At 37.7% G+C, this 72,089-nt stretch overlaps 3 protein-coding genes across 4 annotated transcripts; 2 read left to right on the forward strand and 1 right to left on the reverse strand.

The window, feature by feature from the left end:
* Nucleotides 1–3,192: 3,192 nt before the first annotated feature.
* Nucleotides 3,193–6,113, reverse strand: kbtbd13b (kelch repeat and BTB domain containing 13b; the record flags this gene model as incomplete). Its single annotated transcript, XM_084094438.1, has 1 exon — nucleotides 3,193–6,113. One exon carries the CDS (start codon nucleotides 6,111–6,113, stop codon nucleotides 4,758–4,760), a length of 1,356 nt encoding a protein of 451 aa, XP_083950564.1. The 3' UTR covers nucleotides 3,193–4,757.
* Nucleotides 6,114–21,196: 15,083 nt separating this feature from the next.
* Nucleotides 21,197–25,172, forward strand: pim3 (Pim-3 proto-oncogene, serine/threonine kinase). The gene is made up of 6 exons (XM_084095904.1): nucleotides 21,197–21,594; nucleotides 21,857–21,966; nucleotides 22,059–22,109; nucleotides 22,193–22,556; nucleotides 23,677–23,853; nucleotides 23,939–25,172. Exons 1-6 carry the CDS (start codon nucleotides 21,507–21,509, stop codon nucleotides 24,106–24,108), a joined length of 960 nt encoding a protein of 319 aa, XP_083952030.1. The 5' UTR covers nucleotides 21,197–21,506; the 3' UTR covers nucleotides 24,109–25,172.
* Nucleotides 25,173–26,668: 1,496 nt separating this feature from the next.
* On the forward strand, nucleotides 26,669–41,070 carry brd1b (bromodomain containing 1b). Of its 2 annotated transcripts, XM_084094127.1 has the most exons (13): nucleotides 26,669–27,026; nucleotides 29,486–30,850; nucleotides 31,462–31,618; nucleotides 31,703–31,834; nucleotides 31,991–32,119; nucleotides 32,583–32,895; nucleotides 33,003–33,263; nucleotides 34,552–35,028; nucleotides 35,109–35,238; nucleotides 35,717–35,847; nucleotides 37,673–37,782; nucleotides 38,130–38,284; nucleotides 39,625–41,070. In XM_084094127.1, the coding sequence occupies exons 2-13, from the start codon at nucleotides 29,505–29,507 to the stop codon at nucleotides 39,791–39,793; spliced, it is 3,510 nt and encodes a 1,169-aa protein (XP_083950253.1). In that variant the 5' UTR covers nucleotides 26,669–27,026; nucleotides 29,486–29,504; the 3' UTR covers nucleotides 39,794–41,070. The 2 variants fall into 2 exon arrangements, with proteins under 2 accessions (XP_083950253.1, XP_083950254.1); XM_084094128.1 differs by lacking the exon at nucleotides 37,673–37,782.
* Nucleotides 41,071–72,089: the final 31,019 nt, after the last annotated feature.

A 72,089-nucleotide genomic window follows, 5' to 3' on the forward strand; every position in this document is an offset into this window, starting at 1 on the left:
GCATCACACACATGACCAGCGTCGGCCAATAGTGAGCCTACGTGTGACGTGCAACACAGACGCGCTGCGCAGTTATACTACGTGAAAAAACTCGAGGCCCAGAGAGAAGGAAATGAAAAGTGGAATAAAGTCGGTTTTTTTGTTGTTTTTTTGCGCACAAAAAGTATTCTCGTCGCTTTATAAACTTAAGATTGAGCCACTGTAGTCACTTGGACTATATTAACGATGTCTTTAATACATTTTTTGGGCCAGCAAGTTATAATGACTTAGAAGCCTATGGAGAGGTGATCGAGCTCTCAGATTTAATAAAAAATATCTTAATTTGTGTTCCGAAGATGAACGAAGGTCTTGCGGGGTTGGAACAACATGAGGGTGAGTAATTGCTGACAGAATTTTCATTTTTGGGTGAACTAACCCTTTAATGCCGTTTTTAAGAGGAGCAGCGCCACTTCTTCTCCTGTGTTCAAAACTCATTCGCTTCTTGGAAGGAGCCCGGTCTACAGGGTGTCACGTGATTTTCGTGCATCTAACCTGGACATTGCCATTGCCAACATCAGACCGAAAATATGGCAAAATCGTTTACTATGGTGATAAGCATATGGTGATTTTTCTTAAGTATTTAAGTATTTGAAATACTCTAAATACACTCCCTCAAAATATTTTGTTACAAACTACATTTTATTTTTTCCACACCTGCAAAATACAAATTACAAAATACACTAAAGTAATTAAATACGTATTTAAAATACATTTAATTGAAATACTGCCCATGTCTGCCTGTATGAAAGAAGATATTTTGAAAAATATGGGTAACAAAACAGTTGCTGGGCCCCATTGACTTCCATAGTATGGAAAAGAAAATATTATGGTCGTCAGTGGCTACCGTCAACTGTCTGGTTACCAACCTTCTTCAAAATATCTTCTTTTGTGTTTATCAGAAGAAATAAATTCATGTTTGGAACATCATAAGGTTGAGTAAATGACAGAATATTCATTTTTGGGTGAACTATCCCTTCAAGCAAGTTTGAGCTTCCGTTTTTTTTCCTCCACATGGAGTTCTCAATATGCGAAAATAAAATAAATAAAAGGCTTCTTTTAAGTACTATTTTTACTGTAGTAAAAGTTGCTGAACTTCAAATCACTAACATAGTTATTTATCAGTGCAAGTTTTTACTTTTGGCAGTTGTTGAATGCTTATTTTAGTTCCAGCCATCAAGATATTTATATTGTACATACAGTAATAGTAAGATGTCAGTATGGTATAAATCACCAACCTAATAACAAGTAAAGAGTAATAATAAGGTTCACGTTGTGAGAGATTGCCAGTTGTTTGTGTGGCATTACACCAGATGTACAGATACATTTCATTTCAACAGATTACATTTCATGGATTTCCGAGCATGGTTTGGAAGAGGCACTACATAGGCTAGCGAAAACGTTTCTGTCCTGAGGTGACCCACATGATGTTATTTTCAGTCTAAACGTATTTAGCACTTACCCATGGAGCTCATTCTACTTGGCAGTAAAATGTCTTGCTCATTGGCAGCATCTGCTATCTGTCCCAATAACTGAGGACCTTGTGTACATCTGTGTCACTGCAGTAGATAAAAAGACTGCAGAGTTTGCCCAAATTGTTATACCCATAGTTGATGGTTACCATCAAATTAGTACAAATTATTGCACTAGCCAATCATAGGAAAATACTTTTGCAAACTAAGCTAATGCTCATGATGCAATGCAGTCTAATTCTTGAGGAGTCTTGAATATATCCACAGTAAATCCCTTTGAAATAAACAAAAATGAATCTTTTTCATTAAAACACCACATTACATTAGGAAATGGTCTCTAAAGCAGATAATAAGATTTGTGTCTATGAGGTGTCAATCATTTCAAACAATGTTGGATACTTTAATCTGTCTTAAGTAAAGAACATCGCTCTTAAAGAGTTCAAAGTTTCACATGACTATTGAATGAAAACTTGAGTAGTTTAGAGACCATGACACAAGCAAAATGTTGCATAAATCTGAATTCTGCCCTTTCTGAATTCTGCCATTTCTTTTGTTGTTTAATTAACGTTAATAACACAGACGATAGCAGGTTTATGAGGCTGCTGTCACTTTAAGACCAAGGGCCCTATTTTAATGGTCTGAAACGCAAGTATCAAGCTGTTAATAATAGCGCTGTTGCTATTATACTGGCGGGATAAATGACTCTTGCGCCCGACGCAAATCTAAAATGGGTTGGTCTGAAGTAGCTTCATTATTCATAGGTGTGGTTTGGGCGTAACGTGAAATAAACCAATCAGAGCGTCATCTCACATTCCCTTTAAGAGCAGGCGCGCTTGTTCTAAAGCGGATTCCTATTATAACGGCGGATTTGCCAGGTGCACGCGAGGAGCGGTTCACAGCCGAGGAGACCGACGTTCTCGTCAGGGATGTAAAACACAGAGAAGTGACATTGGGGATGGAGAAACACACCCAAATTAGCTTCGGTTAAACAGGCGTATGATAATTTGGGTAAATGTATAAGCTAGATGTATGCTTTTATAATAAACTGTCTATCTATCTATCTATCTATCTATCTATGAAAATTGCTGCTTCTGTGTAGATGAGAGAATCAAAGTGTATGCGTGTCGGCACACGCTACATTGATTATGGCCAAGCATGCGCCCTTAAAATAGCATATGAATAACATGCGCAATGCGCCACTGACTTTAAACTAGTTTTTTTCGGTTAGTGGCGGAATTGTTTTCTAAACCTGCAAAATAGCATGAGGGAACGTTTGCGCCGGAACACGCCTCCTCTTTTCGCTGAACCGCCCCCGGGAGCGCAAGTGTATTTCGTAGTTAACCGACGTGCGTCTGTGGAGGGAAAAGTCCGCTGTGCGCGGGTGCAAAATAGGAATGATACATGTGTCGGTGTACAAAGTCAATTGCGCTGGGTGCAAGATAGGGCCCCAAATGTTGTTTCGGAAAATTTTGTATTTCTAAATGAAAGTGAAATGCATTCACATGATAAAAACTAAATACAACTCATCTGACAATAAAGATTTTGAGGGATAGTACACCAAAAATATTCTTATTTATTTTCCCTCATGTTGTTTCAAACCCTTATGACTAGGGTTGGGTATCCTTTGAATTTTATCGATTCCTAGTTTTGATTCCAATAAGGTTAAAAAATATATATATATATCGATATCATTCACATTTATTCAGTTTTTTTTTGCAATACATTTTGTTACAGCTGAATACCATGAACAAAAATCAGGCTAAAGAAGACTTACACAAGGAACGTTTGCCTATGGTTTTAACAAAAACAAAAACACAGCAAAAACTAGTCTAACTAATATAAATATCAAGCATTATTAAAGACAAGTAAATACTCACTAATTAAATAAGAACAAATAAATCCATTAGCAATTGCACACAACTGAACAAAGATACAAATGAAATAAACAGTGTTTCAAGATTTTCAAGTAGGTCTACTATTCAGCTACAGAAATCAAATGAAAAGTAACACTGCACTTTATAGATAAAATATAGCTTACAAATAGTTACAAACGTTATTCAGTCAAGATCAGTAGAATTTTCTCTGTCTTTTGTTGTTTGCTTAACATTAATTACACAGACGGCAGTAGGTTTATTAGGCTGCTGTCACTTTAAGACTGAATGCACTGATCCAATACACTGTTACACAGGCATTTTCTTTCTGAAGGCGCGAGCCTCACAGGCGTTTTCAGACTGTGTTTATGAGGATATTTTGTGTGTATTTGTCCGTTCAATTGCAAGAAGAAGCGAAAAAGAACACAATTCAGTATTCATGCATGCATTTTTTGTGCATGCACGTTGGATGTGTGCGCAGCACAGAAAACAGCATGCGAGTCTTCTTGCGCTTGAATGGTTTAAAATCACATTCAAATGCACACAAAAGAATCGATAAGAAGAATCAAACATTTTACTTTATAACAGGTTTCCGATTCCTGACATTCAGAATTGATTTTCGATTCCCAACCCTACTTATGACGGTCTTTCTTCTGTAAAAAATGACATGAAATAATTTACTGAATATCATATTGGGTGAATTCAATAGAATGGAAGTACATTATGACTCATTTTAACACTTTACAATGCTGCCAAGAGTGTCAGCAGAAGTTTCCACACGGATAGCAGCTTAATTTTCAAGAGTAATTTACCATGAGTCACGATTTTCCAAGAGAACCTTACCATAAGCCATTGTATTATATTCATTTAACCAGATATTTATTCAGTTACCTTGTGTTGTGTTCTGCCGAAGAAGAAAACTCAAACAAGTTGACATGAAGGTAAGTAAATGCGAACTATCACTTTAATTTGCTTCAATGACAGTACAAATTTACCTGCCTCAATGCATAAAAAACAGCTAAATGTAATGGACAAGTTGACACTTTCCTGGAATGGAACATGGAAAGTATATTGAAATTTAAATCTATTTACAATTGCATTTTCTGGATAAAAAAACCCAAAAGCTTATAGCTAAAAGCCAAACGCTTGTCACATTTTCCGTTGTGTGAACATTGAAATAAAAAACATTGTTCCAAAGCAATGTGACTTTTTGCACTCATTGTGAAGGCCATAGAGATAAATTGTTTTGTTTTAAAAAATATTGTATCTATATCTTGAAATTCAAATATGAATTTGAAAATTCATGTTTGATGTGAATAGGCTCAAAACTATATATATATATATTTTATTAGCTACCAATTTCTAAGGTTCAGTCCATTTAAGACACTGTCAATTCTTTCCTCTCCTTTGGAATCCCAAGTAAAAAAGTCCACACAGATCCATTCCTAGGAAAACCCTTCATCTCTTTACAAGGTTTCCACATGTTCCCTGCAACAGTGTACTCCAGAGTCATGGTGCGGTTCAGTGTGAACACAGAGTCTCCTCTCACTACAGCTGTAAACAGCGACCCTTTGCTGTTGCCATAGTGCCCAGGCATCGATGTCCACTGGCCTGTGGTGATGTTGTAGCAGTCTATCAAACAGCGCAGGAAGTCGTCTTGGGGGCCGTTGCGTATGACGTACAGGTTGTCCCTGTGGGCCACCATGCAGTGTCCATAGCTCTGGTGCTTCAGAAGTGTACTCACCAGAACCCACACATTCTGGTTTGGGATGTATTCAAAGATTTCATTAGTTTCCATCGGCTTCCACAGACATACAAAAATTCGGCTCATGGCTTTGGTGCATGCGACACCTGCCACCGGTCGAGGTAAAGCTGCTGCGAATGTCCAATCCTTTGTGGTGATGTTATATATCTCAACGGAGGACATGATGGTTCTCCGAGACTCTCCTCCGATGGCATAGAGGCAGCCATCTATCCCAATTAAGGTGAAGTTGTACCGTGGCTGTCTGGGACCTGGCAGCCAACTCCAGGTGTTGGTGACAACATCATAGCAAAAGCTTGTATCAACGGCCCTCTTGTCAACGCCATGCACACCTCCAACAATGTAGAGTCGGTTGTCCAAAACAGTCAAACCAGCCAGAGAGGTGCTGGCCTCCATGGGCAAGGCAGTGAGGACCTTCCAGTCCTCATCATCCTCATTGAGGTAACATACTGTCCTTGTGGCAGCAAGAGGAAGCTCATCCGCAGTGCAAGTTGAATGTGAACCTACAGCCACGAACACACTAGGAACCAGAGACTCTACATATTCAGTCAGCTCCTGAGGAAGGCTCTTCAAATTCTCTTGCAGGTCACGGTACATATTACGGATGAACTGTGCCGACATCTCATGAAGTCCCCATAAGCCATAGGTGGCCGAAGCTTGATACATGAGTAGGCAGTTGTCGGAGTTGAGCAGATCTTGAAGATGCCTGGAAAGAGGTTCAGCTTGAAAGAAAGCAGCACATTCAATGGCTTCCAAAATCTCGTCACCATTTAGAATGGGTCTCTCACCACTGGCCACGGCCAACATGATTACGAACCCTTTAGCTTTGAGATTCCTCACGTGAATCTCTTCTTGATGGCACTCTACCATCCCCGATCTGTAAAGTGCCCTGAAGTATTCGCATTCTCTTAACAGTAGAGACTTGTTTGTTTCAAAGACACAATCCCCAACTCTTACCTTGACAATATCCATGTCTAGCAGGCTACTTGATTAAACTGGTCTTGTGCTATTAGGCTACAAATACTCACTGTTGTTTAAACTCAATTGTAAGACATTTAGCCTTTGCTTGCACTTTGAGCAATTCTATCTTCCAAAACTCTACCTTAGCCTTGTGTGTCAGTTAACAAAACTGCCCCCCCTCCAGCTGGCACATGGTGTGTTGGGATTTAGTTTTGTTACAAAGATAGCACTTCCTATAGATAGCAGCAGTGCCTCATGACATGACATTAAACAGAAATGGGCAATCACTTGAGAGAGGAACAACATACTCATAACACTTTTTAAGGTCAATGATACTGCATCTGTGATTTATTGTGATGATTGGTTGTTTGTTCATGCTGTCATGCTGTTTGTTAAGTGTCATTGTATCCAACAATTCAATTAATTGACTTGCTAAACTTTTATATTAAGGGATATTTAGTGCTTGCTAAGGCACAGTTAGTGCTAGAGACGTCTCAAATTGTGTGGCTTGCAAATGGATTTCTACACTGTAAAACAAACATATATTTCAACTTAAAAACTTTAGTTCAGTTGCTACCTTGAATTAGGAACAATCAAATTGGCTGAACAAGTCACTTCAACTTAAATTGTATTAAACTGACTTAAAAATCAAGTTAAAAGTAAAAGTTTTCATAAAAGTTGAAAGTAATTTAAAAACATGTTGCATTGACTTATCTATCCTTTTTATAGTGTCAAGACATCAGACAGACGATAAAACAGAAGTAAATCCCAATGTAAATCCCATCGATTTACGTTGAAGAAGGGACCTGTGCCATATCAAGTGAATATCATAACCCATATGTCCATTCATTTTAATCCAGATTTTGGGATAGTGCATAAAAATTCAAGATGCACATAAAACTCCAAAATGCATGCACAATTTTTTTTTTTTCATTAAAAAGAGAAACATAAAAATAAAAGATTTTATTTAGTAAAAAGACAAAATACGATGTAAACTAAACATGTTTAAACTAGTGCTGGTCAAATTGACTAATTGCGATTAATTACATCAAGTATGTATGTACAGTCAAGCCCGAAATTATTCATACCCCTGGCAAATTCTGACTTAGTTACTTTTATTCAACCAGCAAGTTTTTTCTTGATTAGAAATGACACAGGCGTCTCCCAGAAGATAATAAGACGATGTACAAGAGGCATCATTGTGGAAAAAATTATTACTCATCTTATATTTACATTTGAACAAAAAGTGGCATGTCCAAAATTATTCATACCCGTCTCAATAATCAATAGAAAAGCCTTCATTGGCTATTACAGCAATCAAACGCTTGCTATAATTGCTGACCAGCTTTTTGCATGTCTCCACTGGTATTTTTGCCCATTCATCTTTAGCGATGAGCTCCAACTCTTTCAGGTTGGAGGGTCTCCTTGCCATCACCCTGATCTTTAGCTCCCTAAAGAATCCTTTAGCTTCCTATATATATATTAATCTTAAATTAAGTTACCTTTTGAGTTCATTGAAATTAAAAATTTGAGTTAATACAACAAAGGAGATTGGTTTAATAACAAGAAACTCAAAATATTATGTTATCTGAACCACATTAATTATCTAAGTTGATTTGACAAAAAAAGTTGCAATAACAAATCATGAAAATATTTTACAGTGTATATATAAATATATATATATATAAATATATATATATATAGATATGTATGTGTTTATGTATTTACAAACTTTTATGTTAGATGCGAATAATCGTTTTGACAGCACTAGTTTAATTTATTTGATGCACATTAAATGAGTCATGTGACTTTGCCCCAACAAGTCATGTGACTAAAGGATTTGCTCAGATGATTGGCTACTACTGAACACCCTAGCAACTGTTGTGGTTTCTCTCTTTCGTGAAATTACTTCTCAGAGATCTTTGATGTCAGAAATATTAGACTTTATTTTACAACAAAGCCGAGCATCCAGAAGATAACTCAAGATTTTTGCTGAGCTCACACATATATACCATAATCCTTTTCCAAAAATGGTAACACACCCTATAGATATTTTTGGGTAAGAGGTCTTTGTACCATGTGACATACTAGATTTTTTTTCTGCTGCAAGCAACATTCCAGGCCTTTCTTCGGGCTTCAGAAAGTCAAACAAAAGTCACAGACAGCGGAATTAATAGTGTACAAATATATAGCTACATTACTTATTTTCTAAATAATAAAATCTTCTACATTCCCTTCTCTGTGGCTTATTTAAGCCCCACTTTCACTATCCTTTTCCAGAGTGTAGTTTCAAAATACAGCCCCCTCAGTTATGCTACCTAGTGACTAAATTAAGTCACCCAGTCTCCTTTCCAATGACTAGATTATGCCACCACACTCCGGACGAGCTTTCGAGCCAAACATCTCTCTCCATACATTTGATTTCTATCAGTTGTATTTTCTTTTTCTTTCTTTAAAGAGAGTGAAAGACTCGAATCCTCCCTAATAAAACAAAAAAGAATAAAACATTGTTATAAGTGTGAGGATAAAATTGGTTCAGCATTGCCTGTTATTGTCCTAGTTATGTAGAGTATGTCAAACATAAAAATCCATCATATTATTTAAAAAAAAAAATCTTGCGGTGTAGAGATATACTTCGACCAAGACACTTTGCGCATCGTAGAGGGTCACCCTTGGGAGCGGTTAGGCTAGCACATACACCCAGGGTTTGGCTCATCAACCATCTTCTTCGTCCTTATTAGAGCTACTTGAATCAACATCCAATGTTAGTAAATATCAATTTGGTTTATAAGCCCAATCTTAATAATATATGATTTGGTTGCCCTCTAAAATTTGTTTTCATTATCTTGATATTTCAGCATTTCCATTTATTTAACCATGATTTTACAACTAGTGGTCTTAAAATGGGAAGTACACAACAGAATAGTAACCCCTTTCAATATTGCAAAAAACATTCCTTATTTAGCAAACCATGCTCATAATACTTCAAACTTTAAATCAAGTTTTCCTTAACTTCTGCTCTTAAGCTTTTTTTTACTTAATTATTTATTCGCTAAATTTTCCTCCCTACGCAGTATTATTTGGTAAAAGTGCAACACTGATCTCCAAAACATAAGTCATTCTACTTATTTCATGTAATTGTTGCCCTCCTAATGCAGATAAGGCATCACAAGAAATCTCTGCTGATTAAATATAATTGATCCATTCTGAATTTTTGTTTTGCATGATCCATATGAATATTGATTCAAAATAGGGCTGGGTAAAAATAACAATTTCTCATTTTTAATCACTTCTTATTTTTATGAAGGAATATCAATTCTTAAATCTTAATCTTTTAGTCAGTCATTTTTAGTTGATGAACGAACAGAACATTGTATTGAACCTTCTATCCAATAGATCGCAATATACTTTGTGCTTTGTCATAAAGTTTTATATTTAAAATTCTGTCTATTATATTACCAAATTTAAATAATACCATTTTTACATAACCGATAATTTTAGCCCCTCAGTTCAAGCGGTTCTTAACTAAATGCCATTTCTTCCTTTTTACTAATTTCTAAATAAACTATCCTGAATAAACTAATCATGTCTCATGTAATCACTCAAACTAAGAAAGCTTGCCAGCAATGTTACATTTACTCTCATAAAAGTCATTCAATAAACTCATTAGACAGTTAGACAAAATAACTCTAGAAAATAACTTTTTGCACTAGGCCTATATTACATATTCATTATATGTACATTTCTTTTTCTTTATATCTAACAATCTAAGCGTTTTTATATCAACCATTTCAAACATAAAGTTAGCATTATAACTTAATTATTATTAAAACTTCCTTGTGTGTAATTTAAAGGGATACTTCAGGATTTAGCATTAAGCTTTGTATTAGTAGAAAACCTGTAGTATTTTCGAATTACCGTGCTTTCCACCCTCATATCCCCCTGAGACGAGAGATTTATGTATTTTTTGTCTGGAAAAAATCCTCCGATGACGCAAAAATCGTCATTTTGCGTCATCGGAGGATTATTTGGCCAGAGGCTAAAGACTACAGCCAGTAATAGGGTCCACATTATCCATTACCAAGTGTTTTAATAGTCCTTCTGGTACTGATATATGGCCAATTTGTGTCGCTGTTCCTGTACTAACTTTGTTTTTGGCACAAATTTCACATGTGGACAGACAAAAATTTGCACAAAAATCCTTTTTAATTTTGCCTCTTAACAGCGCCCTAGCAACTAAACAGAACACCAGGCATACCAATGCCTCGGTAACTACCAAGAAAACCCAAACAACCACATAGAAACACCCTAGCAACAATCAAAAACACCCTAGCAACCTCACAGCAGCTACCTCAAACACCCTAGTAACAACCATCCAGAACACATTGGCAAGAACCTACCAATGAACCACAACAGCTAGAACCAGAACACCCTAGAAACTACATAGCAACCTCTGAGCAACCATCTAGTGACCATCTAAGAACCATCCAAAACACCTTGGCATCACCTACCAATGCCCTAGCAACCATACACTTTTTAAAAATTCAAGTTTAGTTTACTTTGCTAGCGTGACTCCATCTTGAACTCTTCAGAACAGTTCAACATTAATGCTTTGTGGAGGTTTACCTCTCTATTAGAGTAGATCAGACACAGCAGAATACATCCCAACATGGGTCCACTCTCTGCTCTAATAAAAGGTAATTAACCCTCCTGCAGTGCAAGTTATGAGGTAATTGCAGGTCAGTGGACATGCTGAGGGCTTTCATATCTCTGTAAGAGATCAACCTGGGTTACCCAGAGTGCTCAGATTCATTATCTCCACACACCTAGAGACAGCGGGCGGCCTCACGGCGTTACTATGGAAACCGTACCGGTGGAGTCTGCCTTGTCTGTCTTGAGTGTCATGAATCCAACCCCAGTCTGCCTAAACGCTTATAGCACTAATAGAGTCAGCATGACTGTTGAACTTTGACAAACATGTGACACCGAGTATAACCGCAATCACGTGTCTTAGCCCTTCACAGCTGCTTATAATGTGAATTTGTGCTTTAAATGGCCACACGTGATGAGGACAGTGGAGACTCTTGACCTACGTGACCTTGGTTACTGATTCAACTATTGGTGATAGAAGTGATTTATGTAATGGACCAGCTTGGCTGCAAGTATCAGAGTCTAAAATGAACCACACATGCATGAACTAATGTGCCTCTGTGAGCTAAAAGCATGATACCAAATTTGTAAACAAAGGGAACAGCTTGATTTCGAACCATAACAAGTGAAAAGGTCAGCATGTGTTTATGTTCCCGTGCTGAGTCATGGTGAGCCATGTGCTGGACCATGTGATCTCTTTGTTTTGATCATGTGATGGCAAATCCTGCGGGAGTGGGGCTAGGTAACAGGTTTCGGGCAGGATTGTGTTCAGTGGTGTAACTCATTGTGTAAGTTGGCTATTGGATCCAGAAAATTCCAATTCTGCTGTTTATTCCCCTTTTCTCCTCAGTGGAATCATACAAGAATTTCTTTTTTTTTAAGTTAAATTGAACACTTAAAGGGATATTTTACCCAAAAATGAAAATGTTGTCATCATTTACTCACCCTCATGTTGTTCAATTAAAACCTGCATGAGTTTCTTTCCTCTGTTGAATGCCGTTAACCAGACAATTGACGATAGCCATTGACTTCCATAGTATTTTTTTTTCCTACTATGAAGTCAGTGGGGTCCATCAACTGTCTGGTTACCAACATTCTTCAAAATATATTATTTTGTGTTCAACAGAAGAAAGAAACTCATAAGGGTTTGGAACAACATGAGGGTGAGTAATTAATGATTTTAAAGTTTGGATGAACTATCCCTTTAAGATATTTTGAAGAATGTGCTGGCTGCACTTATCAATGCATTTACAAAGAACAAGGAACTTTCAAGCTTTAAAAAGAACACAAAAGCTTCATAAAAGTTTTTGGAAGCCATATAATATAATCTTGCACTTTACAGAAGGAAAAGTTTCATAGAGACCGGAACTAAACAGAGCGTTACTGACAGACCGGGAAGAGAGGTGCCGCAACAATGTAAAATATGTAAAGAATTATGTTTTTTCAACATTCAAGCATGAAAACTGAACCCAAAAACAAAATCAAGACTTTGTAAAAGGTCATAATATGGCCTCTTTAAGTGTGCAGCAGGGAACTATATTTAGAGTAGTGTTACTATGAAATCTCTCACTCACACTGTGTTTTATCTAATGAATAAGAAAGCGAGGAAGGCAAACTAAAGAAAGGGAGCTTGAAATATCTTTTTTTGTGTGGGTTACAATAGCTGAGTCAGGCATCTCATCAAATCCTATAATTTTATCTGAGAGCGGAGGAAGTGAATGGAAGAGTAGGAGTGAATTGAGAGAAGTGCGTCTGACTTCTTCAGAGAAAGAGAAAGGGTGAAAAGGTCCAATTGAGTGTGTTATGCAACCGGCTTGATATTATCAAAGCACATTGACTGAACTACAAAAAAAATAAGATCAAAGAGCGACCAAAAACTCCCCTCAATCAAAAACAAATCGATCACAATTAGAAACCACATCTACTATGGCGTAAAAGAAAGAAACATACACATCCAAAGAAAGCACAAGCTTAGAGCACTTTAAAGGAAGTGTGTGGGAGGATATAAAGATAGAAGGTGAAACCGTCTATCAATAGGAGAGATCGTGTGTTGTTGTTCCCTACCAAAACACATGCTGGGACCTCTGCAGGACCAAACCACATCAAGCCCTTTGCTTCCCAGCTGCATAAAGGAGTTCGTGACTTCCACAGCCCACTACAAAGAGGGTAGAATGAATGCTCTGCCAACGGTGAAGGAGATGTTTACATTCAGCAAGACCTACAAAGCACACTTGGCAGGGCGATCGACACATGACGGCATGTGTTTCTGGCTTTCCGTATGAGTAACTTTGCCACCTGCTTCTCTCTGAGTTCAGCAGGTGACCTCTGAATGAGTTTTAAGCTGCCCAAATACTCAGATCTAGTGTTTCTGAGCTCCTAGTCAATACAGCATTTGCCACCCTCTTTACATAAGGTTTCTATGGATAAATATTGTTTATGCAAGGTTCTTCAGAGGGTTGACTATCTGTTCCATACTCTAATTTTGCTCATTTGTGAAATTACAGCTCTTATTTGCTCAAGAGTTAATCATTCAAGCCTTTTAATTAATGAACAAAGCCACAATCATGGATCCTTGATGACTGTGCTAATTTGTCCATTGATTAGCTGAGGAACTAAACAGTGGGGTTGCTTTTTAATTGCCATCTGCTTAACTAGCGGTTTGGGGTGACAAGCAGATGACAGTGGGAGACGCCATCGGGGTCTTCACAACAGTGGCCAAAAATCCATGCCCACCTCCCTCCCACCACCAAAGAACAGTTTCTATAAATACATCACAAACAAAATGAGGAAAATTATTTTAAAAAATCATCTTTAAATCCCCATTAAATTGCCAGAACTTAACATGCTTAAATTATATATATTTTTTCTTTATTAAATGTTAAATAAATAAATACAATTTTAATTATATTGCCAGAACTTCCATGCTTAAAATATAAAATTAGATTTTTTTTCAATTTGAATGAATAAAAAAAAGCATGTTGCCAGAACGTACATGCTTAAAATATAAAATTAATTTTCTTTATTAAATGTTAAATAAATAAATAAAATTAATTATATTGCCAGAACTTCCATGCTTAAAATATAAAATAAGTTTTCTTTTCAAATGTAATAATAATAATAATAATAATAATATTTTGCAAATAAAATTTTAATAATATTGCCAGAACAAATAGTAACTATTTGTGGGTAAAAATGAGAAATTATATATTTAAAACAAACAAATAAATCAATCAATAAATTTTCATTCATTCAGTCATTAATGCATGATTTCAATTATATTGCCAGAACATCTAAGTGTCCAGCATATGAAACCTCTTTCATTAATTTTTTTAAGACATCCCAAGATGCACCTGGATGCTTATAATTCCTATTTCCATTTATGTTAAGACTTATTTTATTGATTACTATTATTCAAAAATGTGTAAAAGAGTAATGATTAATGTGGAGGTTTGTTGAAACCTGACTAGTAGTGTAAATATCTTGGGAAAGTAATAAAACGTTGTAATAAACGTTGTTTATACATTCACACTATTAGTGTCGATAGAATTGATTTCCTCCAAGTCAGGCTGACAACAACTGTTAATTGTACCACTCTGGGGGATGCAAACACACAATCCATGCATCTTTAAAGAGATTCAACCCCAATGGCATGCATTAAAAACAACAACAATGCATCCCAAAACACACATTCTCATATATCGTTTACTACCCCTTTTGTTCACTCTCTGTGGCCATATGCTATGTGCATTATAAATATTGAGCTGTCTCCCTGGCTTTGTGTTTGAGGGGTGGGGGGTAGAAACACTCTAGATGCGACTGTCAAATTGATTGACAGTTAAATTAAGGGCTAAAACAAAAGAATCTGTGACTCTTGGAGCATTTCATTTGAGATGTCAGATGCTTCAGACCGTTGCGCATCAGTGTGCGAACAAGCATTTTCATTGGCTGGTGTAAAGTCAAGTCAATTGAGGAGGGGTTCAATTTTTCTTTTTCTTTTACTTGATTAAATTATTTTAAAAAAGCTTCTGTATGATCATGTCAGGCAAAAAGAAAAGTACTTTCAGAGGTAGAACAAGTTATTTTATTAAGAGATTAAGAGAAAAACACACTGAAAATAAGACACGTACACAAGTTCGGTAAGGGGTCGGTAAGACTTTTAAAATGTTTTTGAAAAAAGTCTCTTATGCTCACCAAGTTGCATAAGAGGGTTGGTCGATCTCATGTGATTGACAGGTTGCCCCGCCCTCACGCCAGTAAACGCGTCATCAGAGAAGAGATGCAAGAGTAATCAAGATTACGAGGACATGAATTTGAAATGAATAATGTGCGTGGATAGATAATTTATCATAAATACTGCAATATTCTGTAAAAAAATCCCCTCCCAGAAATGGCATGCCATGCATTTTTCCCCTTTTCTGTGCTCATTTCATGTGATGTACAAGCTGATACATCCATCCTTCTGATGAAGGAGATAAAAGAAAGTGGGCTCAGAGTGGGACAGTGTTATAAGAGCGGACTGAGCTTTCTTTTGGGAGAGCTCGGTGTGACCTACATTCCACAGCCCCCAGTCATAACACTGCAGGGTCATGTGACTACCGCCCTCAGTCAAAACAATAACATGAGGAGCAGCGGCTGAGGCTGGGGGCAGGGCTCCGGGATGCTTGCGTGCAGGAGGAGGCTTTGATGTCCTAACTCTTTGCAGGTGCCGAGAGAAGATGGCTGGGTGATAAACTCTCTCTTTACATGGCAACCACAAAAACAAAACTGCTGCTTATTTCAGGGCAAAAACCTGCAGACACTGGACAGGAAACAGTCTTCGGGTGTCATGACTCGACAGATTTCCCCATTACAGTGGGTTGATGTAACCTACACGACATTGTTAAAACAGCAGGGACCTTACAAAGAAGATCTTAAAGGAACGGTTCACCCAAAAATGAAAATGCTTTCATCATTTCTCACCATCATGTCCATGTTGTGTGGGACACAAAAGAAGACTTTTTGGACAATGTTCACGCTGCTCTTTTCCATACAGCAAAGGCATATGAATCATCACGACCCTTTTTAATTAGGTGACACCAGGCTCCAATGTCACACAAACCCAACACTCTGCGTCCCAAATCGCATACTCTCTTACTTATTTTGAATAAGTTATTTTGAAAAAGTATGTTCTATATAGTATGAATGTGTTTAGTATGAATGTAATCTGGACTAACTACATTCGCCATGTTGTCATTATCATGTGACCTACCAGCGCCAGTTACATCGATTCACTGTCATTCACAAATAATCTCCCGTGGCCTCATGGGAGAGTAAAGTGTCCATCGTATGCACACTTCAGAATCTCACTGGAAGTAGTAGGTCATCCGGATACTTTATTCTACTCTTTTATGAGTACTGTGAATTCGGACATACTTCTTTTGTCACATACTGTTTTTCACTTACTATATAGTAGGGAAGTATGCGATTTCAGATGCAGCCTCACTCTCACCCCGAATACTGATCATCACCTGCACCTGTTCCCCATCAGCACTACATAAAAGCACACTCATAAAAGCATGCTCAGTCAGTGTCTGTTCGCATATGGACAACAGACTACTTACCCGCTCAACTTACCCTATGATTCTCCTTGTGAATCCTCTACGCTCCTTGTGATCTCCCCACGTGTTCCTGTAAGTTTGCCAGTCATCCACTACCTGAATACTCATGCTCTGCCAGCAACGTGTGCTCAGTTCTTCCTCTGATCCATCTTCAAGATCTCCTCTTCACTCTGGTAGCACAACAAGGACTCTGTTAAAATACTATCAACCATCTAGAACCTGCAAATATTGCCATCCTCACCTGATTGTCTTTTCTGCACCTCTGCTGTGATTGGAAACTAACACCTGTCTCTGAGTCTGATGTTCCCTGACAGTTACTGGCATAACAAATATTGGTTTAATATGGTACAAGCTAAGCTGACGTCTTGATAATTCGCCATCTCAAACATTTCTAAAACAGATATTTGGAAGTGAAAAGTCACAGCTCAACATGTTTCGAGGTCCAAGTGACACCATTTGCATTTTGCTTGTCCTGTGTTTGCCAACTGGCAGTGATCTTTTATGGATGATGCACTCTCACTAAAAATGCCCGAATTTGATAGAAACCAGACTGTATTCACAGAAAGCTATCTGAACTTGTGCTGACCTCTGATGTGAGGAAGTATAGGCACAGGCCGACCCTCTAGGGTTTAATTAATTTATGCTTTAGGTGTAATACGCCGTAATGCTGCACTCTAGCATATTGTCTATTTGTTATCCTATGCTTCCCACCCATATGTCATCTGATTAGACCGTTTTTACTAGAACTCTCTAATCCACAGAGATTAAAAACCCTAATTTAATGCTACCAGCTCACCCGAGCCTGATTTCTCCTTTTCAAATTTTGAAAAAAAGAAATAAAATCAGTTCTTTGAGTTGTTTGTTATTTTAATTAATATCGATAATTAAAGTTAATTGACATCATTAATTTAATTACATTTTAAACAACTGACAGCTCTAGTTTCTGTAAATAACATTTATAGAATAATGTATGTATTTATTATATATAATACATATTTCAAAATAAATTCAACATTTTAGAGAGGATACATGTCATTCATTTTAATTTCAATTATTAGGTTAATTGATACATAAATTAATTGCTTGTTTTAATTGATTGAAAGCCCTAAGGGCTTTTTACACTGCATTTAACCCCGGGTTATCGTCGTTCTAAACACCGCTTTTAACCCTGGGTAAAGGAAAGAAAAACGATGTGGTGTTAGAATGCTATGTTACAACCAATAGCGTGCCTCATATTCATGTGCTTTGGACAGTCACAGAAACTCTGCGTGTTGTATAAACACGCATATATATTTGCTGAACCACAGAACCACACGTCACAGCAGACTGAGGACAGCAACTATGACTTTTTTTCTTGCAATTGCGAGTCTATATCTCGCAATTCTGACTATAACGCAATTGCGAAACAATACTGGCTTTTTCTCAGAATTGCGAATTTATATCCCCCTCACTATCTTCTTTTCTCTCCAACATGGTAGATGATGATAATCATGTTTTTTTGTTTTTTTATTAACATTAATGACACAGACAACAGCAGGAATATTAGGCTGCTGTCACTTTAAGACCGCATGCATATACTGACACATCCTGTTTCTTTCTCAACTGTTCACTTATGACATAACTGAGAGAATACTTGCTGAGACGGGTATTTTGACATAATTTTGTGTTTATGTGTCCGTTCAGGTGCAAGTAAATGCGAAAGAGGAATCAATTCGGTGTTCGAGCGTTGTCTGAAACGCGCTTCTCTCTCTCTCTCTTTCTCTTCTCCATCTCTCGCCTCTTCTTACACATTTAAAATCATTTTAATGTGTAAACTGGCAAGACAAAACATGTCCAAATGATAAACTTTCACTCTATGATGGTTAAACTGCAGTAAATCCGCGAATCACATGCGTGCCGAACCGTGGAGCCTGGCCCGTACGGATCACGGATCAACTGCGATCCGTTGCACCCCTAATAATTAATAAACACACTTATCATTATGATTGCTATCTTAACAGAGATGGAGAAAAATCCTACTCCAGTAAGTAAACGTGTCCCTGTCCCCAAAAAAGGCAAAAATGGTGGTACTCAAAAGCGCTTCCTGCTACGCATCGTTTAATTTTTACCATGCATGCACACCAGTTATGTGCACCCCTGTTTATAATAACACGCCATTGCGAAAAAAGACTGACTTTATTTCATAATTGCTTTATGAACTTATATGAACTTTATAACTCACAATATAAACTCTATAAATATTTCCTCAGAACTGTGTGACATAAACTCGCAATTGTGAGAAAAAAAGTCAGAATTGTGAGATAAAAGTTGCAATTACCTTACTTATTTTTATAATTTTATTTATTATTTATTTTGTGGTGGAAACAAGCTTCCATAAACGTCATTCATTTAGTTTAATTTCAATAATTAATCAATTAATTGCATGTTTGAAAATACATATATTCTATAATAAATTATAATAAAAATGTACCTGAAAATACAATAAAAAGACTATAAATAAATTTCATACAATATAAATTAAAAATTTGTAAATAGTGTATTTTCAGGTTTTGAACAGGTCAAGGATAGCATGTGGTTTGTGGAATGAGTATATTTCATCTAATACATGTGATAAGTGATTATATTTTTCTTATCTTTGAAAATACTTTGGATTGGACCATATGTTTCAGCCCAGTGAAAAGGTAAGTGATTGTCTAACCCTGACCTCCACTTCACCTCTGAAGAGGATTCGGAACTGTGGACTAAAGCCCCTCTTGTCAACGTTAACAGTGAGGGTCTTTGTGATCAGTCCGATTAGACGTGTAAAGCTGCATAAAGCCACTTTTGCTACGGGTTATCACATTTTCTTCGGGAATACGTCAGACAGAGGTCATTATAGCGGCTAACAATAGTCCAGTGTGGTTGGGAGATTTGCCATGTCTACTTTACATAGAATTTACTATAAAAGGAATAATCAAGTGTGAATGTGTACTCACCAACTAAATCACACATTGGGGGTCTGTAGACGCTTTTTGTTCACTTGGACACATGTGCTTTGGCCTTACATAAGGTAACTGTTGAAAACCTTGAGGGATTTCCCTCCTGATTGCTCCAGTGTGTCTTATAAAAGCTTCCCAAAGCCTTGATGTCCTTCTGAGGTATGACCTAATAAATCTGGCATGAGATGAAAGAGAATATGCTCTTTTTTTTCTGGGAAGGTATAGGAAAAGAATGGCATGTAATAAGAGAATGAATGTCGCAAATTCACTGTCAGATGTAAGATGTTCAATTATGGCTCATTATGTTTTATTCTCAGAAACCATTTCTAGCACTTTACATAAAGTGCAGTCAGAAGTTATGTGTAATTGCACATTTTATTCATCTTGGTCTGAGATATAGTTATTATTTATCAGACGTTTAAGTAAAGGCTAAGCATCGATTTGACTGCGGTTTTTGACTGCAGTCTAATGGGTCTGGGGGGTGCAGCAGCTTTTTTGCAGAGCATGTCTTATCATATGAATTTTCATAATGACGTTCATCCTCAATCACAGCAGGGGATCACTGTTTACCTTGTCTCCCTGTCTTTGAGACATCCTGTCTGCGTAGTTCCATCAGCCTCTTTCTAAATTACCTCCTTAGATGAGCGGGATGATGAGGATTGATCTGGACAAAGAGATAATCCCAGAAAATAAATCTGAAAAGCTTCAGTCATATGCTTGATATAAGGATCTAACTGATTATTTTATATAGACCCTCATATATCTTACCCTCTGTATCCATTGAATGCTACTTTATGATCTTACACGATGCAGTTAGCCTACATGATCACTTATTATGAATAAAAGAACTAAAAATATTTGATAAATATGACAAGTTTGTGGTTTTCAATGACCCCAGATGCTTATAGCTATAATGTACAGCTGAATATGACTTTGCATTGAGACAACAACAGTATACACATATAGTAAAATAAATAAATAAAGATAAAACAGACACATGTACAAGTGTGCTATATACAAATAGAATTAACAGGGATATACAGTATATGTGAATTCAGATTGATTGGGACACTTTTTGCCATTGAGATGCATTAAAAGTGTCCCAATCATCACTATTAACATACACTCAGGGCTTCACAAGACAAGGATTGATGGATGGATGGATGGATGGATAGATAGATAGATAGATCACTGTAAAAAAGTTGCTGCCTTCAATTTAAGTACAATCAACTTGGATATTTTAGTCATTTCAACAACTCACATTAAACTGACTTAAAAATTAGTTGAATCTTGTATAACTTGTAAAAAAAAGTTGAAAATTGTTTATTTTGATTAACTTGAATAAGTTATTTTGATGAGTTAAAGCAATGTAAAAACGTCATAACGTATTGATTAAAAAAAAAATTACAGTGAAGATTCATTATTGTTCTAATTATTATTTATAAAAGGTTGTTTGTTGCTAACACACATCATTATCAGACTATTAAACATTATTATTATTATTTCATAAGCACAACCCAGCAATATTACTCCAATTAGTCACTGTGCAATTATATAAACTGTGCAACGTGGTTGGTCTTTTTATATAGCCCAAGCGCAAAGCTCTCAGACGAGGTATCCATGCGCGTTGCGCACTATTTACCAGCACACTATTCATTTACTGCTGATGAATTGTCATACATAAATAGTATCTTTTTCGATTTTGCCACTTAGTATTCTTTTCCCTTTTGGAAACCCTAAAGAATTTTGATGAATGTGTTTGTTTTTAATTTGAGCGTATTGAGTCTATCCGTGGCGGAAGGATCTGTGCAGCACGTCCAGCGCCCAAACACGAGAATGAAGAGTTAATACGGTCTCCCCGCTCGCTCTCACACACAGACACACATCAACTGAGCGCGCGCCGACCAGACTCAAAAGCGCAAACGTGTGCAGTTCTCTCTCACTATGGGTGCGCGGGGACATTTGTGAATAATTACCGGAGTTTGACACCTTTGCAGAAAAGGAGTCGGAATCGTTTTGCGAGCATTTGTGGGATTTTTCGAGCGGAGTCCCACTACTAAATACATTTTTTTGTAGGGAATTCGGTGTTTACTGTGAAGGACGGAGAGCCGGTGTTTCCCGGTCCCAAGCACGGTTACGCATCCTAAGGACTAAGAATCGTTTTAAGAAGACAACGAAAAATGTTACTTTCCAAGTTTGGATCTTTTTCCCATATTTGCAACACAACCAACATCGACCACTTACCGGTGAAAATTCAACTTCAAGCAGGTAGGTGACGGTCTCATGTCATAACAATAGGCTATATATATATATATATAATTTTTTTTTTTTTTTCATTTTGACTTAAATTGCTGGTCATTAATCAGTTATTTGCTCCTAATTTTCCACGCGCGCCGTTTCTAGCTGCTTAATCGGCACGCGCCTGTCCGTGACCCGAGTATGGAGCCATTTTGTTGCCAACCGTGCGTTATACACACGCAGTTGAAATCACATTGTTACATTAACGCTATTTTCTCACTCTCATTTACAGCCAAGACCGAAAGAGAGCCGTTTGAGAAGGTGTATCATGTGGGTTCGGTGCTGGGAAGCGGCGGGTTTGGGACGGTGTACGCCGGTACTCGGATCTCAGACTCATTGCCGGTACGCGTTGGCTTTGTTTTGGTGGCAGCACATGGCCGCGTTTGGCGCCACAGTCACGCATTCATATGTGCGTTTTCTATTTTTGTCTCTAGGTTGCGATAAAACACGTTTCTAAGGAGAGAGTGACCGAATGGGCTACGATTGTAAGTAAACTAGCATTTGATTTATTTTGGTTTTTACTATTATTAACTAGGTTGTTTCTAATCCACGCGTATTTATATTCCAGAATGGGTCGCTGGTTCCACTCGAGATCGTTTTGTTGAAGAAAGTGGGAAGTACGTTTCAGGGGGTTATTAAACTCATAGATTGGTATGAGAGACCCGACGGCTGGTTGATTATAATGGAGAGGCCGGAGATGGTGAAGGATTTATTCGACTACATCACGGAGAAGGGCGCGCTGGATGAGGACACCGCCCGGGGCTTCTTCAGGCAGGTTTTGGAGGCGGTTCGGCACTGCTACAGCTGCGGGGTGGTTCACCGCGATATCAAAGACGAGAACCTCCTGGTGGATTTACGCACGGGAGATCTGAAGCTCATTGACTTCGGCTCCGGGGCCATCCTCAAGGACACCGTCTACACAGACTTTGATGGTGCGTCCTTGACTCTCACCCATCCTTCTTTGCACCTGTCACGCTTAACAAAATGCAGTGTCAAATCCTTATTAATAATAATAATAATGATGATGATGATGATGATGATGATGATGATTTCACTTAATAGTCAGCATTAGATTTAAAGATAAGTACTTTGAGTGTTTCGCCCCCTGTTGGGAAAAAAAAGATTTGTTTTTATCTGATCTCCCAGCCTTATGTTTTAGGCACCTAAAAATTGTCTTTGCTAGGCTGAAAGAACATCTTAAACCTGTTCAGATTATCTTAGACCTACTAAGACCAGCAAACTATCTTTTTTTATTTATTTTTGCCCCTAAAATTTTTTTATTGAAAAGTGAAAGACTTAAAACAGAATGATGACCTTCCACTTTTAATCTTATTACAACTCTGAGAACGTTTATGTAGAAAAATAACATGTATAGATGTTTGTGTATCAAGAGAGGGATGAATGGATAGATATGTCTATGTTTTGTTGATTTATAACCTTAATATCTGTACATTTGTTTTAATGTTGCTTGAAGGAATAATTTATTTAAACTATTTTGTTTGCACTTTAAAGTAATTTAATATAGGTTAAAATTATGAATCTGAGATAAGTTAGTGGGATCAGCTGTTACTGCATAGCATCTGTTTGTTGTGAAACCTGAGTTGCGGGACCACGTGATCCCTTCACGGATCCCTGTTTTTGTTTGGTATCCAGGAGACTCCTGGTCTTTGGGGGCCTGTCACACCAACCCCTAGTGAAGGTGCTTTTGTTGGGGGAAGTGACTCATGCTGAAAGCACGGGGAGTTGCCATAGCTTGTGATTGTTTGTACCTGAAAGCGTCCTTTTTAGATCCCCCTCCTGTTTCAGCTTGCTTGTATTTTTGGAACGAGCTGTTCTCCGGGCTCACAGCGAGACTGGAGGAGGGAGGAGCATTTGTGCAAACGCCAGACCGCTGGCGCCCCCTTTGCTAGAGTCAGCTGACTAGAGCGGCTCATTATATAGTGCTGCAGTGTAATCAAAATCGGTGCTTTTTATGCCAAAAAGGGTGATTATGAAATGAGCCAGAAATCTCCCTCCACACAGGATTGAAAACCAAATGTTTTGTTTTCGTAGGCACGCGAGTGTACAGCCCCCCCGAGTGGATTCGTTACCACAGGTACCACGGACGCTCGGCAACCGTGTGGTCCCTTGGCGTCCTACTGTACGACATGGTGTGCGGCGACATCCCGTTTGAGCACGACGAGGAGATCCTGAGAGGACGGCTCTTTTTCAGGAGAAGAATCTCTCCGGGTACGTTCTGAACAGTCTGATCTTTCAGTTTTAAACCCTTTTGTAGATGAGATTATTGACCTTGCTGCTTTTTTCTGTCCATCAGTGTGCCAGCAGCTCATCAAATGGTGCCTCTGCTTGAGACCATCAGATCGGCCCACTTTGGAGCAGATCTTTGAGCATCAGTGGATGCGGACGGAGGAAAGCCCGAAAGCAGAAAGCGTCGACATCACACTTCACTCTATCAGCACAGAATCGGGCAAAGAAAGCCTTTGACGGATGCGGGGACACCGAGTGCACGGACTCTGAGACCTTTTTGCCCTTGTTCCCAGTCTGTTGGTTGCCAGGACTTTGATTTATGTTACATAAATGTCTTTTTTTCCTTTTTTTTTTTTCTTGCTAAGGGTGAGTTGTTACCCGTAGTAGGGATTGCGAGAGCAGCGATGCTTGTGATCCTTTGATCTTACTGGTTGCTCTTATAGAGCTTGGACATTATTTTCCTTTTAGACTATCTTTTTAGTTTTCGGTGCCTTTTTTGGAAAGCTGCTTTTATGGGATTCAAGTCACGACAGACGCCAGGTGGATTTTCATGGATTTTAGGGGAACTCCCCTGGATTCATGGGAACCTTCAAAGACTGTATCTAGTTATGTGGTGGGTCTCCCTTGCCCTCTAGTGGTCGAATACTTGAAGTACACACTTACTACTCTCTTAACACTATCTCTCTGCTGCTCTGCCATTCATATACACTATTTAGATGGTTTTCCCTTCTGTTGTTGTTTTCTGAATGTCTTCCACTACATCTTTTGACGTCACTTTTTAGACTTTGCTTGGCAGAGACTTTGAGTGATGTGCACAATCAATGCAATATTCATGGACTCGCTTATCTTTTCCTTATTTCAATTTTTTGAACTTTTTTTATTTTTAAATACAAGAATTTGTATTGTATTTATGTACATTAACTTCCATGTATCTTATTTATTCATGCAATACAAACATTCCACATTCAGTGGCTATTTATTTATTTATTCATTTTATACCATCTGCAAAAAGTAAAATTTAAAATGTAAGGGTTCCCTGGGCTTATCTTTAGTTTAACCTAAAGGATCATAGACACGCTAAAGCTATCTAATACTGATACAAATATAAGATTGAGATGTTTAGTGATGCCATTTTCTGATGTAGTGTAAAATTTAGAATCAGTTTTTTCTCCATGTGAAGTGGAAGTAAAATTGTGTTTTAGTCCTGCCACTGTGACAGTGTGGATTTTTTTTTTTTTTTTTTTTAACTGGTGAAACATTTATTTTTTATATTGGACACAATAAATTCCTTTCATATGTAACATGTTTGGTGTGTCTGCTTTTAAAATAGATAATAACGCCTCTGAACTTTTTCTGATTTCTCAGTCAGTCAATAAATGGGAAAACAAAGTAACTTGCATTACAGATATTTTGTTGTAAATTGAAAAGTATTGAGTTACCTGTTTGTCGAAAAAAGTAACCTGATTTATAATTATATATGTATATATTCTGGCTGGCGTAAGTGTTCTATTTCCCACCACAGAAGATTGAGTTAAACCGTATGTGAAAATTCTGCCCCCTAGAGGTTTAAGATGTTAAATTTAACCTTGGAGTGAAATGAATAAAAAAAAATGTAACAGCTTACAACACCATTCAGTAAAATAATAATAATATATAGTAAAATAATATATAGTCAAATCGTTTTACAATTCAGTTCAGTCCATTCCCATATTTCGAACTTGACTCACCCCTCTGACTCACCCCTCCCAGAAATCCTGATGAATAGTTAATATTACCCACGTTAGTCAACAGAGCATGCAAATACAATGATGACACATTGGCGTTAAAGCATTACTGTCAAAAAGCTAAATAAGATTTTAATGATTAATTGTTATGTAATGATTCAGATGTAGAATCACCTCAAGTTTAGTTAGCTACCTACTTAAGGTATCAAATATAGACTACTAGTTACTAAATGAATTTGACACGTAATGCCCATTACAGTATATAGGCCATATAAACCTTAAATCGTCATATAATCTGGAACGATATAAGACCTGCCTTTTGTTATGGTGCCTGTATTGTGACTGGAGTAGTTTACTCAAGATAACTAATCAACTTTAGCCTAAGATTTACATTAACATATAAGGCCATAATCATAATGATAAACCTGATAATAAGTTGACACCTGATAGATAGGCCTATTTCAATAAATCAAGCAATTTACACTAGTAGCGAAACAAATTTCAGGTCAGAATTTTCCCACACTTTTTGTGGGAAAGTGACTTTCCCATGATTTGTGATTAGCGTAGATCCATTTTATTTCCCATATAAATCCTTAGAACCCGGACAAAACCACTAATAAATAATTTATTCAGATATTATTCAATCACCGATTCATTAATTGAAAAGAGTTCGACTAGAATGTCCACATACTTTTGGCCATATAGTAACCTATATTTTAGAGCTGAGCATACCGCAAGAAAAGAAAAAAGTACACACACACACACACACACACATGCATTTATTCATAAGCAACAATAATGGCTGCGCTATTTTGGTACAGACACATAAAAGGCAGCTATAGGCGAGTATATTCTGTAAACGGGCATTTAATTTTGGTATTTCTTTTGCAATGTACAGTCTAAAGTGAATTAAACTGAATAAACGAACAATTTGAATAACACAGAAGAACACACTATTTATTGTGCATTTAATCTAAAAGAAGACAAGCGGCGGGGCGCTGCCTAGTGTCCACTTCCTTGTTTTGACAATGAACGTAATGACGCTATGCGTACGGAGCCGTGCGCGATGACGCAGTGCGTAAGGCGATGGAGAGCTGCAGCCGCATTGTTGTGGGGGGAAGAGAGGCGAGCTAGCCTGCTAGCATAGTGTCCATACGGCCAGCCCAATAACGACCGAAAACAGGCGCGTTAGCATGGTCGAGCTGCTGTTATCTTAAGCATGTAACTCCGGCTTTTAAATGCTAATATTTGGATCCGGCAGACCGTTACGGATACCTCATATTACCATCGGAATACAACGGAGAAGCGGCTGGTGGACGGTAGCGCGGCTCGTGCACGGATTACACCTACTGCTGCTCAGTAGGCCACACCGCTGCTGCTTTTAGCTCGGCCGTACTGCCTTTAAAGCTTCCTTTAACGTCGACGGCGAAGGTAAGAACAAACCGCAAGGTCCCTTTGGGTTTATTTATACATTTGCTGCCTGAAACATGCGTGTGTATTCATATTTTACAGCGCCTGTTTTGTTTTGTTTGACGCCATGTTTGCAGTAATGTCGGTGGTTCTCTCCAAACAGCATTAGCTCACTAGCACAACCGCCAGCAGGCCGCCGGATACCGTGTGTGTCCTTGCTGCTCAGTTCGAGACGAGTGTGTTTCCTTTCCAGTCCAGTGTGTTTGGCCTTGTTCTGCCCTGCCCCCTTCAAACTAACAAAAGCCTGGATGCAAATCGAGGCTGTTATCTGTTGTTACACGCCAATGTCTTAATTAAACAGGTTAATGTATCAGATTGCAGAGCTTAAAAGTCAGGTGTGGATTTGAATAAAATAGTAAATTAAGTCTCAAATTGGCAGTTACGTTAAATGCTGCTGTATCATTAATATCGTTTTTACATGTATTATTTATAATGTCAGATGGCGAAATGCACATATTGACAACACAAACGCAAGCGTTTTCTGTTTCTATGCCAACGGTTTCAAACTTGGGTTTAAGTTGCCATGGATACCGGATAGGATATATACCTACAGTAATGCTGCCTTCACTTGCTATCGGAAATTTCCTACTTCCCACTTCTGAAGTCCTGATTTTGGGCTCGTCGCTCAATGCTGCGTTCATAAGTCTCGAGATGACAACACGTGACCTTCTATTCGGAAATGTTCACGTCCTCGCTCGGACTGTTTCTACGGCAATACTATCAACACATAAATAATTTGTAACGTTCAGGTTGTACATAAGTCACGTGGTACAGGTAACATTTGGGCGCTCTCAGAAAATTCCATCTTACAAACTGTAATTACGAGGACGTGGACGCCTTTTAAAAGTTGAATTCTTTGACAACAATATAAACATTCGCTGCGCTATCTAGATAGTCAGCTTGCTGACTATTCTGGACTTTCCGGCGAATACATGCAATTTTTGCTGTGCATAAAAGACAATATGCTTCAAATGGTAATTATGTAAATATGCACTAGGCTACTTCAACTTGTAACATTAGCTGTTGCAGCAATCATTCTCCCCTCTGCCATGTTGAAAGTTTATGGCAGCCCAACTCGGGAACTCGGTTTCCCAGTAGTAATATGACTTGAGAGGGTTTTCATGTCCAATTTCCCACTAGGAAACTCGTATTTATGATAATACCGATAGCACGTGAAGGCAGCATTAAGGCCTGTTCACGCCAAGCATGTGACTAACTATAAAGTTTTAATATTCATTATGAGAATAGAGAAATCGACAACACGTCTATAACATAGACTGTACAAAAAGATGAACAACGCACCTTTACTCTCTTCCGTTGTAGAAAAGCGAAGCCACCAGTGTCCCAATGGCGCTGACATCTTGTACTGATTCGTTACCCGAGTCTGCTCAGTAGTGAGCGTGAAGTGGAGCCGCAGTATCAAGGCCCACCCACACTCGGTTAGAATCGGTTAGTACAGTTTGCTGCAGAACAACTCATTATGTCATTGTGAAAGTTATGGAAATGTAGAAATTAAAGTTATAGTTCCAATCTCCTCCCGAAAATCCCCAAAAAAGTCTGTTGGTGCCTCAGTGACTACTTCGCTCAGAGAAGCTGTCAATCATGGACGTCACACTCCCGTTATCATAGCATCAAATAACTAAAAATAAACTTATTTTAAAAAAGTAACATTTGAACTTGCATCAGCTGGATAAAAACGATCTAAAATGATAGAAACCATCTTTGGAAAAAATTTATTTGAAGTGTAATTTGATTTAGTTTCTCTCTAACCACCTGGGGGCGATCGAAACGTTTTGACTTCACTTTTCAGGACTTGTGTAACACACTTGTGCTTCGTCTCAATTCACCTTCTATACTATGCCATAAAAGTATGTACTCTTTTTGTAAAAAACCTACGCAAGATAATGTTTTATTATACGCGGTCTTCTGGTTTTAATTGCTCAAGCTCCTTAAAGTCGGTGGATTCTGATTGGCTGTAAATACTGTTATTATTCATTATCAGCTGAAAAAAATTGTTCTGAAAGTGATGCCAATGATACCATCCCTCTGTTATTATCATTATAGTTGTAGTGTGGACTTAGTTAATTTAGCGCCCTTAGTGTGAACAGGCCTTAACAATAACAACTCAGAGGAGCGATATTGTCACAATTACTTTCAGAACAATATTTTTCCAGCTGATTGTCAATTTTTCTGGATGCTAAAATGCTTATTATCTTTGTAGTTATTGTTCTTGGTGTGAACAGGTCTTTACTGTGTAGTTGCAGTGTTGGATTGGTTTTATAGCATGCATGTTTGTAATTCAATCTAGAATTGGACATTGATGGGCAACTTTTTTTATTCAAAATGAAATGAAACTGTGGAGGGTACAAATTGTGGCTTGAAACAGTTAAAAGTTGATGTGTGCTTTTCTTGTACTTCAGTTCCTCTGAGGCATTCAAAATGAGGAAGAAGGTTCGACATAATCGTGTTGCCACCCCGCAGAGGCCTCCCTCGCCCATCAAACCCTCACGCAACCGCGAGACCTTGACATACGCAGAGGCTCAGCGCATGGTCGAGCTCGAGATCGACGGCCGCGTTCACCGGCTCAGCATTTATGACAAACTGGATGTCATCGACAGCGATGACCCTTTAGCTCAGGAGATCAGCGAATGCACCAGCAACAAGGAGAACACAGAGAAGCCACAACAGGTCCTTGTGCGCTCTGTGCGGCTCAAAAACAACCAGCAGAAGAAGGGCGTCGCTTTGACGACTGTGCAGGGTCCGCCAGCTCAGGGCAGGCTCCCGGAGCCAAAGATCCGAATGGTTGAGTACAACCTCCCAGCGGTGCCGCGAAGGCCGTCTGCATACTTCACCTACGTGGAAAAGACGCTAGACGAGCTCGATGAAGAGGTGGAATACGACATGGACGAGGAAGACTACGCCTGGCTTGAGCTGATCAACGAGAAGAGGAAGAGCGACGGCTACAGCCAGGTCTCTCAGAACCTCTTTGAGTTCCTCATGGACCGTTTCGAGAAGGAGTCTTTCTTCGAGAGCCAGGGCCAAGGAGATCCGCAGCCACTTATCGACGAGGACGCCGTTTGCTGCATTTGCATGGACGGTGAGTGCCAGAACAGTAACGCAATTCTATTCTGCGACATGTGCAATCTCGCCGTGCATCAGGAGTGTTACGGTGTCCCCCATATCCCAGAGGGCCGCTGGCTTTGCCGCCACTGCTTAAATTCTCCTTCCCAGCTCGCAGAGTGCATATTCTGTCCGAATAAAGGTGGCGCGCTTAAGAGAACAGACGACGATCGATGGGGGCACGTGGTCTGTGCCATCTGGGTCCCGGAAGTCGGTTTCACCAATACGGTTTTCATCGAACCAATTGATGGCGTGGCAAACATTCCTCCAGCTCGCTGGAAACTCACCTGTTACCTGTGTAAGAAGAAAGGAGTGGGTGCCTGCATTCAGTGCAGCAAAGCCAACTGTTACACTGCTTTCCACGTGAGCTGCGCTCAGAAAGCCGGTCTCTACATGAAGATGGAGCCCATCAAAGAGGTCACTGAATCAGGAGCCACTACGTTCTCTGTGAAGAAAACGGTGTACTGCTGCTCTCATACCCCAAACGGTTGCGTGAGGAGACCTCTTACTATATACGAGGACTCCAAACCCAAGAACGGTTTATGTCAGAAGGCCGCTCACAGGGAGAGAGCGAAAGGATGCCAGAAGAAGAAGAACAAAAAGCCGGAATCTGAGGCAGTTGCAGTGGTTCCGACGGTTTCTGGGCCTAGCATTACGCCTAAAAGGTAGGTGTGCATTTGACGAAATGTTTTTATGGAAAGATTCGCTGAATCTTTGTTTTGAATGGTTATGAATGGGGCTCTGCACGATATTGTAAAAACTAATATTGTGATGTGACTTTTTCTGCAAAATATATTACTATATGAAGAAATACAGTAACGTTCACCAGATGGATTCTAGAATGAGAGGGGTGATTTTTGTCAGGGAGTGCAAAAATAAAAATCATTTAAAAAGCTAGAATTTTTTTTTTTTTTACTCCTCAAGACAATTTGGTATAAAATAAAAATGTGTGATTTTTATTGTGATTATTAAATAACATCTTAAACAAATAAGAAATATGTTAACTGTAAAATAAAAAGTATATTAATGATTGAAACTCGGCACTTTGCATTTGTGTGGATGAGCAGTGCCACTCTGGAGCCGGTAGCATATATATATATATATATATATATATATTTAAATATATATATATATTTAATTTAATCGCAGTCTGCATGATTTCTCAGTTGCACTAAGCCATATTGTGAAATTGATTTTATGTCAATATATCATGCAGCCATAGTTTTGATTCTGTGTGATTTCCTTGCGTTTGACTTGTGGATCTCCTTCCTTATAGTTTCAACACAATCCTCAATCAAGTTTCTGTCCAGAAGAAGAAAGTGTTTGTGGAACGGGTTCTCAGTTACTGGATGCTCAAGAGGCAGTCGAGGAATGGCGTCCCGCTAATAAGGCGCCTGCAGACTGCCATACAGCCGCAAAAAGAACCAGAACAGGTGAGACTCTCTCGGACAGGAGTGATTGACAGCCCAGATCATATGCATATGAATTATGAAAGAGGATTTGTTTTTGAATGACAGGCATCAAAAGACGAGGACCGTCAAGCTCTGACGGAGCAGTTAAAGGACTGGCACCGTTTACGGCATGACCTGGAGCGCGCTCGCTTACTGCTGGAGCTCATCCGCAAGAGAGAGAAGCTAAAGAGAGAGGAGGTACAATTATCGTTCTCAGTTCTTGTGATGCCAGGTGGAAGAGAAAGAAATATTTCTTTATAATTTATAATATCAAAGTACTGGTACTTTTGAGATTCCTGATGTTCTTGACAAAGTTAATGTAATTTTCGCCATGTTTTGGTCTGTTTTCTACAGATGAAGTTGCAGCAATCGGTTTTGGAGATGCAACTCACTCCGTTTCCTGTCCTGCTGCGAGCAGTGCTGGATCAGCTGCAGGAGAGAGACCAGGCTAAAATATTTTCCCAGCCTGTCAATGTCAAAGAGGTAAGGCTGTCTCATTCCTGTGGGCTAAGAGTCATGTTGACCTTCTCAAACTCTAAATTGAGGATATGAAGATTCCTGGTGTGAGACAATTGCATAAAACAGACAAGTTTAATTTTGCTTTATAGTTTTTGGAAATTAAATATATAGTGCATATTGTTTTATGAAAAACAAAATGTTATGTAGGGTTTGACTTTTCTTCCTTGCACCATAAAAACACAGAACAATATTTCAGGCTTTAAAATATTTGTTGTCATAATATTTTGGGCTCTTTTGCATCAAAGTATTAAAAACCCTTATGATAGTTTTGATTGAATTTTTCTTAATTTGTGCTATATTAGTTTTGATGGTTTTACTGTCATTCTAAAATTTGGGAACATTTTGAATGAGCAGGTGTCTCCAGATTCTTTGAGTGTACATAAAGCTAGTAGGTTTGTTCTATGTTTGATTTCCCTCTTGTGTTCAGGTTCCTGATTATCTAGACCACATCAAACACCCCATGGACTTCTCTACAATGAGACAACGCATTGAGGACCATGGATATAAGAGCCTGGATGAGTTTGAGGATGACTTCAACCTCATTATCAACAACTGCATGAAGTACAACGCCAAGGACACCTTTTTCTACCGTGCTGCTGTGCGTTTGCGAGATCACGGTGGAGCGATCCTCAGGAAGACACGGCGGGACACAGATCGGATAGGTTTTGACTTCGCCAGTGGAATGCACCTCGCTGAGCCTCCTAAGATAGAGGCACCTCCATCATTTACCTGGGATGATGGTAATTCCCTACCTGTTACATTTCTATATTAGACTACTTAAAATTGCAAGTTGCAGAGTTTGTGTTATTGGTGAACTATTATAGATTTTATTCTGTTTTTGTACCAGTTGACCGACTGTTAAATCCAGGCAATCGTGCGCACATGTCTAAGGAGGAACAGTTGAAAAAGCTGTTGGAAATGCTGGATTTAACCAGTGCCATGAAGTCATGTCCTTCCAGGAGCAAACGGCTCAAGTTGCTCAAAAAGACCATCAGTGATGTGCGAATGGAAATGGGTCCCAAAAAGGAGCCCCCTTCATTGGAGCAGAATAATCCCAAAGAAGAGGAAAAAGCGCCTCTTTTTGTACCACAAGCTACTGAGGAAGAAGGTGCACTCCTATTGAATCACGTCATTTTTTTTTTTTTTTAAATGTAGTAAAACCACTTCACATAATTTGACCAATATATACTGTGCGGTCCAAATGTTTTTTTTTATAACACATTATCGTTATTTTTTTTAACACTATATATATGAATGTGTGTGTGTATGTGTGGTATGTATGTATGTATGTTTAATTTATGCATTTAAAATCCAGCCTAGTCAGCATTCAATAATATATGAAAGAAAACCAAGTTACATCCTTCCATTTGGTCTACGCATTAAAATCCATCTGGAGAATCTGAAAGTGGATTTAAATATTTTGGAACAGGCACATTTTTGTAGCATTCTGCCATGGGATCTCAAAAAGTCCCAAATGGATTTAGCAAGAAATCAAAAACTCATCCGACTGATTATCACCAGCAATTTTTGGACATAAGAGCAATGTTCACACAACATACCCCAATATACACAGATGGATCTAGATCTGGAAATCAAGTGGCAGCAGCTTTTGCAACAAATGAACCGCTTCAGGGTATACGCATCCCTGACCAAAGTTCAGTTTTCACTGCAGAGGAAAATGCTCTATTAGTGGGATTGAAGGTCATTGAGATTTCTTCACAACAGGATTTTTTTAAATAACTGATTCAAAATCATGTCAGTTCCTAAACAAGAAGTTACATGAAATAAATCTTGTTGTTGGGACAAAACATATATTCTCTTTTAATAAACGATGGGATCAAGTAATTTACACATGATGTCAGATAGGACCATCGAGACTTGCACAAATTTTTACTATTAGAAGATAATTTACCAAAGTGTAATCTTGTCAGATTCCACTGTCCATTAAACATATTTTGCTGGACTGTAATACTACTTCTACCCCTTTGAGAAATGTTTATTCTGATGATACTTTTGAAAAGGTTTTAACCAAGTAAACCCAAGTTTAGTCTTAAGATTTTTAGAAAAAAATGAATCTTAAACACCTTTAGTTTTATTTTTGAATAACTAAACCTGGCTCTCGCCTTGAATATAGTCGTAGAAGCTGGCATGGTGTTAAAAAAGGAAAGAAAAATTGTATGCTTTTAATTTACACGTTATATAATAATAGCATAATAATTTGAACTTTTTTAATTACAATGTTTTGGTAATTTCTCTGTTTAAATTAAAACGTTACTTTGAAGGCATATGATTTTAATTACCTTCCTTTATAGCTGGTTAAAAGCCATTTTAGCCTCCTTTAAAAACTGTTACTCTTCAAAATGGGTTTGTACTAAATATTTGATCTATCATTACAGGTGACAAGTCATTACCTCCAAAACTTGAGCCTTCAGACTCTGTGCCACTCCTGAAAAACTCAGACAGTCCCTGTGAACCTCCGACACTGAAACCCATGGAGCCAAGCCCTGAAAAGTGCCCGAAAAAGGTCAAATTTGACAGGGAGACGTTCTCTACCTCACTTCTTAACGGTCTCTCCCCTGACATTCTGCCCTCTGAAAATAACGTTATGGTCGCTACCTCCACTCTAACTGAACCAGCGAATGTGGTCAACCGGCGAACGGCTGTGCTGTTCCGAAAGTCGAAGAGTCCACAGAAGCCGTCGAACACAAGTGAATCCTCAATTGACTGCCCTCAGCTGGGCACTAAGACGTTCCTTTCAGTGGTAATCCCTCGGCTCGAAACCCTTCTCCAGCGCAGAAAACGGACGCGCAGTGCGAGTGGAGACAGTCAGGATGACAACGAGGAAGAGTGTCCGATCAAACGCTTGGATACTGGTAAACAGCTTACACTTTTAATCTCGAGAAACACTGTACCATTGCCTGGGTGTGTTTTAAACAATGTTTTGTATCTGCAGGCTTGTCTAATGGCTTTTCGGAGCCAAAGAAAGGGCTTCCTGTGAATCGAACGCCAGAGCCTCGCCGCCGCTGTGCTTCAGAGTCCAGCATCTCTTCCAGCGGAAGCGGGAGCATACAGGAAAACACAAGGTGGGAACGAGTACATGAAATACAATTTCTAAATGCTTGCTCTACAATGTCGTAATAAATAAGAAAGGCCATATTATGCCCTTTTACAAAGTCTTGATTTAGTTTTTGTTTTCGGTTTTCATTCTTTTTCACATTTTACATTACTGCAGCACCTCTCTTCTCAGTCTTTCAGTAACGTTCTGGTCTCTATGAAGCCCCCTTTTTTCGAAAAGTGCAATGGGTTCCTATTGGTCGGCAGGAGCAGTGTGTTGTGATTGGTAAACCTCTAAGCGTGTTTGGGAAATGTCACAACGCTTACCATAACCACGAGTTTCTATGCAGTACTAATGCAACTCAACCAGGCCTCAGCCCTTTTTTTTTCATAATCCTTGGGTGGGAATTATTTAAATAAGAATTTTTGTGACGTGTTCATTCCCAGAAGAAAATTATAGCATAATAGATCCTCTTTGAACGCCTTTTTTTCCCCCATCTCTGTTAGCGATGTCAGTCACACAAAGAGCGGGAAAGGGAAGCTGGCGATGACGAGACGAAATACGACGGATGATAAAAAAGAGCTGGTCAATTGCGTGGAACCAGGGAACATTTCCAAAGCCAACAAGCTGGCAGCAGGTGAGCATCCAGCTTTTTGCAGGCATGAATGGGTATGTGGGATTGTACACCAGCCCCATCCTTCAGTTCTGAGAAATGGGTCAGACCCAGTTCTGGCAGCTGCATTGGTGTCCCGTCAGCTCTGGGGAAGCTCGCTGTTCTTCCTCTTGCTTGCTTTTGCCACTGACCTGCTCTTCATGGCTTTGTCTAACACAATAAAGACCTCTGCCTACTGCCGTAGTGTCTGCATGTTGAAACCCTCATGTTTTAATAATCATCACGGCTTATCCTGTCCCTCTGGGTAGTTGCTGCTTACTTTTGCTCTTTAACATGGCGCTTGATGGGACGGCTCATCTGAAAACGAAAATCCTGTCATCATTTACTCACCCTCATGTCTTTCCAAATCATTCTTTTCTCTCTAAAACACGTGAAATGTTGATTATTTGCTTCTTTCTTTTCCATACAGTGAAACTGTATAGTGATCACAAGCTCACGATATTATGATGATTATATTAGCATTCACACCAACACACAATAACTTTTTCACACAATTTGAATTAATTTTAAGCGCACTCTGCAGTTTTGTCGTTTGCCGCTTTAAATTTTCAAGCTCTTTAAAGTCGGGTGGTTTCTAAATTCACTATTTTCTTAGAATTAAAATTAGGGCTGTCATGAATTCAGATTTTCTCTACACGATTACAGTGGTGAAGAAACATGAATTGATAATATTAGTATCACAATATATGTATTCTATATATTTCTAATTTTGAAAAGTAAGGTCAGATTCATCTTTAACTTGTTTATTTTGTGTTACCAGAGAGTTACTCGCACTGTTTTATTTACGAGATCATCGTATGTGTAGCATTAACACGATATCAGTATTTAATTTAATATATATCACAGTTAAAGTAAATACCGGTATATTGTGACATCCCTGATTAAAATGTTTATTCAAATCTACTAGTAGTTATCATACTTGGTGTGAACCAGCCTTAACATTTATCAAAAATATATTCATGTAGCTATTCATTTAAAATAGTAGCTCTGAAACACTGTTTGCATTTCTGCATATTCAGATTTGACCAAGTACCTTGTTTTGTGTCACATAATTATATATATATATATATATATATACAAAGCAAATGAGGCTTGACTGCTATGGCATAGGGGAAGAAGTAAATGGAGACTTAAAGTCAGCATGTTCTTTATGCAAATCTATTATGTGATTTAAGAGGTCATGTGGACGGCTTTTATCCCGTTTTTGTAGCTTGAAAGTCCCTGTTCTTGCATAGAAAAAAGCAGAAAGAAAAAAAAACTTGTCTTTTTGTGTTCAAGCAAAGTATGTGGGAACTTTTTGAACTACTTAGGGTGTGTAAAGGATGACGGAATTTGTATTTTTTGATGAACCAACCCTTTAAAGATTATTTCACCCCAAACAGTATTTCTTGACTGCTTACCATCGATATGCTGAGTGAAATCTTTTGGCCTGCCCCGTGCTTTCTCAGAAATAGAAGGCTTACTTCTGCATTCTGACCCGCAAGCATGTCAGAGTCTGAGTGGGCTCATTAGTCACGTGACATGTTTGACCTTTCCAGACCACACCAAAACCATTTTCAGCACATTTTTTTCAAATTTTGTTTTGAATTAAAAATATACAAATCAATTTGTTTTTGGAAGTGGCATTAGAAGCATAATGGTGTCTGGTTATTGGCTCGGCATGCTTCCGTTAAAGAAATGATCCACTGCTGCTGATTGGCTAAATACTGCCGTGGCTCTTGAGGTGTTCTGCGCCATTTTTTTTTTAAGGTGAACCCCTCATAACTTTCCATTATTCCTACTTTCATAGAGATTGACAGCAGCAATATTTGGATGCCTGCTAACACTACACCACTAAATCTGGAGCCCCTTAAACTAGTTTGGGCCAAACTTAGTGGATATCCTTCCTATCCTGCCTTGGTGAGTGTGCATGTATGCATGCCGTCAGAGACTGGTTCTCCTTCTCTTCCTCTTCATTATTTCATGCATCTGCCTCCTCAGTGGCCAACAGTCAACCATAACATTATTGCCAGGTGATACAACCAGGATATGCATGTGCGTACTTTTTTTTTTTTTTTTTTTTTTTGGTGTATGTGAGTGAGCGTGTACATGTGTGTGTGCGTTCCTGTGTTTGGTGGCAACCATTTCCATTTCCAACAGTTTATACATTAGCGGTCACAGGCACACTCCAGTTACCAGGTTACCAGGACTTTCGAGATGCACGTTCAAAGATTACTGTTTTTGATGGCCTCTCTGCCCACCTGTAGATCATAGATCCTCAGATGCCTCGGGCGGGTTGCCATCTCAACGACGAGTACATTCCCATCCCTCCACGGGACGTGCTCAGGGTCGGAGAGCTGATGCAGTACAGGTCCAAGGAGAAACTCTTCCTCGTCCGCTTCTTCGACAGCAGACGCAACTGGTGAGAAGTCTTTCTTTGAGAGAAGCGTTCAAATAAAGCGAAATGTGTTAACAATGTCTAACACCAGAGGTTTTTAAGCTGTCCTGGCAGGATGGGATGTATTTTTAGGGCAGTCAAACTTAACATAGTATCTACATTTTTATATATATCGGTAAATTCAAAAATGTGCTGTTCACACAAGCAACAGCGTTCTAGCTTTTTACCGGTAACAGACCATTCAAAATACTGGAAATCTTCATTCCACTTTCACACAGCGCATATACCGGTAATTAACAAATTAGTTTTTATATTACCTTTACGTTTGATCACACTATTTTATGCCATCGTAATTGGCTGCAAGGAACGTGAAATGTAATGCTATATTAGCCTGTTACTAATATGTGACTATTTGTCAAATGATTTGGTTGGTTAATGCTGCGCAGTTTTACACGTTTAAAACAATCGTACTAAAAGTACATTTGAACGAACCCACAGTATTTGCAAGTAATGGCTAAATATTTTTGTGCAACACATAGCCTTCTGTAATTTTACTGCCATTTCACCAGACTTGATAAGCATTACTGAAGTTCAAACAAAGTGCAATATAACTGTATGTGTACAATAAATAATACTGGCTTACTTGTCTACTAAAACACATGCGAGAGCAAAGTCTCTGTCGACAGATCAAGTCCCATGTTTGTCGCAAAGCTCTCTCCATCTCGAAAACGCCCAGCCGATATCGATCCATGTTTTATTTTTCTGTTTGTCCCAAAGCCTGCTTGCCTCAGTTGATCTACGTTTACGTTTTTGGGGATTTTCTGTACTCGCCGATCAATATTCGTGAACCATGATGACTGAACGACACAACAGCGGCGTGCGAGATATTGTATCATAGATGTATATACATTATGTCTACTAACGGAAACCTAGGACAGCGCGGATATTACGTCATTAATATGTGACAATGACAAGGGACGAGCCATTATTTAAAACTGGAATTTCTCTGGATTTACAAATCCTTGGGAACTTTTGGGATAATGTAATGTAAGTGTTTTTTGATTATTTTATTACAGAAATCTTACATATTGTACCTTTTAAAAGGGTCTTAATACATGAAAATATACAATTACCTTTGTGTTAATATGGGGGTTTTATCACAAGGAATCATCATGTTTAGGAGTATGCGTCATTGAAACGTTTTAAAACACCTTTCTCATCCAACCGTCTGTTTCTGTAGTATTGTGTTGGGTGTCAGTTTCAGTGTGGACAGAGAATGGACTGGTTGGGACACAGTGTTACGTTTAAAAGTTCTGCTTCTGCTGTCTTTTTAAAATAACTCTGTACTCTTTAATCTCCATCAGGCAATGGCTTCCTAAATCCAAGATGGTACCATTCGGAATCGACGAGACCTTAGACAAAAGCAAAATGTTGGAGGGCAGAACGTCAGGCATCCGTAAAGCTGTGCAAAGCGCCTTCAACCGTGCCATGAACCACTTGAGCCTTGTCCAGGACTTAGGCGCTGGAGATTAACCCCAGTTCAGGGGGGGGGGCGGGGGGATATTGGAGGGTCTCATCAAGCCCCACGTTTACCCGACGCTACGCTCCCGTATCCGACTGGCCGTGTTTACCGAGCCCCTCCCTCCCAATTCTGTTAGGAGCCGGCGAGTTTCTCAACCTATGAATGTGAGAGCGCCTTCACTCTCCTGTAATGTGCTGCAAGACTGCTGTGAACTCTCACACTGCCATCAACTTTCCTTTACACTTCCATCACCATCCACGATACACCTTGTGTTTAACTCTGGCTGTAAATAACGTCATCCTAAATTATCCAACACTAATTTATTGTTGTTTTTTTTTGGTTTGTACCGCACACGACCTCCTGGAAGATTTCTACTCCAAGGTAATTTCTCAACCGCGCTGAGGTGCGAACCCATCTGGTGCTACATCACGTGCAAAGCCTTGATTTTTCCATACTAGAGACTTTTGGAAGGGGCTGACGCACTTACTGTATCAAACTTTTGTTGTTTTTCTTTTTCTTTTTTTTAACGGTTAAGTTATTGTAATGTCAATGCAAGCTTCTCCTCCTTGGCATTAACATGTTATCTACTTTTTTATATAAAAATATTCTTATGGGACACAACTAAGTGATGTTTGTAAATATTTATATAAAGCTAAGAAATTATATACATGTAATACTTTAGAGTGGTTAAAAAAAAAAATTCGGAGAAGAGGAAACAACAGTAGCGATGAAAGCCAGAAGTGCATCACTCATGCAAAACCAAAAATTTTGCTGCCCAGTTTTTTTTTTGGAATGTTTATTCCCTTTTTCATATTAGTTTGTATGAATGTTTCAGGCAGGTAGTATGAAGAAAAAAAAAAATCCCCCAATTTGTTGCTTTTTATTTTACTGTGCTCTCGGGAACTGTATTGTAGGTCTGAATAAAGATGTGCCTGTACAAAGGTGTTGTATTAGGACAAAGAAAAGTATGCAAAACTTTATATTTGGAGTAGGCATATTTTGGTGGAAGCTGTGTTTGCCTATTTTTGCTTTGTGTGTGGGTGTTTTAATCATAACCATCTGTTGTGACTGTTTAACTGTGTCTCTCTCCAGTATGGATTCTGGGTAGCATTCTGGGTTAAAAACACTTTTTTTTTTTTCTTTTCTTTTTTTTTTATGAATGTCTTGTATTGACCGGTACTCTTGTTTCTTTTCTCTGGGAGGATCACATTATAGCCAATGATAGTGAGTGCTGGCGAGATCCAGTATTTTTTAAGTACACTGAAAATAAACAAAAAAAATTACAAATTGTGCTGCGTTTGTCTTTTTTATGGTTATGGTTGATTTCTTAACATTACTAAAGGTAACATCAGCTGTAATGTTCTGTTTTGAAATTGTCTATTTTGTTGACTACTAAGCTTTGGGGCCCAAATGTATAAATAATAGTATATTTTGAAATGAAACCATTATTTTTCTTCAATTCTTTTATTAATTTAAGAACTTTAAAAATGTTTTTGTATTTTTTAACTGAAAAGTGGTGTTACTTTAGTATAAAATATTAGTTTTATATTCAGTTTCATTAGAGAATTTTAGTACATTGTTTTTGGTCCTTTACACACACTATATATATATATATATATGCTGCCTTATGTTGAACTATTTAAAATTACTCAAATACTTTTTTTTCACATCTACACTCCATACACCGTAATGACAAAGCAAAACATTGTATGACAACTTTGTAAATTTATTCAAAATGAAAAAGTGAAACAATTGCATAGTGACTGTGTGTGTGTTTTATTTTAGTACAATTTGAATATTAATCAGAGTATTTTAATGGAAAAATCCATTGCATTTATTCCGGTTTAATATCTGGTATTTCTGAGGCCCCCAAACATAAGCTGTAACATAGGCCTATTTTTCACGTATGGAAGTGTGTTATCAAGTATCAATTTTATTTAAAATTCTCATCACGGTGAGAAAAAGTGTGAAGCACACTTCTAAGTTAAGTATATTTTTCAAGCTATTAAAATTGACTTGGGGTCTCCCATGCATCATTGAATTTTCCATCACTTTAAGCACTAAATCACTAGATGGAGCTCTTGAACCGAACACAGCATTGATGGTGGTCGTACTCTGGATGGCCCGGCAAGACCCCCCACCTAACAAAAGCGGTTAAGCTCTGACAGAATGTGATTGTAAAAGATCTCTTCCAAACTTTAATAATCTTCTTGCAAGGTCAGCATTGTCGGTTGTAAAGCAGATTAAAGAGCTCTTTTATTCCGGATCAGCACTACCTGTTCCAGAGATGTCTGGCTTGTCAACCAACAAGCATGCTGTGCAATCTCTCTTTCTGTCTCTCTTCTTCATTTTTCCCACGCGTTCTTTGCCTCTGTTTATCACTGTTTGCGTTTTGTACTAGTGTGCTTTGGCATATCATCTGCAAACATACCATTTTGCAAAATAAGTGCCTCTATATCAGGGAAACTCCATTTAAACAGCCTGGATTGGATCCATCATAAACCAGTCCATTTTAACGAGTCTAACATCAATGTACAGCTTATTATATTCTAAATATTATACAATGGTAAATTCTACAAACATAAGGTAGGTTGGAGTAAGATGACCTTAAATGACCCCTTCACCTTAATTTTTTCTCCTGATCATAAATTGATCTAACTGTGTGTCCCTGGAAAATAGTGATCTATGACATTGTATTATGTTGAATATGAAAGTTTTCTTTTTTAATGAGGGATTTGTGGACACATTAATGTTTTTAGATTTGTGGAGTACAAGTTATAGCCTATTAAGTTACATTTAATAATTATTGTAATTAATGTGGTTATTATTCAGTATTTCCATAGATGTACATTTCAGACATATTTGCTTTCATAAAACCTTGTTGAAATCATTCAATTTGCATTCAGACACAGTGTTGTGTATAATATCTTCAATTATATGAGCAATTAAATATGTAAATATTAATTTGCCTATAAGTCATAGAATAATTTTACCTTTCAGATGAATCTCTTTTACTGGGATTCTGCTTTGTCTGTCATCGGTTAACTAGGCCTGTTATCAACTAAATTGTCAATAAAATAAAAATTTAAATACCATAGTTTATTTAGTATTTTACATTAATAACAACACTTTATATATAAATATATAAATATTAATAGGGGGAGGGGGGGCCTCTAACCCCTCTTTTAATATTTGACAATGGTCGTAACATAGCGTTTGCCATTTTCCGTTGGTAATGACTGAACTTGCGACATGATTGTTTAGCCAATGGCGGAAGTTGAAAGCTTGTTAGCTGAACCCAGAGCCGTTAAAGGCACAATATGTAACTTTTTTGCTTTAAAAATAGCAAAAATCACTATATCTATGTTATATATATTTTTTAGTTGTGTACTTACATTATCCCGACTGTTTCCAACAACTTTCAAACCAGGAGAAATTTGTAATTTAATTCGAGAAACGTCCTGTTTCTTTATTTCCGTTTTGTCGCCGCCAATGGCGTCATATCCGCGTTGTCCCTGGTTTCCGCTCGTGCTGCCATGGCAACCAGAGCTATGAACCAGAGCCGTCTGATAGTAACCAAAGCGACTGACGCGGACAACTTTGTAGTTCGCAATGTCTATTTGCAAGCTGTTGTTGTTTCGTTCAAACATTATGGACCATGGCAAGCAGACTTTGGATAAAAAAAGGAGAACTAAAACGAGAATCAATGTCAGCGCGGTGTTTTCGAGATGCCAAGAGCTCCCATAGACAGTATATAAACGAGAGCTCCACGTCCGAGACTTCGACCGCTCCTACATGTACTTTATTAAACAGGTGAGCACATTTACATAAAACTAATCAATGTTATATAGTTCAACAATGATAAAATGTTAGAATATGATCTGTATGTTATTCTAATGTTGATCTAGCTTACTGCTAGTCTCAGACAAACTAACACATACATTTCAACACATTCAAATGCAGTTTAGTGTGCTAGTGTAATGTTAGAGCAAGTGAAACAGCGCTGCGTTACCTCAGAAGTTTAATTTGTCTAATAAACTGACCTGTGAGTAGTAATTCTGCGTGTAGTTTGGTAGAATGAAATGTCCGTATTCCTTTTATATCCGCGGGACTGGGTGCTAGAGTTTGGAGCTGATAGCTGTCTCTTAGCAATCACGAACTGCTTCATATCACAGTCATGATAAAAGCATCAATGTATTCAGTCATCCATAAACATTATTAGATCGATCGGCTTGACGTTGACGACAAGATCCATAAATCTTAGCAAATGTTGCGTCATCAATCTACGCCTTTGTTATTGTAAATAGGTTAGCGACCCCTAGTGGCGAAAAATGCCATACTGTACGTTTAAATATGATGTTTTTCAAGGGCTCTGGTTGAACCTAAAGCTGTTTTCATGCCTTTGGAGTGTACGAGATGTTTACTATGTTGAAAACAGACGATGAAGTGTTTCTTCATAACAGCCAGGTGATATGTAGCCTATTCCATATTATATAATTAAAATATATAATGTATATGAATTAAAATTCGGTTGCTGAAGTTCTAAAACACTGATTTCACGTTTAACCCCCCCCCCCCCCCCCCCCCCCCCATTCTAATATTCTAAAAATCATTCTAACTGTAAAACACTAGCACAGTCCACACTACAACTGCAGTGAGGAAAATAAGTATTTGAACACCCTGCTATTTTGCAAGTTCTCCCACTTGGAAATCATGGAGGGGTCTGAAATTGTCATCGTAGGTGCATGTCCACTGTGAGAGACATAATCTAAAAAAAAAAAATCCAGAAATCACAATATATGATTTTTTAACTATTTATTTGTATGATACAGCTGCAAATAAGTATTTGAACACCTGTCTATCAGCTAGAATTCTGACCCTCAAAGACCTGTAAGTCTGCCTTTAAAATGTCCACCTCCACTCCATTTATTATCCTAAATTAGATGCACCTGTTTGAGGTCGTCAGCTGCATAAAGACACCTGTCCACCCCATACAATCAGTAAGAATCCAACTACTAACATGGCCAAGACCAAAGAGCTGTCCAAAGACACTAGAGACAAAATTGTACACCTCCACAAGGCTGGAAAGGGCTACGGGGAAATTGCCAAGCAGCTTGGTGAAAAAAGGTCCACTGTTGGAGCAATCATTAGAAAATGGAAGAAGCTAAACACGACTGTCAATCTCCCTCGGACTGGGGCTCCATGCAAGATCTCACCTCGTGGGGTCTCAATGATCCTAAGAAAGGTGAGAAATCAGCCCAGAACTACACAGGAGGAGCTGGTCAATGACCTGAAAAGAGCTGGGACCACCGTTTCCAAGGTTACTGTTGGTAATACACTAAGACGTTATGGTTTGAAATCATGCATGGCACGGAAGGTTCCCCTGCTTAAACCAGCACATGTCAAGGCCCGTCTTAAGTTTGCCAATGACCATTTGGATGATCCAGAGGAGTCATGGGAGAAAGTCATGTGGTCAGATGAGACCAAAATATAACTTTTTGGTCATAATTCCACTAAACGTGTTTGGAGGAAGAAGAATGATGAGTACCATCCCAAGAACACCATCCCTACTGTGAAGCATGGGGGTGGTAGCATCATGCTTTGGGGGTGTTTTTCTGCACATGGGACAGGGCGACTGCACTGTATTAAGGAGAGGATGACCGGGGCCATGTATTGCGAGATTTTGGGGAACAACCTCCTTCCCTCAGTTAGAGCATTGAAGATGGGTCGAGGCTGGGTCTTCCAACATGACAATGACCCGAAGCACACAGCCAGGATAACCAAGGAGTGGCTCTGTAAGAAGCATATCAAGGTTCTGGCGTGGCCTAGCCAGTCTCCAGACCTAAACCCAATAGAGAATCTTTGGAGGGAGCTCAAACTCCGTGTTTCTCAGCGACAGCCCAGAAACCTGACTGATCTAGAGAAGATCTGTGTGGAGGAGTGGGCCAAAATCCCTCCTGCAGTGTGTGCAAACCTGGTGAAAAACTACAGGAAACGTTTGACCTCTGTAATTGCAGCTGTATCATACAAATAAATAGTTAAAAAATCATACATTGTGATTTCTGGATATTTTTTTTTTTGATTATGTCTCTCACAGTGGACATGCACCTACGATGACAATTTCAGACCCCTCCATTTACATTTACATTTACATTTACATTTATTCATTTAGCTGACGCTTTTATCCAAAGCGACTTACAATTGCTATACATTTCAGAGGTCGCACGCCTCTGGAGCAACTAGGGGTTAAGTGTCTTGCTCAGGGACACATTGGTGTCTCACAGTGGATTCGAACCCGGGTCTCTCACACCAAAGGCATGTGTCTTATCCACTGCGCCATCACCACCCTCCATGATTTCTAAGTGGGAGAACTTGCAAAATAGCAGGGTGTTCAAATACTTATTTTCCTCACTGTATAACGATAACAACACAGAGGAACGATATAGTTGGAATCACGTTCCACAACGATTTTTTCCCCGTTGTTGAACATTGACACCCAATCAGTCATGGTGATGGTACACGGGGCAACTTTTTGAGCAATGTTGCATTGTTGAATTTAGATCGTTCGTGGGCCCTGTGTCTCACCTGGCCCGTTGACGGTAACATTGCCCAAAAAGTTGCCCCGTGTATCATCACCTTAAGGCCCGTTCACATCAAAGACGATAACTAGCCTATATTACCATCAACACCAATGGACAACAGGCTATTGTTCTGTTCATCCACCTTTTTCGCCTTGATGGATTCTAAGTTGCGTTTGTATGATGCCCTGTTCTGGTCTCCATAGGACTCCATTGTTAAAACGGGGTAAAAAGAGCAAATTAATTAACTTAATTTACTTTTTGAACATTACTAAAAAATGTAAATGAGCGCATGGTTAAGCTGTGCTGTTGTTGGCTGTCAGAACAACAGCAATAAACTGAAGAAATTCTTGGAAAGTATGTGTTTTCAACTTTTCAAATCTAAAAAGAATGTTCGCATTTCATGCCAAAGACTGACAAGAGGAAACGACTGTCTTGCAGCACTTAAGTTAAAATATTCCCATTAAAAGGTAGCCTATATGTGCACTCTTATCATTTTGAGGACAATGCTTGGAAATGGTTCATTTTGCTGTGGCTTTGTTTGAAACTATTTTTGTTGGCGGAGTGAAAGTAGAGAAAATAAGTCTAAAATATGTCAAATTGTCTGATTTCACATTTTTTTGATCTTTTCACATAATGGAAAGAGCTTATGTTGATGATAATGGCTTGTCTGAGATGGTCAGCATGAAACTGAAGTCTTTTCTACCCTATTGTGACGTATATCCAAGTGAAATGGCTTCTTGAACAAGGAAAAATGTAGGATGGGACTTGATTTTGTCCACTGGGAATTGATTGGATATTCAGAGTGTTGTGGTTTGCTATAGGTCTCATGTGAGTGATCTCATGGGAAAACCAGATGCAAACAGCAGCAGCCAGCTGTAGCAAACCCCCTAAGAAAACTTTTAGCTGTGGTACCTTTACTTTAACTAAGCTTTTTCTTAGGTTTTTACAACTGGACACAGGCCTACTTCAGTGTCTTCAGGGTCTCTAGAGTTAAAAATCAAGCCAATCTTCCATATGTGATTCAATCTTTAGTTTAGAGCAACAAGAAACACTGTGCTCCTCAAACCAGCAAAGGCACTGGAGAGCCATGCATGATTAGTGTTTATCTGTTCTGAATAATTCAATCTAAATTAATATTTAAATATAAGTAAATGAATGTACAAAGAAACAAACTCCCCACTGCACTAAAGAGTAATCAATCATTTATTTAGTAGCACTAAACTGGGTATCTGTAACTAATTTGGAGACCTCCAAAAGCATAAACAAAATGGATAAAAAAGAATAGTATATGAGTTCAGGGATTTTCACAAGGTTCATTAATATCTATCCTAACATGTATCTGAGTAAAATAACCCAAAAGCTGCTTATTTAATGCAAAAGTTAATTTATTTGCAAAGGTTAATATATTTTAATGGATTTATCTTTACTTCTTAAGGTGAGGTAATGCTGACATCAGATGTAACAAGAAGTAGGTTATGAAAAAAATAAAGGTTTTATGATGGATGATCTTTGGTTTTATTGCGAGCATTTATTTAATTCTGAAAAATTTTCTGCCTTTGCGTAAAACTTTTCACCATCAGTGAATAATATAAAACAGTGGCATGACAATATTCTTGTACCTCCAGACACTTAAAAATTACATCAATATCCATGAGTTCAGAAGTGTCCTATTAACAAGGCCGGACGCCTGTTGTGTATCATTGAACAGATTTGCATTGATGTTTGTTTCCACGACATTCACCAAGGTTAGTATTGATTTCAGAGGCTTGATTTAGAGAAGAACAAGATAAGTTTGACAATATTATTGATTACAGCTCAGTCAAATGTACAGTATCCTATCTTTACACCATTCATCCCTTGACAAACACAATGAGAACATTCACAATCCAGCATTTATCTGATCCATATACTCATACACAAACCCATCATCCAATTAAAGTGTCTGTTTGACGCGTCACATTTTTAAACGCGCGTCAGATCGATTTTCTATGGGGTTTGTTTTGGAGTCTCGTGTAATTGTTTGGTCTTAAATTCTATGTCATACAACTGTGTTTTCTGTTTAATATTGATAAAAATATAAATATAAATGATTTAATGTTAATATACCAAACAACTTGAACTATTTAATTGTCCTTTATACTACTGCCGATAAGCTCCATAATAACCCAATGAAAGGCCAAATATGTCCTTTTCTTGACAACCGGCCAGTTATTTGTATTGTCATAAAAGAATAAAACATTACACATATTACTTAATAAAATTAGTACAATTTTGAATTAAATATTAAATCAAATAACATTTAATTAAAATAAACATGAAAAAACATACTAGCAATGTGCTAATATATGCTAGCAAAGTGTTAAAACATGCTAGCAATATGGTAAGACATGTTAGAAAGATGCTAATTCATGCTAGAAACATGCTAAAATGCTTGCACATGCTAATCCATGCTAGCAATGTACTAAACATGCTAGCAAAATGCAAAACAATGCTAGACACATGCTAACAACATGTTAAAACTTGCTAGCGGCATGATATGCTAGGAAGCTTATAAAACTTTCAGACAAGGCTTTGTCAAGCCAACATTAAATTTTGTCCCAACAAACTTTACTTTTTAGTTAGAAATATAATTTAAATAAAATTAAATATAAGGTATTTCATACTTTTTCATTCTTAAATTTAGCATGAAATGGAAGTTGCGACTAACTTCACTACCACAACTTTTTCCAAGTGAAATCGAACAAGAAAAAATGTATGGATGGACTCGATTTTATTCACTGGTTGTTGATTGAATTGTAAAGTGAGCATTGCATACTGGAATGGAGGCAAATATTTTCGTCACACTTTAGATTAGGGTTTAATTCTCACTATAAACAAACTATTAACTATGACTTTTGCCTCAATAAACTCCTAATTACTGCTTATTAATAGTTAGTAAGTTAGTTGTTAAGTTTATGTATTGGGTAGGATTAAGGGATGAAGAATATGGTCATGCTTAATAAGGCATTAATATGTGCTTTATAAGCAGTAATAAACAGCCAATATCCCAATAATATGTATGCTAATAAGCAAGTTAATAGTGAAAGTTGGATTCTAAACTAAAGTGTTACCATATTTTGTTTATGAATACGATTGGCTTAACTCTTGTGTGGTATTGCATACGTTAGCAGTGAGCATATTACAGGAATATTTTACAGTAAAATGACATGCTAATATCTAATATTATTTACAGTGCAAACTCCTTTGTACTTTGTATTGCATTGTATATTTAAATGCTGCATCTGATACTGAGCGTTATGATTAATCGACCCAGTGTTTTCAACGGCTTGTCTTGGGCCTGTTATTTATCGCTGCTTCATGGAAAGGAAGTATAATGAGCATCATCAGACTATGATGAGAAATATAATTAGTCAGATGGGGAAGATTTCTGACATAATTACAGTGGCTGTTTCTGTCCGCTCGAATTAGGAATCAAGGAAATTTGTTAATAGAGGCTGAGGCGATGGGGTCCCATCGTGCTCAAAAAGTTGGACGTATTCCTGGAACGAAACAGACAAAAGCTTAAAAATGACACGAGGTTGTTAGAAGTGGAAAGCGGAGGTAATGCAGTAGTGAAAAGACAAATGAATCAAACAGAAAGGACAGCTATTGAAACACCTTAAAGAATGGGTTTGAATTCATTATTCAAATTAAACACAGCCCATAAACACCTACTTGATCTGTGGAACACAAAATGTACTGGTTTTTAATTATAATCCATGCAAATCTCATTTACCTATCTTCATCTTTGACGTGAACTTCATTATTTGCTTGTCTGTGAAGAAAAACTTAACCATTTTAAAATGCTGCAAAATGACTCACCATTAATATCTCTATCTATTTTATTCTGCTTAAAACCGTGAAACACCATTTCATGGTTCTGCGTTAAATAGCCCATTTTCCCTATACTGACTCAGCCTGGATTATCATTGTTTTCAAATGTACTAGATCGCACCTCCTTTAACCAATTACAAATCATGTCATCATTCTGTATTGTTCAGGAATGACAAGTTCTTGATTGTGAAATTTATCAGACCTGAAAGTTTGGATCATTAAAGGAAAAGTTAAAGGATCATTGCCAAAAGGAAATATGGCAGAATCAAACTTTGGGATTCAGAGATATTGCTGTAGTAGGTCTTTTCCAAACATACTAGCAGGAGGCTTAACAGCTCCCCGCTGAAGTTTCCTCCTCTTTGATTGGTCACAGCTATCATCATTAGCATATCTCCAAACAACACATTGTTACCTAAAAAAAAAAGTTTGTTTTTGGACAGTAATTTTTTTTATCAATGAAACAAACAATTTATCTTTTTTTTTTTACCTGGTTTGATTTGTTTTAAAGGTTCGGAAATTGAATGGCTTCCAGTGGGCAAGTATCTCTGTGTAGAAACGCTGAAAAACAAGCAAGTAGGCAATGATAAACCATTGTTTTGAGGTTTCCAACAGTTTAGGATATGTTTTAGAAACATTTATCCAGTTGTGACCAAACTCTAAGTAATTTTTTTCAAAAAAGAAATGAAATTTGCTGAAGCTCACATACAAGATTTATTTATATACTATACATGGAATATCAAAGAAATTACATGATTTTGTCACAGTTTTAACCCCATTCTAGGGTTAAACTTTGGCACATATCTTGCCCCACACCATTTGTGCTACAGATATGAATAACACTGTGACCAAGCTAGTTCTTTTCTGAGTGATCGGACTGATAATTTTCACATGATAAATTGGGCAAAAAGGGCGATTAAAAACATCCTTGCAACCATACTTCAACATGCATAGCAAGAACATTTGAAGACCACACCAGCCACTGCATAGCAATGCCTAGAAACATCGTGACGGCGCGTTTTGAATGGACAAATGCCACTCACGTTCTCTTTTGAAAATCGTGTTATTGACTTCAAATAGACTTAAAACACGGTTTGCCACTTGATTGCTCTTCGCTAAAGGCCTGTGTGCTGAAAATACACAATATTTGGTGGTTTGAGACCCTGAATTGTGGACGCAACCTGCTTTGAAGCTGTCAGGCATTTGGGACAGATGTGAGGGGGATTGTGACTGGAATATATTTCTCCTCTGCTCTTCATAAACCCATAAACACCCAAACATTTGATGGCTGTGAATTCAGAAAGGCATACCTGATTTGCATTTAAAATCAAATCCCAGCTAATATTGCTTCAGAACAGGTGAAGCATGGAAAAACCTGATCTTAGATCAGCGCTTTGCATCATCTTTCTGTCTGACGGTTCATGGATGTTTGGATTAGCGGAGTTATTGTTTGAACTTGAACAACATGAAAGGACGAAACTGTCAACAAACTGATTAATGGTAATGGAATGCAAGAGATTATCTCTCTCTCTCTCTCTCTCTCTCTCTCTCTCTCTCTCTCTCTCTCTCTCTTTCTTTTTTTGTGCACTTTTTATCTTGACAATAATTTACGATTGCGAAGACAAAGCGGAATGATCCCAGTGCAAATAAACAGCTGAGCTAGCCATCCGAGTTCGGTAACATCACTTCCAAGGAGTCTGGCTGGGATACTGTGTGAACCTGAGAGCCACGTGCTTTGAATCCCAAACAGTTTTACAGCAGTCCCGTTGCGGTTCTGCTAGATTTTATCACAAAACACACCCACCTTATTACCATCAGTCATGCTCCTCGGTTTCAGCAGTGTAATATTTCTCAGTTATATTTCTTGTCGTGCTCAACTTTCATGGATTTTGCAAAACAGACCGTATCTGCTTATTTAAACAGCTATTTGTTTATCAGAAGACATCTTGCGTGACCAAGAACAATCTGGTTTATCCCCCCCCACACACACACACACACAATTTTGTTCCGTGTTACACATACCGGAGAACATCTGTCCACATCAGGAGTTTGACCCGGGAGGCCTCTCACCTCGCGTGCGCTCCTTTCTTGTCTTTCCGTCCTGTTTGTTCGACTCATTAGCCATCTCAAAGGCCTCCTGTGGCTCTCTCCCAGATGCACGACTGGATCAATGGACTTTAGATGGGTGGAGCTGAATCGTAATGTTGGCTAGCCTGCGGATCGGCACACACATCGTAGCAGGGCGGATCAATGGAAACTTTGCTGCGTGGAGATAAGAGAGGGCATCTTGTAGCGACTGCCCTCTCTTTAATCACCCTCCTTTCCTCACTGATGATGAGCTTTAAAGTTGCACTGTGTGTTAGCAAGATTTAGCCACACAGCATATAAAGCTTGACTTTAAGGGCTTATGGCGGCCCAGGTTCAGAATCCATTTATTTCTGCAGCATAAAACTACAGCGTTCGGTTACAAGACTTATCTTTGTATCTCGAAGAGGAGATTGCCTGAAAACATTACGTTTTAAGGGAAACAGCTTCTTATCGGATATTACCATCATGACAGCACACAAATATCGCATTTTTACTTGTCCACTGGAGAACATTGGGTGCGGGGAGTATTTGTGAAGTTAACTGTTTACGCTCTCGCCGCTTCGTCTCATAGCAACTGAACCGAGGCTGAGCCGGGTCAACAGAGTGCCTGATGGTCAATATATGCAGGGTTCAGGCTGAGAATAGGTGAATTCACACTAATATCCACACTGGTGGCACATAAGAGCACTGCTCAGGACAAAAAAATATTGCTTAATTTTAGTATTTGTCTAGTACTTAAATTTAGTATTTTTAGAGTGTAATATATGTACACAACACACTACTGTTCAAAAAGTTTGGATATTTTAATGGGTTTTGAAAGACGTTTCTTCACTGTAAAAAATCATATGATCAATAATTTATGACAACATGTTTACTTTGCTTTAACATCAAAATAAGTTAAGCAATTTTCAACTTTGTTATACAAGATTCAAGTCAGTGTAATGCAATTTAAGTTTAAATGACTTAAACATCCAAGTTGATTGTACTTAAAAATGTAAGGCATCAACTTTTTTGTAAAAAATGATATGATCAAGTTATGACAGCATGTTTTTACATTGCTTTAACTCTTCAAAATAAGCTAAGCAAATTTCAACATTTTAAATAAATTATACAAGATTCAACTCATTTTTAAAGTCAGTTTATTGTAATTTAAGTTGAAATTACTTAAACATCCAAGTTGATTGTACTTAAAAATTTAAGGTAGCAACTTTTTTACAGTGTCTCAGATCTATAGCAAACTATAAAAAATGATATGATCAATGAGTTATGACAACATGTGTTTTTACATTATTTTAACATCAAAATAAGTTAAGCAATTTTCAACTTTGTAACACAAGATTCAAGTCAGTTTAATGTAATTTAAGTTGAAATGGCTTAAACATCCAAGTTGATTGTACTTAAATTTAAGACAGCAACTTTTTTTTACGGTGTACAAAGAGTTTACGGAAGCAAAAATCTGAAAGTCTTCCATTCCATCTTTTTTATAGTGAAATTTTGCCTAATTAAAACACAATTTCCAGCAGATATATAATGAGTTAATTAGTCAATCATAAATGAAGTGGTTTGGACAGCTGCGTGGTCAGTAACACTGTCTGTCTCACTTCTCTACATTACAGCCAATCTGCCACTGATTGAAAGACTAATGACTTTATAATAAGACAAGACCTGAGAGTCTATCTTAATGGAAATCACCAAGAGCCCTTGTACCAGTCGTATTTCAGTGCTGCTCAGCCTTTATTTGCTTCTTCTCTGTTTTCGAATAAGAGTTGCACAAGATCTTGATGTTCTCAGGCGATTTAGAAGCGTTGCAGCAGATTGGCACAGACATTTGAATCTGATAACGCTTGTTTCAAGTCTAGAAATGGGAACTAAAGAAAGACATTATTCTCAGATCAAACGGATAAATCACTGATAGACCTTCATGAATTGTCAGTGGATTTATAAAGTAAAATTGCAACAAATCTGAAAAAAAGAACGATCATAAAAAAAATGCATTTAATTCATGTTTAAAAATGTAGTTAAATGTAGCAATAAATAACAAATTGATGAATCATTTAATAAAATACGAGATTTAAATTGCATTTACCCTTTAAATTATTTTGTTTATCAATTTGTCAAAAATGCCATGTCTTTTGAATAAATTAAAGGTGCCTTATGTAAAAATTGAGGTAAAAATATCCAAAAAATGAGCTACATGCATCAAAAGAATGAGAAGAAATAAGGGCGATGATGTCATTAAAAAAATGTCAAGTTATAGTGCTGCAGAGATATCAACCTGAATTAGCATTAGCATTAATAGCCACGGCCCGACAGGTGTCGTAATACCAGTTTCGGCCATGGGAGGCGGTATGCCGGCAACATAACCACCAGCCAAACATGCAATACACGAATAACTCGCACGGCTTGTGGGCGTACTTGAACCTGATGTCAATCGTGTGGAAAGTAGCCTACAGCCCACTACTACATTCAAATAAAATATGATAAAAAAGGAACAGGACCAGAGTAAACATTGGCACTGCTTTCCATCGCTGGAGACAACTAATGGACATGAAAAAAATGAGGTTTGACTTCGAACTTGCAACATTTCTTTTGGATTGGTAAGTAAGATGCTGTTAGTATTTCGTTATAAGTTTGTTTTATATGTTTGTGTAGATTTTCGGGAAGTTATAACATAGAAATGTATCGAAGGCTGTTCGATAAACGTATATAACGTTCATAAATACAGTATTGTAATATAGTACACATAGCACAATCTCTATTGCTCTTTTTTTCTTGCCAACTACGTGACCTATATTATGTATATTAAATGGCTTTCCTGAGGTAAATCTGACATAATTGTTCTCCAGCTGTGTTATTGACCTCTTCACGATGATAAAAAACACTGATTGGTCGATATTATGTATGAGGAATACATTTTGGTAAGTTGTAGCCTAACGTTACTGTATCTTTCAGTGTTCGTGATTTTTTTACTATTAGCTAGTAGAGATGATCGGTTCACATGCGCTAGGGATCTGTCGTGTAACATTTACAAGCGCCAAAACGGTATTTAATTGACAGAATCTGAGAGCTGAGATTTTTTTATATCATAACTAACCTGCTCTGTCTAGTCTGTCGGTCTCCGTGTCCTCTTTGCTTCGCTATTTTTCTGTGCGTGAGAAAATTGATGTGTGGGGTGAGAGCGTGTGAAAAGTGTTTGCGTGTGTCTCACGGTTAATGCGTGAGAGTTGGAAGCTCTGGTTACGTTGGCGCTAGCTTGGTCAACATCAGCGAATGCTGTCTGTCAAATTAATGTAATTCAAACTAACAATAAAAATGTAATATGAACAAAACGAATATGAACATATTCACTGGTAAAGGTGAAGGGGAGTAGCTTGAAGATATTCATACTCTAGAGTAGACCAACTCACTTTCTGGAGGTATACTGCCCCCATCTGGTATGGAATGTGGAGTATGAATTTATTTATTTTTACACAAGGCACCTTTAAGTGATATATGAATTTATTGTGTAGCGTTTTTAACCACATGTCTGTTTATTTGTCAATTTGAATTATTATTTATTATTTAAGGTTTGGAATTAATAGTAGCCTTATTGAAGGTGCACAACTCCTTCATAACAAACCTTTGAAATGGTTTATCAAATTAAAGTCTATATTAATAGTTTGCTCATAAAGCCTGTTTTCTCTTTCCTCTATTAATAACTGTTTCAATGAGGCTTTGACCTAAAACACTGCACAGCTCTGGCTTTAAATGATAAAAATCTCGAACATAACCTAATGATTTCATCATTATCCAGGGTTGTTGTCGAAATGGATCGCTTTTGAGATTCATATTGATTATTAACAGTGTACGTGCAGTAGCTAGCAAAGCCCTATTTACAATTAGCTGCATACACAATATATATTACGGTACACTGAAGCACTTAAGTGTTTGGAAAGGTTCAACATCATAAAGCTGTGACTAGTGGTCTCTGAGAGCTACAGCTTATAGAGAAAGACATCCATTAACGGTAAATGGAATATACTGTTATGACATATTTTATATTAAGACCTCACAATGATTCTCTAAATGTGACCATAATGGCTGAACAGTATATTATGATTGTATGCACACCAGTGTTTTCTACATTGCAACAACGAACACAGTGCAATGTCTGATTTATGAACAAATGACTCTTGTGAACCGGCTCTTGTCAGGCAAGAAGATTCATTATTCAGTCTCAAACTCACTCATAGGTTTGGCATTTGAATCAGTCAGAAAATCGTTCAGAGACTTTACTGAGTTATAAAATTTGTAACCTGTTTAACAGTTCTGTAACAGTAAACTAATGAAGACAGAGAATGGGAGCTCTGAAGTTCTGGTGTTCTCAGATGTCAAAATAAAAGTCCTGCTTCTGACACAAACAGATAACTTATACAATGCCAATAATTAAAAATTGCACACACTGTTAAACACTGTTACGCACAATCAAATTTGATGTTTAAGTCATTTCAACTTAAATTATATTAAACTGGCTTAAAAAATTAGTTGAATCTTGTAGAACTTATAAAAAAAAAGTGAAAATTACTTAACTTATTTTGATGAGTTAAGCAATGTAAAAACTTATGTTGTCATAACTTATTGATCATATGATTTTTTTACAGTGCAATATATCCTCCTTGGCATTTATATCGGTTGACCTACAGAGCAGGGCTGTTCTTAGGGCGGTGCAACAGGTGTGTGTTTGGGACAGCCGTGCTACTAAGTTCATTCCTGACTTTTGGTGATGTCCGATTCAAAACGAACCTGCAGCAATACATATTCACAGTTTTACTCTGGTCCTGGACCCCTATTATGGTTTTAGAACATGTTTTTTCCCCACTAACAAACACAATATATAAGAGACTGTTATTGTAGATACTGTTAACTCTTGATTGGTACTGAATTTGTCAAGATATATTGTTCTAAAGCATCTAGCGCTCGACAGCCAACTCTGCAATCTCGTCGAGCAACTGCGGGTTTGAGTCTGACACTTTATTGGTCACAGTAGACTCCTGGTCTCATCACACACACACACACACACACAGATGGGCTCTGCTTGTTTATTCATAAGGGAACTTTGATCTTTCTCCAGTGGAGTCACATGGTTTGAATCAGAGGGGTCACCAGATGCCAAAACTGTCGGATACTAAATTCTTTTCTCTGCTTCATGTGAAGCTCTAAATGGCTTCTCTGTAACCTTCCACTTACAAAGCACATAAACAAACGTTTGCGTTCTCACGTCTGATTTGCACTATGAAGTTGGCTTCAAATGCGAAGATGTGATGTATTTTTACATTCTTCTTTTTTTCAAGTTTTGTTTACTACATTTTTTTTTTGTTAATCATTTATTTATTTATTTTCATGTTCTGACTTAATTACTACCATAATGTGCAGCACCACTTATTAAGATGATATAAAAAGCTGCAGAGCCTTCAAAAGAATGTGCAACTTTGCTTCATTAAAATTTGAAAACTTACATCAGTGTGGCAGGGCTTCATTACTGTCATTATCAATTATGCAAGCGTTGAGAACGTGCATCTTATTGAGAATGCCCGGCTATGTTTTGCATGCTGTCCGCCTAGCTTACTTCTTCTCCACACTTTCGATATGCATATCCATATTACATCCTTGTTCAGAATTTTTTTTAATTTTATTTTTTTTGCCAACTAAGTAACCAATCTCGTCGTGCCTAATCAAGTATGTCATGTATGCTAATTTCAGCCTCAAACCGTCGACAGTTACTCAATATTCATTTCATCATGCTAATGAATGATGGGTTTGCATTTACCTGGCTATGGATTAATGAAGGCCAATCAATACCTTTGAATAAAAGATATTTGATAGCGTCTTTGTTCAGCATACAATGAACATCGGTTTGAACCTGTTTTATTGAGCAGTGTTTAACATCAATTTGACTAGAACGAATAAACAAACAAATGTCTTGACTTATGTCGATGAATTAATTGGAAAAGTTTTAAAACAGGAGATGTTTTTTGGTTCCCTCTGCTAACTGAATTCATTTGAAGAACGGCAACTGCTTTACATAAATTCACCCAAAAACTTAAAAAAAAAAAAATAAAAAAAATTTTTTGGGAGAGAAACCAGCTTTGATGTTTGAATATATTTGTGCATACTCTCTAGTTATATGCATGTTGATTTTTTGACAACAAGAGATGCAACTTTTGTCAAAGCGATTGAAACCAAGATGAGATCACTTTTGCCCAACAGAGTGTAAAATATTTCCCATCTCTATCCCTATTATTGTAAACGGAAGGATACAAGAGAGCTTAAGACCCCCTGAAGTAAAATCCTTTTATTTTTTTCCCCAAAATGTTACCGAAACACCTGTTTGTCGCTATGCATTGTGATGTTGAGGTAATTTGATTGATAATATGTTTTAATCATTTTTGTTAAAAGGTGATTAAAAATAGTTTTTCAGATCCATAAATACACAATGTGGTCAAAGAGGCAACTAAAAACACTCTTATGGAGGCAGAGGAAGAAAAGTTTAAGTGGGGAGAAATGGATTTGTTGTCAAGGATTTGGAAAGTGGGCACACTTTAAGTGCTCCAATCATGATGGGATTCATTTGGGAAATATCTCTATACTAACACTGAATCTCCAAGATGTGCAGCATTCAGGCGCTAAAAGCAGAATAATACAGGAGTTCTTATAAAATATTAGTTAAAAGGTTATGGAATGCCAAAAGGGATTTAATAAACAGGAAATTGGCGCACCATTAACTAAAGTGGTTATTTTGAATTTTGAAGTATGTACTTTAAACCTTGCACAAAATATTTTCATGCATTACAGTGTTTGCATATGGTGATAAATGTTGCCACATCAAAAGCTTCTCTAGCTGCTTTTTACAGGATTTTTATTCAAAACGTGTATATATTTTGTTTTTCCATATATTTTGGGACCACAGCAGAATATATAAACAGGTGTTGCAGTAGCGTTTATTTATTTAATTTGAATGGTATTGATTAATATTCTTATGCTTATTTCTAGTATTATATTTTTTGCATTTCTTCTGAGACAATGCTTTTAGGCACACCCAACAGACAGATCAAAAGGATTTTTTATATTACAAATATTTTATGTATTTATTTTAGTATTTGATTAGATTTTGCCCATGTTTTTAGGCAGACATTTGTAACAATAAATTATATACACTCACCTAAAGGATTATTAGGAACACCTGTTCAATTTCTCATTAATGCAATTATCTAATCAACCAATCACATGGCAGTTGCTTCAATGCATTTAGGGGTGTGGTCTTGGTCAAGACAATCTCCTGAACTCCAAACTGAATGTCAGAATGGGAAAGAAAGGTGATTTAAGCAATTTTGAGCGTGGCATGGTTGTTGGTGCCAGACGGGCCGGTCTGAGTATTTCACAGTCTGCTCAGTTACTGGGATTTTCACACACAACCATTTCTAGGGTTTACAAAGAATGGTGTGAAAAGGGAAAAACATCCAGTATGCGGCAGTCCTGTGGGCGAAAATGCCTTGTTGATGCTAGAGGTCAGAGGAGAATGGGCCGACTGATTCAAGCTGATAGAAGAGCAACTTTGACTGAAATAACCACTCGTTACAACCGAGGTATGCAGCAAAGCATTTGTGAAGCCACAACACGCACAACCTTGAGGCGGATGGGCTACAACAGCAGAGGACCCCACCGGGTACCACTCATCTCCACTACAAATAGGAAAAAGAGGCTACAATTTGGACGAGCTCACCAAAATTGGACAGTTGAAGACTGGAAAAATGTTGCCTGGTCTGATGAGTCTCGATTTCTGTTGAGACATTCAAATGGTAGAGTCTGTCATTGTCTGTCATGGTCATTGTTTCTGACCATGTCCATCCCTTTATGACCACCATGTACCGATCCTCTGATGGCTACTTCCAGCAGGATAATGCACCATGTCACAAAGCTTGAATCATTTCAAATTGGTTTCTTGAACATGGCAATGAGTTCACTGTACTAAAATGGCCCCCACAGTCACCAGATCTCAACCCAATAGAGCATCTTTGGGATGTGGTGGAACGGGAGCTTCGTGCCCTGGATGTGCATCCCACAAATCTCCATCAACTGCAAGATGCTATCCTATCAATATGGGCCAACATTTCTAAAGAATGCTTTCAGCACCTTGTTGAATCAATGCCACGTAGAATTAAGGCAGTTCTGAAGGCGAAAGGGGGTCAAACACAGTATTAGTATGGTGCTCCTAATAATCCTTTAGGTGAGTGTATATACATACATATATATATTTTTTCATTTTCTCTGAGCCAATGTTTTAGCCAGATGTTTGTACCCAACAGACAGATCAATATATTATATTATATTATATTATATTATATTATATTATATTATATTATATTATATTATATTATATTATATTTTATTATATTTTTTAGGCAGATGTTTGTACCCAACAGACAGACTTTTTAAATTCTTCTTCTTCTTAATCATCTTATTCTTATTCTAATTCTTATTCTTATTAAGGAGAAACTCTTGCTCTATACCCAATGTATTTGTAATTGATGTGATTCATCTCACGCTGTACTATAGCTTCAAAGAACTTCCATTGTTTTCTCTTCATTTCTTTTAGGTGTTTCCTGTTGCTCTGCTCATTTGGAACTCAGCAGGCTTAGTCACCCTTTCAGAAAAGCTATTTAAAATCACATACCTATTCATTTTCATCCTCAGTCAGAATGTAATTAACGGAGCAAAACTAAATAAACGCTGAAAGAATGAACAGCGTTTTAAAACATAATTATAGAACACCACCGAATGATCAAATATAATCAACAAATATCAGATCCTTTGAATGTCTAGTCGAGTGTCGAGTAGTTGGGTATAAGATTGTCATGTCATTGTCAAGGTTATATTTTTCAAACGGTCAACACCCACTCCTCTTGTTAACTTTTTTTTTTACACCATTTCTGGAATGAATGACTTTTTTAATTTCTTTGTCAGCAGCTTGTAAGTATCACTGTCAGGCAATTCCGCTAATTACTGAGTCTTGATGTCTTATTATCTTGAATTTTCTCTGAGCCCATCTTTCTTACACAGACTTTTGTACCCAACAAAAATCAAAAAGATTTATTTTTAAATTCTTACTTTATCTCCTTAGCATTTGTCTCAGCCTTTGAGGCTAGTATCATTGTCGATGTTGTCACCTTTGATCAGTCAGTCTGATCACAATCAGTTGAAAATCTGCAACAATGTCTGCCGAGGAGCAATAGAAGACAGATGCTGTGATTTGTTCTTGCTGCTTCTAATGGGTTTATTGCACTTGCACTATTGCAGGCAGTTTGGATGCTCTCCAGGGTCCTGAAATTACCCAACTCGATTGGGGAGATTCAAAGGATTCATTCAGATCAAAGATACTGGGAAGTGTTCAGCTGTTGCGCGATTTAAGAGCGACCATCAATGTTCGTAATGTAATTGGTTCATAATGTTAAAATAATTTAACTTCTGGGGGGTTTTTTCAGGCAAACTAAATGTGGCTTTTATAGATCGTCATAAAACATACAATTTGCATCAATTGCATTGAATTTAAGGAGCATTTGAAGTTTACATCCAGTGGTTCCAGTTATAGTCTCTAATAATTTATTCTGATTGGTCAGTCACAGGAATTGTGTGTATAAATCTGTGTTTAATGAACACTAAACTGTATATTTCACCACTGTTCATTTTCATTCCTTTTATACCAATGCAAGTTAATTGGTGCTGTCTTGTTACTCAAAACGTCCTCTGTGGTAAAATGGCATTTAAGGACTTCGGTATTAATTTTATGGGGATCATAAAGCTTTTATGGCTAGAGGAGCCCCTACTTAAAGAAAGACAATGAAAAGAAGAACACTGTCAGAAGAACAACATTGAGTATTTTTGTCGTTGTCTTGTTAACGTAATGGTGCAGTTCAGGCAAGATGAAGGCAGAGTAGAAACAGAGATCTTTGCAGCAGTTTTAAATAAAGAAAACATGATAGGGAAAACACAAGTGCAAACTAAACAGCTTTGCATTAGCATAAATACACAGGGTGACAATAAACTAAACAAGACACAGGTGAGGAACCAACTTAGTACCTCTAGAAACAAGCGAGAACAAATCTTTGTTCCTTATATACATACATATAAATATTTCATTCAACACCCTGTATTTTAAATATATGCATAAGAGTCCAATCTTAACAATCTTACTTTTGTAACATCAATTGTAATCTTGCCGAACGTATTCATCCTTGCTGATTTGATGCAGTCGACATTGTGCTGATGCTCAAAGTCTCACATCTCTTCATTGTGTGCATTAATCATTCACATTATTTCAATCTTCAAGCATGATTTGAATTTTGAATTGCCCTGATGCATCAAGCAGCATCAGCTTCACTTAATCTTTCTGTCTTGCTTTCTTCAATTTTTACACACATTCTCTCTCTTTCTCTCTCACTCACACACACACACACACACACACACACAGTAATTCCATCAGCAAAAGCTATAAGATGGAGCCTCCTCGTAAAGTTGCTTGCCAATCCCATTGTCAATGCTCTGAATCTTTCATGCTTTCTAGGGTCTCGGGATGGAATGTATCCCATGTAGGTCAATCCAGTAAACATCTGTGGTTTGGATATGTGAAAACCTCATAGAGACTATGCACAGCACTCGCATCTGTTGCATCTGTTGTCATTGGCTTCGTTGAGAACATATACTGGTCTTAGAGTCTAGTCAGCTATTGCAAGAGAGCTCTGGGAGGATTGATTGTCGATAGCTGCTCTATTAATCCTAATAATTTTGATTGATTTCATACAGTAATGAAATGTATGGCAGACTCCATTGTCTGAATCTCTGGGATACTTATAGAGGGGTCCAAAAGTCTGAGGCCATCAGTTAAAATGCTTTGATTTAATACAGTTTGTTACAGCAAAACAATATGAGAAAAGTTTATTTAAAATTGACTTGGAGTTTCTTAGCATTTAGTATTTATGTCCCACTTTTGCTTTAATGACAGCAGCTATAGAGCTGCATGAACTCCACAGTTGTGTAAACCTGATGATCATGTTCTCCAGCCTGATTTGAGATGATCTAAAGAGTGCTTCAATGGAAGCAAGAACATCTGAACTTTTTTACAAAGGAGTTTTCAAATTTGAAGTTGCTTGTTTGATTTTTGACCTAGAAACAGTTTTTTTATTAATATATTTTTTGATTTATTTCATTAATATTTCCTTGTTTTCATTAAAAAAAACTTGCTGTTTAATTACAGATTTATGTTTGCATCAATTTTTTTTATTTTGGTGTTATAATAATATAATAAAATATAATATGATGTGATTAATGTAATATAATATAATATAAATCTTTTGATCTGTCTTTTGGGTAAAAGTATTTGCATAAAACATTGGCTCAGAGAAAATGCAAAAAAATATTATATTATATTAATTATATTATATATACTCCAGTCTTCAGTGTCACATGATCCTTCAGAAATCATTCTAAAATGCTGATTTGCTGCTCAAGAAACATTTCTCATTATTCATTTTTTGCTGATTAATATTTTTTGTGGAAACTGTGATATATGTTTTTTTCCAGGATTCTTTGATGAACAAAGTAAAAAAAAAAAAAAAAGCATTTATTTGAAATTGAGTCTTTTTGAATATTATAAATGTCACTTTTAGCCAATTGAATGCATACTCGTGATATCCAGTGATATATTATATTATATTATATTTTATTATATATTATATTATATTATATTATATTATATTATATTATATTATATTATATTATATTATATTATATTATATTATATACAAAACATGGCTGAAGTTCTTGAATTTTCTGTAATCTTGGTCTAGGGACCTAAAATTACACTAGTCATTAGACATTACATGCAAATAGGAACATAAGAGCTACTGCTGTAATTCCACTAAACAAAGCAGAATCACAATGTAAGAGGATAGATTCCCCATATAAGTCAGCCTTTCCTTTTATCAGACGCTTTTGCTTTATTCATAGGCATTTACAAAAGTGCTGAAAAGAAGGTGCAGCAAATAGCGGCTGACACACAGTTTTGAAACTTTGGACCGACGATTGTTCTGAGAGGCCAATCAATGCAGAGTCCCCGTGGAGTCTTTAGCTTTCTCAGGAATAGACTTGACTAATTGGTGATTGAAAATCCCAACCGTTTCCAGTGTGTTTAAAGGTCAGCTGTTGTTCTAAATTGAGTGCCATGTTGTAGGTTGTAATTATTGTGCGAGCTCAATAGTTTAGCTCTTCGGTTAGCCAGAATGTAGCACTTGTGCACTGACAGCTTCAAAGACCAGGAACATTTTTTTTCTTTGATATTTATTAAATGCATCCACTTCTGGGAACCATTAGGAGGTTTGTCGTTCATCATGTATGTATGTAACTAAATATTGATGCTCTTCACATGGATAATGGGTCCATAGTCGTGTTGAGAGAGCTACATTAAAGCTTTAAAGTCGGTATTATAGAATTATTAAGATCAATGACCCGAGTCACAAGTTGCATGACATACTTTTCTCGACTTGTGCATTTCAAAGGAATTACAATTTTTGATAAAAAATGCATATTCATGTGTTCCGCATCTCATTATCCTGATATAACATCCCTCATTTGCATAGTCTCCTAATGAGGCACCACAACACAGAGTAGCACCGTCTGAAAAAAGCACTTTTAAAAATGAACGTTATTATATTTGAATATTTAAAACGGGGGCTTTTAACGGACCATATTGTAAGGGGCACTGCATTTCCCGCCCTCAGTTTTTGTGCAAGATTCATGAGACTCACTGAGAGACAGCAATTCAGCATCCGTCTGTCAGTCCTAACTGACAGGCTGTCAGTCAAAGTCTGGGAAACAGGTTGTAGTGGGACCTCTTTAGATTTGTCAGCCCGCTGAGAAAATATTTAGAGTGTGTAACAACTGAAAGCGAGACAGATGGAGAAAGAAGGTAGCTGTGGATTTTTGTGTGTGAAGCAATGGAAAGTGCAGATCAGAGTTTGTTTCTGCCGTTTGTGCCAAAGGGATGACGGGGTATTTATATTTCCAGCGCGACGGGGGAGTGCTTTGTATTTTTTGAACCTGCTTTCACAGCTTGATGCAAAACATTGACGGTGCCAAAGAAAAGTGCAGCTTAGAGTACATTTCGGTCCAACTTGAAAAAAAAGACACCCAAAATGAGCAACAATAATCAATTCCACTCTTATAAGACGGGGAAGGGCTTGTGGGATACCAATAGCTGAGAAAAGACATCTGTACACTTGCCAGCAATCGATCTGTTCTTGGAAAGGACGATATAAACACAAGAATTGCAATCCAATACCCACTGAAATTTCCATCCATGACTCAAACTGTGAAGGAGTCGGGCCTGTAAGCCTCAATTAGAACTTGGGAAAAATGACGAGCGGATGGGAGAAAATGGCAAAGCAATGATAAGAGATTTGATGTGGCAGACCAATTTCTCATCCCATAAGACCAGAGCTGAATTACCACGGCAAGTATTTTTAGCTTGATGTTTTAATAATAAGCGTCACACTGATGTAATTGAACAGGAATGAGATTTGGTTTGCCGAATGCACGTTAAAAAAACCCGGCATGTATGAAAAATGAATAATCTCCACCTGTTGGGATACGCGGCCGTTCCTATTTCTCCGTCATTTTATTGCAAACAAAATCAATTATGCTGATCTTCCCGTGCATCCCTCATAAATTAACCACATAACTGTGGCGTTCCTGCGCTGCGATCCGCAGTTACAGTAAATGTGTTCAGATACAGTCGTGACCCAGCCTCCCCGCTATATGAAATATTAAGAATTAAGCTTTAGATTAATGTCCAAAAGGCTTGTCTTGTTCATTTTGCGGGGCAATTCATCTTGAGAGAACATGATTTGGTTATGTAAGTGAATGTGTGTGCAATTTCTCACAGCTGGCTCTGTTTGTCACCCCGAAAGGTCACCTCTGATTGGTCCATCGAGTGTGACAAGCATGTCAAGAGAAAACTAAATACCAGGTTTTGGTGGCCACTGGTGCTGTATGGGGTAGCGGGACAATTTAGTTTCTGATGATGATGTGACGGTGAGTCACGGTGATGAATAATGGGATGAATATGAATGTATAAAGACAGGATAAGTACAAGGTGCTGAGAAACTTTCACAGTGAGACATTCTGGGATATTTTCAATCCAAAGACGGTTCAAAGTCAGGGCCGTAACCACCATATCACAGACACAGCCATGTCAAGCACGAAATGGTTTAAGACATGCTTTTTTCCGGCGTTTAATAATGGTGCAAATACCAGTAAATTGACTCCCAAAAACCTAAGTAAATTGCGTGAACTGTTGTCCCATAAATTTTGCTTCTGAATGTTGTCAAAAATATCAATATTTCGATATGTATCGACACTGAAATATCTGAAACGGTTCCAATACTCCTTTTCTGCAGTATCGATACACCGATACCTGTGCGTTCTCACTCTCTCTTTTCTCTGACGGTAAATTGACACACTCCCGCCTCCTTTCAATCACTTGTTTCATTCACTTTATATAGGCTAGATCAGTGGTGTGCGTGCTTTTGGTTTGAGCGCGAAACCTGCGGGAATTAGTAAAATTATGCATAATACAAACACTATTCCATAACCAAAGCGCTCACACCACTGATCTATATAAGTGCCGCTCTCATAAAGCCGCCTCTCAAACAGCTCACGAGTACCTTTTTCGTGGCTTATTGCGCTTAAACAGTCAAATACATATTTGAAAATTATGTCAAATGCCCATATTGCTGAGTATTCAGGTAAATAGTACGTTTTAGAACGTAAATAGTTGAGAGAAAATGCATGTTGTGTAACAGTATATTGGATCAGTGCATAAGCTCTTAAAGTGACAGCAGCCTAATAAACATGTTGATCAAAGACAAGAAGACAGAGAAAATCACTCTGCTCTTGACTGAATAACTTTTGTAACTTTAATTGTAAGTATTAATCTTCATTTTAAAATGAAAACTATCCAGTATTATTTTACATTTAATTACTTTCATTTCTGAATATATTGTTAGACCCACCTGAAAAACTTAAAGCCATGTTTATTTCATTTGTCTCTTTATTCTATTGTATTTATTTGTGTTATCGTTTGCAATTTGTTTATTTGTTCTTATTTTATTATTGACTGTTTACTTGTCTTTTTTTTTGTAAATCTAGTTCAATGATTCAAATAAAGCCTCCCTGTGCTGTGGAAGCTATTACAACAAAATTACCCAAATTATCAAAAAATAATAACAACTTATCTGTATGGTGGTATAAATGCCATTTTTCCCAGTGGTATTGAAATTTGTATCGAATGTCGATATTTTTCAATGTATCGTATTGAAGTTGGAAAAAATAACTGTCCATGCCCTTTCATCGCTAATTTTTCACTGTGTGTTTTAAGTCAATCCTGACGTAGATTTTTAATGGCAAAAGTTGTTTTTTGCGCAAGCGGTTAGTAAATCTGGCTATTAAATCATAAAAATGATTGCCTCGGTTGCCTCTACGGAGCCTGTAGGCTCAATTGTGTGTGGAGGAGTCGGGCCCGAATCGGCGCGAAAATTCACAAAATGTGACGTCATGCGTGTTCTCGTCTACTTGGGCTTACATCCGTACGGCACGGCAGCCATTATAAGTAAGCAGCGGCAATCGGTAGTGTTTTCAAATGGTGTTTTCTTACCTCAAACATTATGCTGGTGAATCTCGATGAGCCGTCAGTGGTTGCTGCGGCAACCCTGGTTGATGTGTTCGTGCTCGTACAAGCGTGTGCACACCGAGAACAAGCATGAGACTGGCTGCAGTTCCTCTAACGGCCACTGGTGTCAGTAACTGTTAGAAATTTCAGAACCTACGCAATGCTCCTTTAAGTTTCCAGAAAACTCACAATTTTTCATACTGGCCATTTTAATGTTGAAATGCCTAAATTCTCTTGTAGCATTTAAAATGGTTGATTTTTGTTTTTAGTATTTTTTTTTACTAATTTAGACAAAATGGTATGTGCCGAACACATACCGTTACTGTGCAACGGTGCACTGAAGGACAAATACAAGTGTCAGAGTAAAGTAAGATGAAGGTTGTTCAGTCACGCAGTGAAACTGTTTGTGGCAATATGGCAGACGGCTGAATTTGAATGAATGTCATTGTTTGGAGACGTCGGTCTACGCGCTGATCAATTTTCCACTTTTGACGCAGTGATTAACTTCAGCAGATCTTATTAGAGCGCTGATGGGGTTGGCAGCCTTTCTTTTTATGTGGCAGAGTTTGATTAATGAGATATCAACATAGATAGGAGACCTCAGTGATCCAAAAAAGTCTGAATGATCCAAAGTAACTAAAAGTTTTTAAATGCAAATAAAGCTTCAGAAAGAAGACTGTTTGTACAGGACTCAATACAGAACAATGCTCACTTCATTCTTTGTGAATAGACCATATGGGAATAGAGGAAAATTTCAGGCACATAACAAGCCTCTTTTAGTCTTTTGCTAATGATACTTACTTAAACACTTCAGATTCACTAGATGGACTCTTTCCCCACTTCTTAGCCCTGTGTTGACAGAGACATCCATCATCCTCATGTCCTGCTCTGCAATAATCTGTTCATTATCTTACGCTAAGGAGAGCCCTCCAAAGCAAAACACGCAGAATTAGAGTTTCTAAGGTCTTTTAAGATAGGAACGTGGGTGAAACTTCTATAGCGATGCCTCATTAGTTGCGCTTATTTGCAGCAACCTTTATTTTTAATTTAGTGCCTCATTTATTCTGCCATTTTTTTTTACATGAAAAAGAACGAGTCATTGTTGCAGAACGAATCTTTTGGCACACACCTTCATCCATCGATGAAATATTTACATGCTGCACACATTTGCTCGAAATGGATGAGAAAACAACATTAGCAGATTAGGGTTTTGTCTAAAGGAGCATCCGTATTCAAAGAGAACTTTTTATTTAGGTCAAAGTGTCCCACTGTTGCGGGTATCCTCTGGCCCCCGTTTCTGGAACAGATTGTGTGGGGATTTCAACAGGACGCGTCTATGGCAATACGGATTAGGCAATTAACCCCGATGTCAGTGTAATTATTAAGACACTTAGTAAATGAATTAATTTCCCTAAAGGTTGTGCCAGCGAAACGCTCTCTTACTATGTAGAACAAAAGCATAGTGAAAAAGGGAATCGGGTGTGAGGCAAACACATCGAGATGATCTTTTGACATTTCATCTGCTCTCACTTTCTCTGAGGCTCTGGAAAATTTTAACTAATCAACAGATCACAGATGTCAAAAACAGGTAACATAACTTTAAATGTTTTTTACTGGTCCTAGAGATTTAGTAGATGTCAGTGTTATGTGGACATCAGCGTTGTTATAATTTTGAATTTGATTTTACTTTCTACTATCTATTTGTCTTTTCAGTTTAGTTTAGTCTTTGTTGGTTCTCCCTCAGTCATTGGTTTAGTTTTTTCAGCATTGAAGGGTGTGTTCACACTTGGCATGTTTGATTCGATTAAAACAAACTCTGGTGCGATCGCTCTGTTAGTGTGTTTCATTTGAATAAGAGTCAACGCTGCCATCCGAACCGTGGTGCGCACCAAACAAGTGGACGCGACCGCTGTAAAGATTGGTCTTGGTCCGCTTCCAAATTAACTCTGGTGCGGTTCGAATGAAATATGAACGCAACACGGACCAAAGGCATGTAAACGAACCAAAAATGGGACATGATGTCACAAGATGTGACCTTAAAAAGGACATAATACTCAAGCATATCTGTTTTTTCTCACCATAGTCGCGACTCGAGTACAGGCATCAGAACCGCGTCTCCTCGCAGCAGATCTTCGTTTGAGTGTGTGACGGAGGGATTCCTGCCGCTCTTTTGACTCCTTTACACATTTTATAAGCTCTTCATGAGTTCTCAGCTGGTCAAAGTGTGAACACAGCCTAAGTTATTTATTGGCAAAGCAGGGCGGGGCCAGGAGCCATGGGAACGAGGCAATGCGTGAATGTTAATGAGCGTCACCTGCACGGCACGCCGGTCTCGAGTCCCGCGGAGGAGCTCCAGAAGGATAAAAGAAGGAGTGATGACAGTGCAAGATAAAAGTGGACCAGGCCTGGATTTATGTTGGTGCTTTATTTTAGTTTATGCGGCAGTCGTACGTTAGGGGCCGACACTTTACTTCCGTTTTTTTCTTTGTACATTTTATTATTAAAGTTATGTTTAACATTCGCTGGTTCCAGCCTCCTCCTTCCCTTATTAAAAAAACTCATTACAATAACAAACAAGGGGAAACTATAGAAAAAAGTAAAACAGGAACTAAACACTGGAAGTGAACACAGAGAACAATGGAAACAGTAAATACACATCAAAATAAAAGTCCTGGAGCACGGAATATACAAAACACAGGTGAAACCGTGACACTAACTCTCATTAGAGTTTTATTTGAGTATTAGTATAGACTTTAAGGGTAAGGGTTTGTAGAATAAGTTGACATGTACTTGCAAAGTTACTTATAGTCAGTAGAACATTTATTTACATTTATTTGTAGAGCGATTTCCACAATACATATCGTCAGTAAATTATGAAGTGCCGCAAGGATCTGTGTTAGGCCCTCTGTGTTATTTTCAATATATATGCTGCCGCATAATTATGCGTTATATAATTTCCTGCAAAGGATCAATAAAGTATCAACAACGAATGCTTGGCTAAAGAGATGCGTCTTTAATCTAGATTTAAACTGGGAGAGTGAGTCTGAGCCCCGAACATTATCAGGAAGGCTCTTCCAGAGTTTAGGAGCCAAATGCGAAAATGCTCTCCCTCCTTCAGTGGACTTAGATATCCTGGGTACTACCAAAAGCCCAGAGATTTGTGACCTTAAAGAGCCTGATGGATTGTAAGGCGATAGAAGATCAGTTAAATGCACAGGAGCTAAACCGTTTAGGGCCTTATAGGTCAGTAGCAATACTTTAGAAATGATATGGAACTTAATAGGTAACCAGTGTAGAGATGATAAAATTAGTGTTATATGATTATATTTTCTTGATCTAGTAAGAACTCTAGCAGCTGCATTTTGGACTAATTGTAGCTTGTTTATTGAGGATACAGGACAACTAGTAATGCTAGTAATGCATTACAGTAATCTAGTCTAGAGCTCATGAATGCATGAACTAACTTTTCTGCATCAGAAACAGATAACATGTTCCGGAGCTTAGCGATGTTTCTGAGGTGGAAGAAGGCTGTTTTTGTAACATTTGAAATAGGATGTTCAAAAGACAAGTTGCTGTCTAATATAACTCCCAGTTCTTTAACTGTAGAGGTTGAAGTAACAGTATATCCTTCTAAATGCAAATTGGATTCTAAGAGATTTTGTGTACAAGTTTTTTGGTCCAATAAGTAATACCTCAGTCTTGTCTGAATTTAATAGAAGAAAAAGACAAGTCATCCAATATTTTATATCTTTAACACACTCTGTCAACTTGGATAATTTGGAGATATCATCAGCATAACAGTGGAAACTAATTCCATGTTTTCTTATAATATTAATAAGTGGCAGCATATATATTGAAAATAACACAGAGGGCCTAACACAGATCCTTGCGGCACTTCATAATTTACTGACGTTATCTTAGATTTTCCCGTATTTAAATAGACAAAATGGTAGCGATCTGATAGATACGATCTAAACCTCCATAATGCCTGTCCTTGAATACCAGTGTAAT

The sequence above is a fragment of the Abramis brama genome (genome assembly GCF_963993115.1).
Source record: "Abramis brama genome assembly, chromosome: 20".
NCBI lineage: Eukaryota > Metazoa > Chordata > Actinopteri > Cypriniformes > Leuciscidae > Abramis > Abramis brama.

Coding starts and splice junctions, on each gene's coding strand:
- pim3 (XM_084095904.1), top strand. CDS start 21,507: ATGTTACTTTCCAAGTTTGGATCTTTTTCCCATATTTGCAACACAACC. Junction 21,595..21,856: donor GAAAATTCAACTTCAAGCAG/GTAGGTGACGGT, acceptor TCTCATTTACAG/CCAAGACCGAAAGAGAGCCG. Junction 21,967..22,058: donor GGATCTCAGACTCATTGCCG/GTACGCGTTGGC, acceptor TTTTGTCTCTAG/GTTGCGATAAAACACGTTTC.
- brd1b (XM_084094127.1), top strand. CDS start 29,505: ATGAGGAAGAAGGTTCGACATAATCGTGTTGCCACCCCGCAGAGGCCT. Junction 31,619..31,702: donor CGCAAAAAGAACCAGAACAG/GTGAGACTCTCT, acceptor TTTGAATGACAG/GCATCAAAAGACGAGGACCG. Junction 32,896..33,002: donor ATCATTTACCTGGGATGATG/GTAATTCCCTAC, acceptor TTTTTGTACCAG/TTGACCGACTGTTAAATCCA.